Raw genomic sequence first — 72,089 nt, 5'->3', positions numbered from 1 at the left:
AGTCCAATATATTAAATATTCTTAAGTACGTTAAAATATATGTTAAATCCAATATCTGTATACATATTTATACACTCATCTTGCTGTACAAGAAAATAGGAACAAGAAGGAAAAAAAAATCTGAGAAAGAAAATAAAATGCAAGCACACAATAACAGAAAGCACATAAATGAATGTTCCCTATTTGCCTCTTAAAGTGTTAGGATTATTACTAGGTAAGATGATGATAGGCTGAGGCTGATCTTGCACAGGGACCAGGGGATTATAGGAAGAGTTAGTACCAAGTGAGCTGCTCCCAATCAATGAGTAGACTTGAGTAGATAAGACATCCAATGTAGAGACAGTTTTGGCCTGAGCTGGGGCCGGCTGCTTGTTCTTCTTGGAGGAGAGGGAACTTGACTGTTGCTGCCTGACAACATGATCTACTCCAACATTGAGTGGCTGAGCTGTGCCAGAGTCTCGTGGTTCATCAGCAGAGAGGGATGCTGCATAAGGCTACTGTACTGGCTGCCATGTGAGTGCCCATTCCTCCAGTCCCCCAGCTGCTGGCCACACCCCATGGCCTCTGGAATGATCACAGTAGGCTGAACAGAACTGTGTAGAGCGACCCTAGGTAACTGCTGCCAAGTTGGAGATAAGAGGATCTTCTGGGTTCCTCCAGGCCAGGCTTGCAGTACAGAGGCAGTGTTTTCAACCAGCTCTGGCTGGCTTGCTACACAACTCAGAGTAAAAGGCACAGCATACTGTGAAATATATCTGACAAAAGAATTATCTTGATAGGATAAAAAATAGGGGTTCAAGCCCCCTCATTTCTAGGATAATAGGAATTGAACCTGTATTAAAAAATCAAAACTCTTTGTGCTCCCATTACACCATATCCTAGTAAGGTAAGCTAAATAAGCTATCCGGTCCATTCCCCCAAAATTGTGGTTCACACCCTTCCCATACTGATGTCCCCTATGGAGTCATCATTTTATCACTGAGCATTCTCATCAGCACATGCCTTACCTTATTCAGCAGCCACTGATTCAAATTCACAATTTGAATAGGTTTAGAAATTAATACACCAGCAATCATTGCCATAATAACCTTTCCAAACACCCATGTACTACTGAAGCTGGTGGTTGCTTGAGGATGGAGAGCTGCTGCCATTAGTTGTGGACAGCTTCCCTGGGTGAGGACTCCTGACTGGATCTCTCATGGCTGAGCAGCAGGTGCCTGGGGTACCATTGGCACAGCATTCTCCATCCTCCCAGGGAATCCAGAATGCTGGGCAGATGCCTGGAGTCCAGTTTGAAAAGCAGGTGGACACACAACGAAAGTCTGCAGGAATGGATCAGTCTGAGTGCAAATGGCAGTATTTCCAGGCTGCAAAGAGACACTCTGCTGGGCAACTCCTGCAATAGGTGCTGCCTATGATGGATACAGAGCAGGCTGGTAATTCAGCAGGGTGACATCCAAATCAGCCAGAGAGACTGTAGCTGCTACTGCAGTAGAATTGGATGTTAAAACACTGGCGAGACTGTGCCCGGGATTGAGCTGGTTGCTGAAGGTCATGGTTAGATTTGTGCTTGTGTTGGGGGCAAAATGGGTGGTCAAAGGGTTCTTGATCTGTTTCACTGGATCATCCATGTGCCCTGTCCTTCGGCAGATCTCCATATTCTGAAAGCATGACAAAACATGATTGCTGGGTGGGAAATCCAAAAGATGAGTCATTGTCACAAATGGGTGGTTGAGGGTTTTCCATGGAGTAGCTCTCTTATCTGCATCAATTGTCAGCATCTTCTTCAACAAATCAATGAACTCTCTTCCATCTGCTTTTTCTGCCCACATATCCGTTCCCTCTAAGTCTGTAGACATATTCACCTGGGCCATGTCATCTAAACAGTTGAATATGTACTTGTGGGTGTCTCTTGATTTGATTCCTGTTTCCCATTCATGCTCCTCTGGTGTCTTTAGTCTCCACAGTGGGTAACCCAAACGAGGATCTCTGTTGAAAAACATGCTTGTTTTTGTTCCTGCACTCAGAAGGTATTCTGATGGTAGGCCTTGTGTTTGTGAAATGTAACAAATCTACTCATATTCTGAAGCCCCGGCATAGAGAGGCCAGCCCAGAAACAACTCCGCTATCACACAGCCCAAGGACCACATATCAATAGCCTCCCAAAACGGCAGTCCAAGAATGATTTCAGGAGCCCTGTACCAGGGTGTCTGTATGTAGGAGGAGCACACAGCTTTGGATACATGCCTGGCAGAGCCAAAGTCAATGACCTTGAGGCGGTATGGCTGCTGCACAGGATCCACCAGCATGATGTTTTCTGGCTTTAGGTCGGTGTGGATCAGGCCAAGGTTCTTGAGCTTCCTCAGAGCTGTGGCCACCTGGTGAAGGATGGGCCGGATGTACTTGAGCTGCAGTGGACGAAACTTGTTCTGCTTTAGGAAATCATGCAGGTTCTGTTCCAACATCTCAAACACCAGGCAGGTGTGATTCTGGTGCTGGAAGCACTCATAAAAACGGACAACATTGGATTTGTCAGCATCGTCCCTGTTTAGGAGGGAAAGGATGTTCACCTCAATGTGGCCCTGTCTGGCATAGACAGGATGGTTTTTCAAGATCTTAATGGAGACAATTTCCTTGGTACTCTGCTTCCAGCACTTGGCCACCTGCCCAAATGTCCCCCGGCCCAAGAACTCTAGGACTTGGTAACTGTTTGTCATGGAGTAAAGGATTTCATGCTTGACCAGCTGGTAATGCCCTTCTCTGCTGGAACTGCTGGTCGTGGTGGTCACGGTGGTGGTTGTGGCAGCAGGATCCACCAGATTCCTGTTCTGCAGCATGAGAGGGGGATGTTCTTCTGTGATTTGCATGTTACCATTGCTGTCCACCTCCTCACTTTTTCTCTTCAATCTACATTTTTGATAAGGCTCCAGCAGAGAAACATTGCCTCTGTGAGTGAGGGTCCGGCTGCTCTGGAAGCACCCCCAGTGTCACCTGGTGAGAGGAGTTAACTTGCCCCTTTGTGGCTGAGATGTTCTTGCTGTAGGTAGAATACTTTTTGTTGCTGCTCTGTCCTGAAACATCCCAGCCAGAAGGATCTATTTTCCGTTCCTTTGCACTGCAGAAGGCACTTGATGAGACTGACGGGTTGGAGAAAACCTGCCGCTGTGAGGGCATGCCCCACCAGTGAATTATGTTCAGCATCTTTTTCATGTTCCCATACCTTCTGTCCATTTTAACTGGGAAAATTTTGGAAGTTTCTAGCAGACACTTGTACTGGTGCTCTCTCTCTCTCTCTGTCTCTTCTGTCTCTTCTCTCTCTCTTCTCTCTTTCTGTTATTTTAGCCAGTCTTCTAGGTATCATATGATATCTGAAATCTTTTTCCATTTTTATTTCTCTAATCAAAAATGATTTAGAGAAAATTTTCATCTATTCTGATGTTCTATTTTCTCCAAATTGCAATGATATCCTAGGAACAGACCTCTTGTGGACCTTCTACAGCCAGCCTTAGTTTTAGTTTCAGATCAATAATCCCAAAACACAGCCAGAATTTCAAGTCCAGATCTTCTATTTGACCCAATGCAGACTGACTTTCCCATTCAATGTTGGCTCCTTAGATCCTCCCAGAGAATCCAGGAGCTTGTGACAACTCCTTACAGAACCAATGAGCAAACTATTGTAAAGGTGTGGATTCTTTTAAAAGGGTGAACTCTGAATTCACAGAATTAGAGAATTGTTAAGTACCACACAACCAAGTTAGCAACTAGTAATACTCCTAATAAGAGTTGTGGAAACACTGGTACTTTGTAATCTAAAGAATTATAGAAGTATGATCTAACACTAATTTAAATGTTTTCATATGTACTTCATTATATTTTCTGTTTTATAAATCATTATTCTTCTTTTCCATTCTGGAGCTTTTAATTCTTTGTATTTTTTAGACAGATATATATATATATATGTTTGTTTGTTTTTTTTACCCAAACTCTATCCACAGTGGTTTTATGCTCTTTATGCCCTTCCCTCAGGAATCATAGTGGAATACAGAAGTGAAGACTGAAGGAAATAGAGTCCTGATAGCCAGCATTGCAGCCTGAAAAGAAACATGTGTTCTCGAGGTAAAGCTCTTGACAAGTCTGAGGGTCTATTGGCTAGGTCAAGACAGACCCTAAGGGATTAGCTCCCCTAAATTTGTTTTTGGTGTGGACTGCTGTTGACCCCAAAGATAAAGGACTTTTCCTGAGGAGGCTCTCGGGTGTCTATGGAGGCATGAAGGTAACAAAAAACCTCAACCTAGGCATGAGGGTGACATAGGGCCTCCACCAACACCTGGACCATGTCCAGGGTGGTATAGAAGCAGTCCAACAGTTTGCATCAGGACATTAACTAGGGAATGCAACACTGGGATGAACTTCCCAGATATAAAAGGAAAGAAAACGGGAAGGATGTGTTTCCCAGGACTATTTGGGTTTATCAGACTTAAATCTGTATGTAAAAGAAGAAAATAGAGATTGTGTTAGTCTCTGTGTGTATGTCTGCTTTGCACTGCTTATGTATTGTGTTAAAAGTTAGCAGGCTCATAAGATATAAGAATTCGGACTCTGTGTTACAGGCTTAAAAAAATATCAGACTGAATTGTGGGAATTGGAAATAGTAATTCTTTCAGAGTAACTCAGAATGTCTTGGTAATTTGGGAACTAGTTTTAGGCTTCTCGAGATAAGAAAATCTTTTTTTTTTTTCTTTTTCTCTCTCTCTCCCTCTGGAAGCAGCTTTGCAGGAAGGGGGAAAGAAGGGGAAAAATGAAAACATAGATTGAAAGTTTGGAAAGTTTTGAGAAAATAAAAGAACAGTGGCTATCACTCCTATAAACAAGTTACTGTTAACCAAGCTCAGCTAGAGGAAAAAAAATGTTTAAGATGATGCAAAAATTGGTGCTTAAGTCTTTCCTGGCTTACTAAGGAAAAGAAGTTTGAATGGAATATCTATGTAGATTTTAGGAAATTTCACAAACTAAAGTACTGTTTGATTTTAAAATAACTTTAAATTACTATGTGTGTTAAGATTGACACAAGAAATTGTAGATATTTGAAGGGAGGAATAAAAATAGAGTAATAGAGATAAATAGCTGAACAGGGGGGCTCTCTGACCTGTTGGACCTGTAGGAAACCTTGGCATGTTTCTAAAAATTGTGCCAGGAGAAGAAAGAAAAAATCATTATTAGCAAGTTTGCTTTTGTGGAATTAGAAAACAGAAAGTTGAAGAAGGCTAAACTGAGTAATAGTTTGTCTGCAACATTTGATTAAGAGTTTTGGAAAGTTATATTTTAAAGGGGTAGTATAATTTAGAAATTGGGGGAAATAATTTTACTGTTGCTTTGTACATGTTAGATTTATTAAGAAGATAAAAATCTTAAAAATTGTTTGAATATTGTAGCCTTTACAACTGAAGAGAAAAACTTTTCTTTTTTTTTTTTTTTAACTATTTGTTTTGACTACAAATTTAAATAAATGTTATTAAAGAAAATGGCAGTAGCCTACCTTAGGGGAGGGGGGTTATGTTTGTATCGCCCTACTTAAATGATATGTTGCTTTCTAGAAGTATTCGGTAATTTGCAAAGTATATTATGAGTTTTATGAAATTTGGTTCAAAAATAAATTGCAAATATTAAAATTTAAAGTTTTTTTTTAAAGGTGATTTAAAGACAAGGGAAAAGAGAGATTGATTTACAAAAGCAATTAATAGTTTAAATGCAGCATCTAGTAAGAAGGCTTACAGAGAGATAGGACAGGAAAATGAAGGTGATTTAAGAAGATTGTAGGAGCAGATGATTTCAAGAAGAAATCAGTGGGAAAGTGAAAGAACTGATTGAAATGGTAATCACAGAGAGAAGGCTGTGAGATGTGATGTGTTTTTGCAGAGGAAGAGCAGCAAGCAGCAGTGGAAAGCTGCAGTTGCTTTTAAGTGAATAAAACAAACTGTGATTTAAAGGGACAGGCTGCCCTTAAAAGATGTTAACTGAATATTTATTTCTTTAGATAAATAATGGTTAAGAATATTAAAGGATATGATCAAAAATGTGATATATAATTTGAAAGGGTTATTTCAAAAAAGTTTAATTGATATTTTCAAGAAATTTTCAGATTCTTTTATGTGAAAATAGGAAGTTTTAATTAACTATATTCATGCCAATTATCTGAAAGGGCCTCCAAGAATAATAGTTTTTGCCTTTGTCCTTTTGAAAATGTTTTTGTTGTGAACAGTATGTAGTTTGGGATTTTTCTGTGTAATGGGTATTTTAAAAGCAAAATGATTGGTATAATATTCAACTTATTCAAGATTCAGCATCTACTTAAGTCTGTTGAGAATTTTGTGAATTTCTGGGGATAAGTTTATTATTGTTACTGATAAAAGGTTATGGTAAATAGCTGTTTGAGATTTATCTGAAACTTTGGAGATAAAATTCTTTGGGCTTGTAATTAATACTATTTGGGAGTTTTAAAGCTCCACTCTCTGATGTGGTAAAGGTTGAGTTTTAACTGCTTTTGTTATGTTATAGTTATGTCCCTGCATTGTTTTCTTCCTGTGACTGATTTCTATGATCAGAACAATAGTTAATAAGAACTAGTAATGCAATTCAATTATGTCATACCTTGTTATTTCCAATCTGGAGATATGTAATCATTATATTCTAAATACTTAGGCAAATAAGTATATAGCCTGGACATCTGTCTGTTACTGGATATTTGTGTTTTGTTTTTAAAAGGTTTCTAAATGATAAGAGGATATTAACAAGGGTCTGTGAAATCTAACTGCTGTTTTATTTATTGGGAATATAGCTGACAGCCGTTTGCCTGCCTTGTGAAGCCCACTCGGCTCCTGGCTCTTCACATTTGGCAGCAGTCTGGTAAATCAAGTCTTTCTGTCTCAGACTGTTCTAACGTTGTTAGATTTGGTTTTTTGTTGTTCAAGATTTTGGTCAAATTACAGATTTTTGAACTTCTTCTGAGACATGGACCTGCCCATGTGAAGCTTAGATTGACACCACACCCACACCCCAGCATGGTTTGAGTGTCCTTGCCCATTTCTCAGCCTGAAGTAGCTAAGATTGGGACAATCACCCATGTTCCTAATGTAATTTGGACTGATTTGAGGGAAGTGGGAAAGTGTTTCATGAATTATTATTAAAATTACAACTGTATTACTATGTATTTAAGATTTGGGATGGGAAATTGTTAAAATTGGTAACTGTTGCTGTTAAGGAAGTTATATTATGTTTATAATATCTATGTTCACTTGAGAATATGTAATTGTTTGAGGGATTTTTTATTTTTTATTTTAGGAAACTCCTCCTGTACAAGTCTGTTATGTATAGGAACTTTAATTCACTTTTGGGATTTATGTGTGGTATGTTTATTTGACTATTTTACTTTGTTTTTGGATGATTCCTTTCCATGAGGAAAATAAAAGGATGAGAAAAGATAGGGAACTAGGGAAACTGGTGGATTTTTCTGAAAATACCTAAAAGAGTGGGAACCCTTAATTTTCTGTTCACTTTGCCTTAGGTACTTCTGCCTCACTCCCTATTTCACCAGTTCAGATTCAATTGGAAGTCCTTAAGCAGTCCTTTTTGTTTTTACTATGTTTTAGCTTTGAAAGCCCTTATTCTGTGGAACTGCACTGGCAGACTCAACACCTGTCTTGGGACTGGCAGTCTCCAGCCCTGTCACCTCAGTTGCTTAATTGGTATCTCAGCATTTTCAATAACATTGCAGTTTTGAGATCAACCCTTTAAAGTTTGAGGTTTGCCTACCTTGGTCTAACTGTGCATGGTCTGATAGCTCTGCTCAGAAATCTGTATTCTACTGGCAGCCCTGTCTGTCCCTTTGGGAGGAGACAGGTGGAGTTACTTCAAGCTTTACCCTTCTCCCCTGGACTGGGGTACTCCTCTGAATGGGCAATATGAGTGCTTTGAGCCCTGCTACTTCCTATATAAGCAAAAGCTGATTTACGTGCACGAATAACTGAAGACCATCTAACACAGTGAATGCTCCATCTCAAACTGGATTCTCTGGCTGAGATGACGGCTTTTGTACTGCTGATAACTCTGAGGTTTTCAGGGAGAGACTTGCCCTTGCCATAAGTTCTTGCATTTTTTAGTTTTATTTTTAATTTATTTGCTTCCCATTGGGTTGGCTAAAATTATGGTGCTGAGAGACCACACAGGTATCTAAGGGAGGTAATTCAATAATTCAAATCTTCAGAAGGAGAGTGTGTAATATTGTGCCTCAGTTTCCCTAGATTGTCATCTTTGTTCATTTATCTTTGTACTTTTTTGTCTGCCAAATGCCAATCTTTTCTGTGATAACTGTTTCTAAGCTAGTTGTTGGCAGCAATTTTTATGGTATGAACTTATTGCAATCAGTGGTTTTATGATATTGCCAATATGTCTACCCTGTAAAATTACATCAGTAACCAGAATACTTCTAGGGTCCCTATCAAAATATTGCATATAGAGCATGCTATTAAAATGATGATCCTTCAGAGAAAAGGCTGGAATACATTAGAGAAGGATAATCTTGATGGTGAACTTGATAAGCAGTGTATAGATATGTTAATTGATTTTGAGCAGTGTGTAAGTTCTTCATAGAAATATGGTAAAAATCATTTGCATATTACAAGGGGGGAGTTGTGGGGAATAGAGCAAGAAAAGGTAAATAACTTACGAGAATATGTGAATTCTTTTTTTTGTATTTTATTATCATTATTTCTGTGTTTCCACTATAACCTGTATAATATGTGCAGGCCCATATTTACTTGAGCCTTGGCCAGCTATAGCCATATTTACTTAAACTGAGCTGATGACATTTATAGATATTTAGTCTATTAGCTAGACCACTATCTGCCTGATCAAGGCCAAAGGCCTGATTTTCTGTTTCCTAGAAATGAGGAGATTTTGTGAAACAGAAACCTTCCATTCCAATCGCTCCAATTAGCTGCCTTTCCCTCCCCTTCTCAATGCTCTCTTACTTGTGATGTAATTTCTTGTATAAAATCTATGTATCTTTACTACTTCTTTAGCCCTCCTACTGAGAGCTTTCTCTTTCTTATCTCTTGATGGGACAGCTCATCTTCCAAGTGTTTTCAATAAACAACTTTTCTGTCTTCTACTGAGTGATCTCTGAGTTTTCTTTGAGTATGGGTCTTTTACATACCTCACAGCAAGCAATCTAATATATGTTAAAGGTGTGTAAATCTTCTATACATATTTCCACAATTAGGTCAGGATCACTTTTAAACACAATAGGACTAAGGAACTTGGTATGCAGCCAAGAATAACTTACCCAGCAAAAATGAGCATCGTTTTCCAGGGAAGAAGATGGACATTTAGTGAAATAAATGAATTCCATCTGTTCTTGATGAAAAAATCATACCTACATAAAATGTTTGATCTTCAAATACAGAACTCAAGAGATTTCTAAAAAGGTAAAAAGAAATCTTGGGAACTATACTTCTGCCATAAAAAATATGTAAAGAACATATGTATAATTTGTCCTAGAAACTAAAGGTGGAAAGTAAATTGTATCATAAAAAAGTGTAAAGAGGTGGTACTACACCTCATGAAGAGGGAAAGGTAACCTATTATATCTGAGAGAAAAAAAGGAGGGAGCTGAACATAGTGTGTGTCAATAGACATATTTGATTTATGGTGAAACTGCTTTCACTTCATTGAAAAGTGAGAGGGAAGGAGGAAGCTAAGGGGAAGGGAATACAGAAATTGTGAGGAAAAGGGGTAAAATAAGGGGAGGAACTTTAAGGTGGGGGAGGGATATTAAAATGGGAGGGCTGCATGACACAAGTGGGGCCCATAAGTTTAATACTGGGAATGGGGTTCAGGGGGGAAGAGGGGAAAATGCATAATCTGGGGATAATATGATGGTAGGAAACACAGAATCAGTAATTTTAACTGTAAATGTGAATTGGATGAACTTCCCATTAAGCAGAGTCAGATAGCAGACTGGATCAAAAGTCAGAACCCTACAATATGTTGCTTACAGGGAAAACATTTAAAGCAGGGAGATACTTACAGAGTAAAGCTAAAAGTCTGGAGCAGAATCTATTATGCTTCAAGTGAAGTCAAAAAAGCAGGGCCTTATCTCAGATCAATCAAAAGCAAAAATTGATCTAATCAAAAGAAATAAGGAAGGAAACTATATCTTACTAAAGGGTAGCATAGAAAATGAAGCCACATCAATACTAAACATATATGCACCAAGTGGTATAGCATCTAAATTCCTAAAGGAGAAGTTAAGGGAGTTGCAAGAATGCTACTACTGGGCTTATATCCCAAAGAAATACTAAAGAGGGAAAGAGACCTCTATGTGCCAAAATGTTTGTGGCAGCTCTTTTCATAGTGGCTAGAAACTGGAAAATGAGTGGATGTCCATCAATTGGAGAATGGTTGCAAATTATGGTATATGAAGGTTATGGAATATTATTGTTCTGTTAGAAATGACCAGCATGATGAATACAGGGAGGTTTGGAGAGGCTTACATGAACTGATGCTGAGTGAAATGAGCAGAAACAGAAGATCACTATCCATTCAACAACAATACTGTATGAAGAGATATTCTGGTGGAAGTGGATATCTTGAACATAAAGAAGATGCAACTCATTTCAAGTTGATCAATGATGGACAGAAACAACTACACCCAGAGAAGGAACACTGGCAATTGAATGTAAACTGTTAGCACTACAGTCTTTCTACCCAGGTTACTTATACCTTCAGAATCCAATTTTTAACATGCAACAAGAAAATTGGATTTACACATATATATTTTATCTAGGTTATATTGTAATACATGTAAAATGTATGGGATTGCCTGTTATCTAGGGGAAGGAGGGGAAAATTTGGAAAAATGAATACAAGGTATAATGTTATAAAAAAATTCCTCATGCATATGTACTATGAAAAAAATATATAATGATAAAGTTAATTAAAAAAAAAGAGAGTTGCAAGAATAAATAGACAACAAAACTATAATAGTGGGAGATCTCAAACTTGCACTCTCAGAATTAGATAAATCAAACAACAAAACAAATAAGAAAGAAATTAAAGAGGTAAATAGATCAATAGAAAAATTAGGTATGATAGATCTTAGGAGAAAAGTGAATGGTAATAGAAAGGAATATACTTTCCTCTCAGCAGTTCACGGAAACTATACAAAAATAGACCATATATCTCAAATTTAAATGCAGGAAAGCAGAAATAGTAAATGCTATCTTCTGAGATCACAATGCAATAAAAACTACATTCAACAAGAATTTACGGATAAATAGACCGGAAAGTAATTGTAAACTAATCTCATCTTAAAGAATGATTGGGTGAAACAGCAAATTATAGAACCAATTAATAATTTCATCCAAGATAATGACAATGATGAGACATCATACCAAAATCTGTGGGATACAGCTAAAGCAGGAATAAGGGGAAATTTTATATCTTTAGAGGCTTACTTAAATAAAATAGAGAAAGAGAAGATCAATGAATTGGTCTTGCACCTTAAAAAGGTAGAAAAAGACCAAATTAAAGCCCCCAAGCAAATACTAAACTTGAAATTCTAAAATTAAAAGGAGAAATCAATAATATTGAAAGTTTTAAAAAAACTATTGAATTAATAAATAAAACTAAGAGTTAGTTTTATGAAAAAAAACTATAAAATAGATCAGAAAAAGGAAAGAGGAAAATCAAATTGTTAGTCTAAAAAGTGAAAAGGGGGGTCTTTCCACCAATGAAGAGGAAATTAGAGAAATAATGAGTTACTTCGCCCAACTTTATGCTAATAAATTTGATAACTTAAATGAAATGAATGACTACCTCCAAAAATATAGGCTTCCAAGAGTAACAGAGGAGGAAGTAAATTGCTTAAATAGTCCCATTTCAGAAAAAGAAATAGAACAAGCTATTAATCAACTCTCTTACAAAACCAAATGGATTTACATGTGAATTCTACCAAACATTTAAAGAGCAATTACCCCAATGTTATATAAACTATTTGAAAAAATAGGGAATGAAGGAGTCCTACCAAACTCCTTTTATGACAAAGACATGATACTGATACCTAAACCAGGTAGGTTGAAAACTGAGGATGAAAAATATAGACCCATTTCCTTAATGAATATTGAGGCTAAAATCTTAAATAAGATGTTAGCAAAAAGACTACAGAAAATCATGCCCAGGATATTACACCATGATCAAGTACGATTTATACCAGGAATGCAAGGCTGCTATAATATTAGTAAAACTATTAGTATAATTGACCATATTAATAATCAAATTCACAATAACCATATGATCATCTCAATAGATGCAGAAAAAGCATTTGATAAAATCCAACATGCATTCCTACTAAAAACACTTGAGAGTATAAGAATGAATGGATTATTCCTTAAATAATCAGCAGCATATATTTAAAATTATCAGTAAGCATCATATGTAATGGCGATATACTGGAACCTTTCCCAGTAAGATCAGGAGTTAAAAACAAGGTTGCCCACTATCACCATCACTATTCAATATTGTATTAGAAATGCTAGTCTCAGCAATAAGAGTCGAGAAAGAGATTCAAGGAATTAGGGTAGCTAATGAGGAAATGAAACTATCACTCTTTGCAGATGATATGATGGTATACTTCAAGGACCCCAGTTATTCTAATAAAAAGTTATTAGAAATAATTCACAACTTTAGCAAAGTTGCTGGATACAAAATAAATCCAGATAAATCCTCAGCATTTTTATACATCACCAACAAAATCCAACAGCTGGACATACCAAGAGAAATGCCATTCAAAACAACTGTCAAGTGTATTAAATATTTGGGAATCCATCTACCAAAGAAAAGTCAGGAATTATATGAGCAAAATTACAAAACAATGGCCACAAAAATAAAGTAAGATATAAATAAATGGAAAGACATTAAGTGCTCTTGGATGGGCTGAGCAAATATAAGCTGACAATACTCCCTAAACTAATTTATTTATTTAGTGCTATACCAATCAGACTCCCAAGAAGCTATTTTAATGACCTAGAAAAAATAACAACAAAATTCATATGGAAGAACAAAAGGTCGAGAATTTCAAGGAAATTAATGAAAAAAAAAAATCAAATGAAGGTGGCCTAGCTGTACCTGATCTAAAACTATATTATAAAGAAGCAGTCACCAAAACCATTTGGTATTGCCTAAGAAACAGACTAGCAGATCAGTGGAATAGGTTACGTTCACAGGACAAAATAGCAATCTATTGTTTGACAAACCAAAAGATCCCAACTTTTGGGATAAGAATTCATTATTTGGCAAAAACTGTTGGGAAAAGTGGAAATTAGTATGGCAGAAATTAGATATGGACCCACACTTAACACCATATACCAAGATAAGATCACAATGGGTCCATGATTTAGACATAAAGAACGAGATCATAAATAAATTAGAGGAACATAGGATAGTTTACCTCTCAGACTTTTGGAGGAGGAAGGAATTTGTGACCAAAGGAGAATTAGAGATCATTACTGATTACTAAATAGAAAATTTTGATTACATCAAATTAAAAAGCTTTTGTACAAACAAAACTAATGCAAACAAGATTAAAAGGGAAGTAACAAATTGGGAAAATACATTTTTTTTTTCCTGAGACCAAGGTTAAGTGACTTGCCCAGGGTCACACAGCTAAGAAGTGTTAAGTGTCTGAGACCAGATTTGAACTCGGTTCCTCCTGAATTCAAGGCTGGTGCTTTATCCACTGCTCCACATAGCTGCCCCATTGGGAAAATATTTTTAGAGTGAAAGGTTCTGATCAAGGCCTCATTTCCAAAATGTACAGAGAACTGACTCTAATTTATAGGAAATCAAACCATTCTCCAATTAGTAAATGGTCAAAGTATATGAACAGGCAATTTTCAGATGATGAAATTGAAAGAATTTCCACACATTTGAAAGAGTGTTCCAAATCACTATTGATCAGAGAAATCCAAATTAAAACAACTCTGAGATACCACTACACATCTGTCAGATTGGTGAAGATGACAGGAAAAAATAATGATGAATGTTAGAAAGGCTGTGGAAAAACTGGGACACTGATACATTTTTGGTACAGTTGTGAAAGAATCTAACCATTCTGGAGAGCAATTTGGAACTATGCCCAAAGAGTTATCAAACTGTGAATACCTTTTGATCTGCATTCTAATGATCTGCTCAGATTTCCCCAACTCCCCTACCCCAGCATAAACAGTTCCTTATGTAAAGCCCATTGAATTCTATTCAAATTCTAATCCTGGCTGAAACAAGGGTTCCTGCCTGCCTACCTAATGCCAGCCGTGGCCCTGGCATCTCTCTACCTTTAACCTTACTACAAAACCCCAAAATAAAACTCTTTTATCAATCTAGGTTTTCTGGTCTGTAAATTCCTTTACAGAGTACTCTTGAGCTGCTACTAGACCTCATTTACATCTGTATCTTTGTGCCTAACCCAAAGGGGTTGCAGAGGTTGACTCCCAGTACCCCAAACCTGCCACTAAAATTCAATTAACCCAAATTTCATTTAGGCAACCCTTACCTAATTCTCATCATGTGGTTCAGGAACCCTGAAAATTGGAACTCCAAAAACTGGAAACCTGAAAATTAGACATAATTTGGCTATCAAATGGAAAGTTAACCTTTTCAGGGCTCTCAGAACCAATATGGGTTCTCAGCTGTTTCCACAGTATCCTTCTGGGAATAATATCTGTGTTCCTCCTTTCTTCTCAACCTATCTCTAAAACATAAGAGAAATAAGAAAGAGAATGCTCAAAGTAGGAAGGCTAAAGAAGTAGTAAAGATACAAGAAATTACATAACAAGTAAAATAGCATTGAGAAGGGGAGGGGAAGGCAGCTAATTGTTTGTTACTATTTGGAGAAACTGGAATGGAAGGTTTCTGTTTCCCCAAAATCTCCTCATTTCTATGAAACAGAAAATCAGGCCTTCAGGCTTAATCAAGCAGATAGTGGTCCAGCTAATAGACTAAATATCGGTATATGTCAAATACTGATAAATGTCATCATCTCAGGTTAAGTAAATATGGCTACAGATGGCCAAGGCTGAAGTAAATATGGGCCTGCTCATAGTATACAGGTCATAGGGAAAACACAGAAATAATGAAAATAAAATACAGACAAAGAATTCACATATTCTTGTAAGTTCTTCACCTTATCTCTCTCTATTCCCGATGGGAGGAAGTTTCTCTTCTTCACCCCTCCCCCCCACATGGCCATTCTGAGGATCCCACCCCTCTTTGGGGGTTCTAGGCCACCAGTCTCTTTAATCTGTTTTGGGGGAGAAACATGTGTTTGAGCCCCTTTCCCACTCCACTGTAGTGTTCAGGCTGTAGCCATGAGGAGAAAGGTCACTGGATTGGGGTGAGTTCTACTCGGCTGCTGCTCCCTGAACAAAGGTAGGAGCTACCTGCCCATAATTTCCATGGTGAGCCCTCATCATCCGGGAAGCACTGGGTAAGATAACATCTCTTTCTTCCCCCATTCTCTCTCTTCTCTCAAACCTCTCCCATGTGGCTTGGTAACCTGCCCTTTAAATGCTCCCATCCTGTTGCCTTTTTGGGTTACTGTATAGTGGAGAAATTGGGGATTCAAAACGCTTAAAATGGCACTTGGCCTGCAAGATAGAGACGGGGGACATGCCCCTCCCAGATCTTTTACCTGGCTCTTAAAGGAGCCGAGAGTTTCAGGTCTCTCAGAGAGCAAGCTCATCTACCGAATTTAAACTGCTCACTTTTTTCCTTAGCTTCAGGGCACTTAACATGCTCCTGGACAGATAAAACCTAGATATCTGCTCTGCCTCTCTCTGTCTCACTTTCCTACCTAACCTTACATGTAAGCCTTTTTCTCCTAGCACACTCTCCTATTTTTCTGGATTGTCATTCTATAACCCCTGCCAACAATTAAAGATTTCTTTCCTAGAATTTGACCCTGGCCAGGTAGCAGCTTCAAGAAAGACCTTTGGAATGATGGCTAGGTAATAATAATCCGAATCAAGGCAAATTAAATTCATTGTTAAGAGAGTGAAGATAGTTTCTTTTGTCTTTTTCTCCTTTTTCGTTCCCTGACTGCAGGTGGGAAATGAGCTAAAGGGAGAGACAGAAACTATTGGGAAGCTCCTTAACTATTTTCAATTTGGCTCCTCTCTAGACTGTTTCTCTCTTCTGTTGTGCCACAGTTCTCTTTTACTGCCTCACTTTCCCTAAACTGATCTCTATCTTCCCTCAGCTTCTCTGGGATTTCAGTCCAAGGAGCCTCTATTGAATATGAATAGATTCTCCTTTAAGCTGTCTCTTAATGCAGAGCCAAACACTGGAGTTGAGAAAAATAGCTTAATCTCAACACATGAACTCCGGGTAGAATTCCAATCTCTCTCTCTCTACTCACCCAACCCCAAACTTTCTTTTCAGGAGTCACATATCTCCAATTAGGGTCTGACTTTTCAAAATAATCCACCACCCCCACATTCAACCCACTAACGGTTGGTTGAGGCAGAATTTTTTGTCTTTCACCTGACCACTGCTATCTGCTAAGCACCTAGTTATCCTGGGGTGAAGCTTAGCTGCCTCTCCTTCCCCCTTGCCTCTTGGAAAATGGAGTGGGGAGGAGAAGGGGCCACATGGAATTCCTCTACACCCACATTCCACAGAGGCTTTGTAAAAGATGCCAAGATAGACCCGCGTTTAAGTTAATTGACCTATTTTTAAGACTTGTTAAAACTGGGATTTTTTCAAACTTTAACTATTGCTGTATGAGAGAAATTTTAACGATTGCTGAATGGAGGAAACTTTAACTATTGCTGTATGTTTAAGCGATTTTAGGAAATTTACTAGTCTGTTATGTATGATCTGATAATTTGTGTAAAAAAGGAAGAGAAAGGAAACTGATTAAAGTTGGTAAGGAAATTGGGAAAAACTGATGTATTTTTCTTAGACATCTCGGCCCTACTTCCTATATCATTAAATTCAGACTGAATTGGAAATTATTTTACTCTTTGATTAAAATTTAGTGTACTATCATTTGCTTGCTTATGTTTTAACTTTGAAATCACTTATTCAATCTTTGGGATTATTCTTTAGAAACAACCAGAAATCAGATACCTGTCCAAGGACTGGCAGTCTCTCTGATCTGTTTCTCCCCTCCTGCTACACCAGTTCCTTAATTACTATTTCAACATTTTGATATCAGGATTCTACTAGATTGGGGTTGCCTGTCTTGGTCTAACTGCATAATTTGCTCAGAAATATGTGTCCTACTAGCAGCTCCTGTTCCAGAGAGAAGGGGACAGGTGGAGCTATTCCAGGCCCCAGTTTTTCCCTCTTTTGGAGCCTCTGACAGACATGGGATGTCCCTCTTAGAGCAGCAGGAAGGCCTTGAGCACTGCTACTCAACAGAGGATGACTTTAAAGCACAAATGACCACAGACCTCTAGACTGTCCATCGCTGGTTGAGATGCCCCCCAACTGCAGAGTATTCGAACAGGGAGACTTTTGTGTCCTTCTAAATGAGGAATGCTGTTTGATGCTAATAATTCTGGAGTTATCAAGGAGAAACTGGTCCTTGCCATAAATCCTTGTATTTTTATACCTTTAATCAGGTTTATTTATCATTGTCCTAAAACAGTGTCCCTTATTGTTCTGACTCAGAGCCGCCTCACTTTCCCTGCTTCCCAGTTCTGCCCAACCTCCCTGGCCTCCTTATCAGAAGACCAGATAAGTGTAAAAGAACTTGGGTTTAGAATATCAGAATGCCTCTTCCATCCTAAGCTACCAGGAGGTCTTATCAAGATACCATCTTCCCCTGATTATCTCTCCCTGGAGACTCAATCCAGTCCTCCATACTTCTGCCTGTATTTATTTCAGTCTTTCTAATTGACTGTTCATGAGGTAACATGAACCCCCACCCTTTCTACCATTGAAATGAGATAGGCAGCTTCCCAGGACTTGGCTGACTTGTGTAGAGCTCAAAACACTCAGCTGGGTATTGATATTGAGACGTCAATTGTAAATCTTTCTGCGAATTGACAAAAAATTAAAGTTTTTGTCCTCTCTCTCTCTCTCTCTCTCTCTCTCTCTCTCTCTCTCTCTCTCTCGGGAACGCCAAGGAGAATGAAAAGCTATAGAATTGGGGTGCTTGGGGATGATTCCCCTACCTCTACACTGTCTCTTAATGTAGAGACACACTTGGATTGAAAAATGCCTGGACCTCACATCCTGAACACAGATTAGATTAGCTGAAAGGGATTCCATTTCTCTCCACCCACCATGAAAGGAGCTTCCTTAGCATTTTAACATTTCTGCCCTCAGACAAAAAGAGGATATCAAGACACACCTAGCAGCCTAGTCTCTTTCAAAGCTGAAAAACCCCAGCCTAATGAACCTGGGACCCACCCACTCCTTTAGCCCTTGAAACAGATGTTAGTTGTTTTTTGTTTTTTGTTTTTTTTTTCTTTAACTCTAACCTCAGACTAGCTCTTTTCTTCTCAGGGCAACTTCTGCCTCCTGAAAGAAACACTCAGAGCAGATGTGCTCTTTTAAATACAAATCTCTCCCAGACTCCTGTAGGAAAGACCACGACAGGGAACACCTCAGGAGCTGGTAAGCTGGGTGTACAGCCCTGACACTATGTATCCCCTCTGCCTGATTCCACCCCTCCCCCCCATAAGTCTGGAGAAACTAGAAGGGAAGACTCAGGATCTTTGCTTACATTTCTAAGAAGATTGAGAAACCAAACCCTTATTTTAAATAAAAGCAGCCACAGTTAAAAGATTTCCAAGACCTTACAGTGCATTCTTATGTTGAATAGATATTAAAGCCTTTTGCCTCTTCTGACTTAGCTTTCCTGGAAATTGAGAGTGAAAAGAACTAAACTCCAGGCTAGTTCACACCTTTTGCTATAGAGTAATAATCTTTTCTCTCATCATTTTCTCCTACTTCTCTTTGATAGTTAGATGGGTGATCAGCCTTTTACAAGCAGCCTGCAGAGGGGATCTGTTACATTTCGCCATTCCTGAATGTTGCCATCAACAGCCTGGATGAGACCTCACTTTTGATCTGTTCCCCAGATCTCTTTTCTCTAGGCTCCAAACTTTGGTTTCTCAGCTGCCCTTCAGCCTGGAGAACATTGCCTGGGCAACTGACAGGGGACGACTTACCGGGATACTCCCCAGACGCCTTCCTGCCATCCCTCACACCTCACTCCTCACCTCCTGGCTGAAACCTTAAATGTCTATGACCCTTGTCAGCTCCAAGCAGTTAAGAGGAAATCATCGCCCATTTTCCCACATACATCAGGAGGACATTGTTTGAGGGGGAAAAAGAAAAAGGGACACCGATACTCTGAAGATTCTTGGAGAAAATCTTCAACCTTGCCTCAAATGAGGGACACTGCCCCAAATCTTTTTTTTAAATGAATTTAATTTTTAACTGTTTGAAGGGGAAAAATCATGTGGGTTAAGATTCCTTTCTAATTCCCAGCGACCATGAATGCAAGTGGGAGATATCCAGCTTTCCCAGCCCCCACTGGATCTGAGCTAACTTGGGCTGTCCCAGCACCCACTCTAATGATCTGCTCAGGTTTCCCAACCCCCACCCCAAAACAAACAGTTCCTTATCTAAAAACCCATTCAATTCTATTCAAATTCTAACCTTGGCCAAAACCAGCCAGGTGCCAATCTGGGACTCCACCCATGGGCCCTTTTTCAAAATTACCAAAATCCCCCATTATAAAAAGAGGGAAACTGGAGCCCATTCTTTGCAGGAGCCCCAAATATAGCATACTCTGGCTATGTCAAGAATTCGTGTCTGCCCGATGCCAACCCTTGCCTTGGTGTCTTTCTACCTATAACCTTACTTGCAAACCCCTAAATAAACATCTTTTATTAATCTAGGTTTTCGGGTCTTTAAATTACTTTCCAGAGGACTCTTACACTGCTACTAGACATCATTTAACTCTGTAACCTTGCACTGAATCCAAAGGGGTTGCAGGAGGGCTCTATTTGAATCCCTGTATCCTGAAGCTGCCAGTAGACTTCAATTAACGCTAATTTCATCTAGGAACCCCTTATCTAACTCTCATCAGTTTGACCATGAGATTCTGCTCTCTCTCCAGCAATCTGAATAGGGAATAAATTTCCATGCAAACAACTCTAGATAATTTTCTCCTTCACCAATTGGGATCTAAAATAGAGAATAAAGGAGAAAAGCCACAATCCCAAAATCAAAATTGGTTATAAATATAATAGTAAAATAGTTTCTTTCAATAGAAAGGAAATAAAGGGCCAAAATATTAAGGATTTTAAAGCGAAAACAAAATTATATGTTTGGTCCTGAAGGTAATAAGGACTCATAACAATTGAGTGAATAGGATAATGACATGGTCATTCTTGTGTTTCAGAAAGATCACTTTGATAGCTGAGTGGGAGATGCACTGGTATGAGGAGAAACTTGAAACAAGTTCAACTAGAGGCTATTGTAATAGTCTAACCATAGAGTTGATGAGTGCCTTGCATCAGGGTGGTAGCAGTCTTGAAGGATAGAAGAGGATTTACGTGGAAATGTTGCCAATATAAAAATTGATAGGATCTTAGGAATAGATTGGATATGGATAGGGAGAAAGTTAAAGAGTGAAGAGTTGAAGCTACCACTGGGGAAGCATGATTGAATTGTATTACTCTTAGTAGTAATAGTGAAATTAGAATCAGACAAAGTTTGGGGAGAAAAAAATAGAATAATAGCTAGAATGAACCTTAAAGATCATTTAGTCCAGGAGTTCTTAACCTGGTGTCCATAAATATGCTTTTAAAAGACAATTTGATAATTACATTTCAATATACTTGATCACCTTTGTAACCCTATTTATTTTATTTTATGCATTTGAAAACATGACTCATACACCCGGTTTATAGACTTCACCAGATTTTCACAGAAGTTTATGATAGAACCACAAGGCCTAACTGAACTAAAGAGAACAACAAATGAAAGTTTTAAGACATTTTAAAGTCAAGAGACCCAACTTTGTGCCATGACTAAATAGAAAAGGTTCAATCCCTAGCTAGTTAATGAATCAGAAAAAAGAATACCAACTGTGATTCCTGAGAGAAGGACATAAAGAGCTAGATAAAACCATTATGGATAGAGTTTGGGTAAAAAAAAAAAAAAAAAAGTATCTGTCTAAAAAAAACCCAAGAATTAAAAGCTCCAGGATGAAAACGAAAACTAAAGATTTTTAAAACAGAAAATATAATGAAGCACATATGAAAATATTTAAAGTAGTATTAAATCATACTTCTATAACTCTTTAGATTACAAAGTACCTGTGTTTCCACAACTCTATTGTTAGGATTATTACTAGGTGCTAAGTCGGTTGTCTGGTACTTAACAATTCTCTAGCTCTGTGAATTCATAGTTCTCCCTTTTAAAGGAATTCATACCTTTAAAGAAGGTCACACCTTTACAGTAGTTTGCTCATTGGTTCTGTAAGGAGTTGTCACAAGCTCCTGGATTCTCTGGGAAGATATAAGGAGCCAACATTGAATGGGAAAGTCAGTCTGCATTGCGCCAAGGAGAAGATTTGGACTTGAATTCCTAGCTATGTTTTGGGATTATTGATCTGAAACTAAAACTAAGACTGGCTTTAGAAGGTCCCCAAGAGGTCTGCTCCCAGGGAACCATTGCAATTTGGAGAAAATAGAACATCAGAATAGATGAAAATTTTCTCTAAATCATTTTTGATTAGAGAAATATAAATCAAAAGAGATTTCATATGTCATATGACACCAAGAAGACTGGCTAAAATGACAGAAAGAGAGAAGAGAGAGAGAGAAGAGACAGAAGAGACAGAGAGAGAGAGAGAGCACAGTACAAGTGTGTGCTAGAAACTTCCGAAATTTTCCCAGTTAAAATGGACAAAAGGTATGGGAACATAAAAAAGATGCTGGACATAATTCACTGGTGGGGCATGCCCTCACAGTGGCAGGTTTTCTCCCCCCTGTCAGTCTCATTGAGTGCCTTCTGCAGTGCAAAGGAATGGAAAATAGACCCTTCTGGCTGGGATGTTTCAGGACAGAACAGCAACAAAAAGTATTCTACCTACAGCAAGAACCTCTCAGCCACACAGGGGCAAGCCAACTCCTCTCACCCGGTGACAAGTTTCACGGGTGGTGCTGCCACCTCATTCTTCCAGAGCAGTCAGACCCTCACTCACAGAGGCAATGTTTCTTGGCTGGAGCCTTATCAAAAATGTGGATTGAAGAGAAAAAGTGAGGAGGTGGACAACAATGCTAACATGCAAATCACAGAAGAACATCCCCCTCTCATGCTGCAGAACAGGACTGTGTTGGGTGCCGCTGCCACGACCACCACCATGACCACCAAGACCAGCAGTTCCAGCAGAGAAGGGGATTACCAGCTGGTCCAGCATAAAATCCTTTATTCCATGACCAACAGTTACCAAGTCCTAGAATTCTTGGGCCAAGGGACATTTGGGCAGGTGGCCAAGTGCTGGAAGCAGAGTACCAAGGAAATTGTTGCCATTAAGATCTTGAAAAACCATCCTTCCCATGCCCAACAGGGCCAGTTTCAAATGAACATCCTTTCCCACCTAAACAAGGAGAATATTGATGAATCCAATTTTATCCGTTTTTATGAGTGCTTCCAGCACCAGAATCACACCTGCTTGGTGTTTGAGATGCTGGAACAGAACCTGTATGATTTCCTAAAGCAGAACAAGTTTCGTCCACTGCAGCTCAAGTACATCTGGCCCATCCTACAGCAGGTGGCTACAGCTCTCAGGAAGCTCAAGAACCTTTGCCTGATTCATATGGACCTAAAGCCAGAAAACATCATGCTGGTGGATCCTGTGCAGCAACCATACCGCCTCAAGGTCATTGACTTTGGCTCTGCCAGGCATGTATCCAAAGCTGTGTGCTCCTCCTACATACAGACACACTACTACAGGGCTCCTGAAATCATTCTTGGACTGCCCTTTGGGGAGGCTATTGATATGTGGTCCTTGATAGCGGAGTTGTTTCTGGGCTGACCTCTCTCAACAAAGAGAAGATCTAACTCAGATCCAAATGATCAATGATGGACAGAATCAGCTACACCCAGAGAAGAAACACTGGGAAATGAGTGTAAACTATTTGCATTTTTTGTTTTTTCTTACCAGGATATTTTTACCCTCTGAATTCAATTCTTCCTGTGCAACAACAAAAGAACAACAAAAATTCAGTTCTTCACACATATTGTAGCTAGGATATACTATAATACATTTAACATGTATGGGAATGCCTGCCATCTAAAGGAGGAGATGGAGGGAAGCAGGGGAAAATTTGGAACAGAAGGGAGTACAAGGGATACTGTTGTAAAAAAATTACCCATGCATATACTGTCAAAAAAATTTATAATTATAAAATTAATTTTAAAAAGAAAAAAAAAACTGAAATTACAGAGCTTGAGACTGCCAGTCCTAAGACAGGTGTCTCTATCTTGGAGATTTCCTAAAAACAAAATAGTCCCAAAAGTTGAGTCTGCCAGGGCAATGCCACAGAATTAGGAGTTTCAAAGATAAAACATAGTAAAAACAAAAAAAAGATTGCTTCAGGACTTCCAGTTCAGGCTGAACTGGTGATATAGGGGCAGCAGTACCTAAGGCAAAGTGAACAGAAAACTAAGGGTTTCCACTCTTTTAGATATTTTTTTCCCTAGTTCCTTATCTCCTTTTTTTCCTCATGGAATGGAATCATCCAAAAACAAAGTAAAATAGTCAAATAACCATACTAATTTCCAGTTTTCCCAACAGCTTTTGCCAAATAATGAATTCTTATGCCAAAAGTTGTATCTTTGAGTTTGTCAAACCCTAGATTGCTATTTTTATTTACTATCTTGTTTCTTGGGAGTCTGATTGGTATAGCACTAAATAAATAGATTAGTTTAGGGAGTATTGTCATCTTGATTATATTCGCTAGGCCTATCCAAGAGCACTTAATGTCTTTCCAATTATTTAAATCTGGCTGTATTTTTGTGGTCAGTGTTTTGTAGTTTTGCTCATGTAATTCCTTACTCTCCTTTGGTAGATATAGTCCCAAATATTTTATACTATCAATTGTTATTTTGAATGGAATTTCTCTTTGTATCTCTTGCTGTTGGATTGTGTTGGTAATGTATAAAAATGCTGAGGATTTATGTGGTTTTATTTTGTATCCTGTAACTTTGCTAACATTCTGAATTATTTCTACTAGCTTTTTAAGCAGAGTTTTTGGGGTTCTCTAAGTGTACCATTATATCATCTGCAAAGAGTAGGCATTCTTTTTTTAGTGTACTGAAAATGAGATGTGTATAAATCACTTTAGAAACTTTAAGGCCTATGTAAATGTCAGTAATAATGATAATAATAATAATTTCCCACTGAGGCTAGAGCATCCCTGAATATAGAATAGGCATTACTTAAATTCTTCATTAGAATCTTTAAATTTAATGGGAATCTTTCTTTTTTTTTTTTTTTTTCTTTTTCTTTATAAAGCCCTGAAAGTCTGGTCCAGGTAATTTAAAAACATAGAAATTGAAAACCTAGTCCACCTTAATCTGACTTTTCTTTCATTAATTCCCTTGAACTTCTCAACCTTTTATTCTTCCCTATGAATTTTGTTGCTATTTTTTCTATGTCATTAAAATAGTTTCTTTGGAGTCTGATTGGTATAGCACCAAGTAAATAGATTAGTTTGTGGAGTATTATATTTGCTCAGCCTATCTACGAGCACTTAATGTCTTTCCATTTATTTAAATCTGACTTTATTTTTTTGGCAAGCATTTTGTAATTTTGCTCATGTAATAGCTGACTGTTCTTTGGCAGATGGATTCCCAAATATTTTATACTCTCCACAGTTGTTTTGAATGGAATTTCTCTTTGTATCTCTTGCTGTTGGATTTTGTTGGAGATGTATAACAATGCTGAGGATTTATGTGGATTTGTTTTGTATCCTGCAACTTTGCTAAAGATCTGAATTATTTCTAATAGCTTTTTATTCAGAACTCTGGAGTTCTCTAAGTGTACCATTATATCATCTGCAAAGACTGATAGTTTGATTTCCTCATTACCTACTCTAATTCCTTGAATCTCTTTCTCGACTCTTATTGCCGAAGCTAGCATCTCTAGTACAATATTAAATAGTGATGGTGACAGTGGGCAACCTTGTTTCACTCCTGATCTTCCTGGGAAAGGTTATAGTTTATCCCCATTACATATGATGTTTACTGATGTTTTTAAATATATGCTCCTGACTATTTTAAGGAATAATCCATTTATTCCTACACTCTCAAGTGTTTTTAGTAGGAATGCATGTTGGATTTTATCAAATGCTTTTTCTGCATCTAATGAGATGATCATATGGTTATTGTTACTTTAATTTTTAATATGGTCAATTATACTTATGATTTTCCTAATATTAAACCAGCCCTGCATTCCTGGTATAAATCCTACTTGTTCATGGTGTGTCATCCTGGGGATGATTTTCTGTAGTCTTTTTGTTAATATCTTATTTAAGATTTTAGCATCAATATTCGTTAAGGAAATTGGTCTATAGTTTTCTTTCTCAATTTTCACTGAGAAAGAATCTTAACCTGAGTAGGTTAAGATTCTGTTTAATGGGCAAGTTATATTTAGTTTTCAGGGTTCCACTTTTTGGGGTTCTAAATGAAATTAGGGTTAATTGAGGTCTAGTGCCAGGTTTGGGGTATAGGGAGTCAAATATAGCTGTCCTGCAACATCTTTGAATTGGGCACAAAGATACAGAATTAAATGAGAATTAAATGAATTAAATGGAGTTCAGTTTTAAAAGCAGGTGGACACATGACAAAAGTCTGCCAGAACAGAACAGTCGGAGTGCAAATTTGAGTAGGTCCAGGCTGCAAGGAGACACTCAGCTGGGCAACTCCTGCCACAGGTGCAGCAGTTCTATGTAAAGGAAATTACATACCCCATAACATAGATCGATAAAAGAGGTTTATTTTGGGGGTTGGAAGTAAGGGTAAAGGTAGAAAGATGCTAGGGCCAGGGCTGGCTCCGGGAAGATAGGAACACTTGGCATTGCCGGAGTATGCTATGTTTGGGGCTCCTGCAAAGAGTGGGCTCCAGTTTCCCTCTTTTTATAATGAGGGGCTTTTGGTAATCATGAAAGGGGCCTGAGGGTAGAGTCCCAGGTTGGCTCCTGGCTGGTTTCAGCCAGGATTAAAATTTGAATAGAATTCAATGGGTTTTTATATAAGAAAGTATTTGTGTTAGGGGTGAGGTGTTAGGGAAACCAGAGCAGAATGGGAGCTGGGACAACCTAAGTTAGCACAGATCCGGTGGGGCTGGAAGAGTCCAGATAAATCCCATTGGGATTCATAGGGGCTAGGAATTACAAAGGAATCTTCATCCTCTTCAGCATCCTCTATAAAATAAGGGGGATTACATCCTGCTACCTCTTTTTTTAGTGGTAGGTAACTTCTTTATTTTTTTTTTTAATTAAAGCTTTTTATTTACAAAAAACATATTCATCAGAAATTTTTCAACATTGAGCCTTGAAAGACCTTTAGCTCCACATTTTCCCTTCCTTTTCTTCAAACCCTCCCCTAGAAGACAGGTAGTCCAATACATTAAATATTGTTAAATACGTTAAAATATGTAAAATTATATATATGCACATATATATATATATATATATATATATATATATATATATATATATATATATATATATATATTTGTTTGTTTATTTATTTATTTATACAGTTATCTGGCTGTACAAGAAAATAGGATCAAGAAGGAAAAAACAAAAAACTCCTGAGAAAGAAAATAAAATGCAAGCAAACATTAAAAGAAAGCACATGAATGAATGTTCTAGCTTTGCCTCATAGAGTGTTAGGATTGTTACTAGGTGGGATGAGGACAGGCTGATCATGCACAGAGACCTGGGGATTATAGGAAGAGCTGGTACGGAGTGAGCTGCTCCCAATCAGTGAGGAGACTTGAGTAGGTAAGACATCCAATGTAGAGACAGTCTGGGCCTGAGCTGGGGCCGGCTGCTTGTACTTCTTGGAGGAAAAGGCACTTGACTGCTGCTGCCTGACAACATGAGGTGCTCCAACGTTGAGGGGCTGAGCCGTGGCCACAATCACATGGTTTGTCAGCAGAGAGGACTGCTGCATAAAGCTTCTGTACTGGCTGCAATGTGAGTGCCCATTCCTCCACTCTCCCAGCTGCTGGCCAATCCCAGTGGATTGTCAACTCTTTTACAGGTGTCAACTCCTTGACAGGTGTCAACTCTTTACAGGTGTGAACTTTGAGTTCAATGAGGTAGAGAATTGTTAAGTACCAGACAACCAACTTAGCAACTCAGAATAATCCTAACCATGGAGCTGTGGAGACACAGGTATTTTGTAATCTCAAGAGTTATAGAAGTATGCTCTAACACTCATTTAAAGATTTTTATATGTACCTCATTATATTTTCTGTTTTACAAACCTTTATTATTCTTTTCCATCCTGGAGCTTTTGCTTCTTGGTCTTCTTTAGACAGATCCTTTTTGTTCCCTAAACTCTATCCCCAGTGGTTTTATCTAGCCCTTTCTACCCTTCCCTCAGGAATCACAGTTGGTATTCTTTTTTTTCTGATTCATTAACTAGCTAGGGAACCCACCTTTGCCATTTAGTCATGGCACAAAGTCAGGTCTCATGACTTTAAAATGTTTTAAACCTTTCATTTTTGGTTCTCTTTAGTTCATCTAGGTCTTGTGGTTCTGTGCTCCTATCCCATTTGCAAATGCCACCTCAGTTTATATTCAATTCAATTTGGCTTTTACTGAATACCTACAAAGTATAAGGTAATCTGCTTATTCCCCTTAATGGACCCAAGTCCTTTCTCTGACACTTATTAAGGGTATGACCTTATCCGAGGGACTTTTCTTTTTCCTCTCCTATGAAACAAAACTAGATTCTCACAAGGATTCTCACCCTTTTGATGGCATACACTTCTGTGAAAAATCTGGGGAAGTCTATGAACCCGGTCTTTCAGTCATGTTTTCAAATGCATAAAAGCAAAGAAATAGGCTTACAAAGGAGATCAACTGTCTTGAATTATAATAATCAAAATGTCTTTTAAAAACAACTTTAGGCACCCCACGTTAAGAACTCCTGGACTCTGAGGTTCATTCTAGCTCTCAAATATTGGAATTTTGTAAGGGTATGTCCAGCTAAGACTATTTCCAAGTAAAGACACTCTTTGACTCAGTTATATTTCCCACAGGGCTTTGAGACCAGTAGCTTCTACCATTCTAAATGTAAGCTCCTTAAGGACAGGAACAGAACAGGAATTATGCCCTCAAGGAACTTATTGCCTAATAAAGGTGATACCACCAGATGGAAACTAACATGGAAAATATTATGGAATATAGAATAAATGCATAAAATGGACTTAGAGACAGAAGTCAAGTCACTATCTTGCTACCTCATTTTACACATAAGGAAACTAAGGCACAGAGAGGCTAAATCACAGAGTCACACAGAATCTCAGGGTAAGGGGCAGAGAAGGGAACAAATATTTGGTGAGCATCTACTTTTGGGCAGACACAGTGCTAAGTACTTCACAACTATTTTCTCATTTGATTTCAGGCAAAATTTGAATTCAGACCCTTTGGATATAGTTAGTATCTAGGGTTAAGGCAGGGAACAATATTGGTTAAGCACCTACTATGTGCCAGGCCCTGTATGAAGTGTTTTACAATGTTGTCTCATGTGATCTGAGGAAAATTTGAATCCAGAATCCCTGTCTCCAGTACAGTGATCTGCTATACCATATACTCAGTCCTCTTTGGTAGATGTAGTTTCTTAGCTCAATACTCTCATTACTTAAGGACAAATTTCTTTATTAAAGGCTGAGCTCAAGGATTTATCCTTCATCCCCAATTTTCCTTCTATCCTTAATATGCTTTCTGAATTTTTGATTCTACCAACCCTCTCCAGCTACATTGACATTACAATGGCCACCTAACATGTTTTTCTACCACTGCCCACTTTCTCGAATTTATCCTTCATATCATGTTAGTAGACTGATATTTATGTCAGTCTTCGGCTCAAAAAATCTTCCACCACGTGGCATTTCATCCCAAGTAAAATTTCACTTCTAGACACATTCTTAACTTTTCTCCTTCCTTGCCATTGCCCCAGCTACAAGACTGTAAACTTCATGAAGACCAAATCATTTTTTACAAAGTGTTATCTAAAATGTCTATATCTCTCGATATCAAGCATAGTGCTCTACATACATTAGATGCTTAATGTGTGCTTGCTGGGTAAAATGAATAAACAAATTAACATTTCCAGATCTAGTATTTGCTCACATGAACATTGCTTCCACAGAACTACAACAGCCTACCAGGCCCTGGGCCACTTGTTCAGGCTAGTAGAGCTAAGCAAGACATGGGCCTGGAAAAGTGATTAGTGCTCAAGGATGATCCAAATCTGGCAATTAAGAAAAGACTCCTGATTGGAAGCACATCCATCTGAGCAGGCAAGGAAGAGCTCAAGTACTTAGTATTCGGTTTTTTCTTTGCCTCTGTCAGCCAGCAGTCCTGTTTTTAGGAGTCTTGCTGGGGTCCACACCTTTTCAAAAAAAAATAACAAATGCCAAGTGTAACATTGTAAGGAAAGTGACCCCCAAGTGTGGTTTTACATGACATCATAATTTTTACATAGCCATTGTATTCTCTCTCATATTGCTGTCCATCCCCAAAAGCTTCTCAGCTGATGGAAGAGTGAGTTATAATCCTTTAGAGAGTCAGATGCTTGAGACTTATCATAATTCAAACCCAAACACAATTTTTGAACTTCTTTCTAGCCTAGACCCAAGTAACATCCTCCAGTGTTAATAAATAATGTTTTCTTTTGAGGGGGGTGGTCTCTTACAATGTGATTCACTTTGGGGGTAACCTCTTTCTAAGCTCCTCATGCTTTCTTTCTTAAACTTTCCAATGTTTCCTTGGGAATCTTCAAAGTATCTTCTCAAGCAATACAATTCAGAAAATCGCTTCGGGTTCATTCCTAGTAGTCTCATGATTTAACAAGTAAGTGATCCAACTGCCTATTGTGATAAAAGTGATCCTGACCTAATATGGAAATAGGTATAGAACAATTACACATGTTTAGTATGTATATATATTAGATTGCTTGCTGTCTAAAAGGTTGAGGGAAGGGAAGGGAAAAAAACTTGGAATACAAAGTTTTGCAAGGGAGAATGTTGAAAACTATGCATATATTTAAAATAAAAGCTAAAAGAAGATTATGACCAAAACTAAACTTAATATTTTTTGTTCCCAAACTTTGTCTGATTCAAATTTCCCTATTACTAAGAAGAGTAATACTATTCCATCAGTGGTAGCTTCAACTAAATTTGTCCCTATCCATATCCAATCTATTCTCTGCTGGAACTGCTGGTCTTTGTGGTCACGGTGGTGGTTGTGGCAGCAGGATCCACCAGATTCCTGGTCTCCAGCATGAGAGGGGGATGTTCTTCTGTGATTTTCATGTTACCATTGTTGTCCACCTCCTCACTTTTTCTCTTCAATCCACATTTTTGATAAGGCTCCAGCCAAGAAACATTGCCTCTGTGAGTGAGGGTCTGACTGCTCTGGAAGGATGAGGTGGAAGCAACACCCGTGAAACTTGTCACCTGGTGAGAGGAGCTGGCTTGCCCCTGTGTTGCTGAGAGGTTCTTGCTGTAGGTAGAAAACTTTTTGTTTCTGCTCTGTCCTGGAACATCCCAGCCAGAAGGGTCTATTTTCCGTTCCTTTGCACTCCAGAAGGCACTCGATAAGACTGACAGGGGGGAGAAAACCTGCCACTGTGAGGGCATGCCCCACCAATGAATTATGTCCAGCATCTTTTTCATGTTCCCATACCTTTTGTCCATTTTAACTGGGAAAATTTTGGAGGTTTCTAGCACACACTTGTACTTGTGCTCTCTCTCTATCTCTGTCTCTTCTGTCTCTTCTTTCTCTCTCTTCTCTCTCTCTGTCATTTTAGCCAGTCTTCTTGGTGTCATATGACATCTGAAATCTCTTTTGGTTTATATTTCTCCAATCAAAAATGATTTAGAGAAAATCTTCATCTATTCTCGTGTTCTATTTTCTCCAAATTGCAATGGTTCCTGGGGAGCAGACCTCTTGTGGACCTTCTACAGACAGCCTTAGTTTTAGTTTCAGGTCAATAATCCCAAAACAGCCAGGAATTCAAGTCCAGATCTTCTCCTTGACCCAATGCAGACTGACTTTCCCATTCAATGTAGGCTCCTTATATCTTCCCAGAGAATCCAGGAGATTGTGACAACTCCTTACAGAACCAATGAGCAAACTACTGTAAAGGTGTGAATTCCTTCACAGGTGTGAACTCCTTTAAAAGGGTGAACGCTGAATTCACAGAACTAGAGAATTGTTAAGTACCAGACAACCGAGTTAGCACCTAGTAATACTCCTAACAACAGAGTTGTGGAAACACAGGTACTTTGTAATCTAAAGAGTTATAGAAGTATGATTTAATACTACTTTATATGTTTTCATATGTACTTAATTATATTTTCTGTTTTAAAAATCTTTATTTTTCTTTTCCATACTGGAGCTGTTAATTCTTGGGGTTTTTTTAGACAGATACTTTTTTTTTTTTACTCAAACTCTATCCACAGTGGTTTTATCTAGCTCTTTATGTCCTCCCCTCAGGAATCACAGTTGGTATTCTTTTATCTGATTCATTAACTAGCGAAGGATTGAACCTTTTCCATTTAGTCATGGCACAAAGTTGGGTCTCTTAACTTTAAAATGTCTTAAAACTTTCATTTGTTGTTCTCTTTAGTTCAGCTAGGCCTTGTAGTTCTCTGCTCCTATCCCATTTGCAAATGACTCAGGCACGAGGGAAAAATGCATAATCTGGGGATAATATGATGGCAGGAAACACAGAATCAGTAATTTTAACTGTAAATGTGAATTGGATGAACTTCCCATTAAGCAGAGTCAGATAGCAGACTGTATCAAAAATCAGAACCCTACAATATGTTGCTTACAAGAAAAACATTTAAAGCAGGGAGATACTTACAGAGTAAAGCTAAAAGTCTGGAACAGAATCTATTATGCTTCAAGTGAAGTCAAAAAAGCAGGGCCTTATCTCAGATCAATCAAAAGCAAAAATTGATCTAATCAAAAGAGATAAGGAAGGAAACTATATCTTACTAAAGGGTAGCATAGAAAATGAAGCCATATCAATACTAAACATATATGTACCAAGTGGTATAGCATCTAAATTCCTAAAGGAGAAGTTAAGGGAGTTGCAAGAATGCTACTACTGGGCTTATATCCCAAAGAAATACTAAAGAGGGAAAGGGACCTCTATGTGCCAAGATGTTTGTGGCAGCTCTTTTCTTAGTGGCTAGAAACTGGAAAATGAGTGGATGTCCATCAATTGGAGAATGGTTGGGAAATTATGGTATATGAAGGTTATGGAATATTATTGCTCTGTAAGAAATGACCAGCAGGAGGAATGCATCAAGTTTTGGAGAGACTTACATGAACTGATGCTGAGTGAAATGAGCAGAATCAGATCACTATCCACTTCAACAACAATACTGTATGAAGAGATATTCTGGTGGAAGTGGATATCTTGAACATAAAGAAGATGCAACTCACTTCAAGTTGATCAATGATGGACAGAAACAACTACACCCAGAGAAGGAACACTGGGAATTGAATGTAAACTGTTAGCACTACAGTCTTTCTACCCAGGTTACTTATACCGTCAGAATCCAATTCTTAACATGCAACAAGAAAATTGGATATACATATATATATTGTATCTAGGTTATACTGTAACACATGTAAAATGTATGAAATTGCCTGTTATCTAGGGGAGGGAGGGGGAAATTTGGAAAAATGAATACAAGGGATAATGTTATAATAAAATTACTCATGCATATGTACTATGAAAAATATATATAATTATAAAATTAATTAAAAAAAGAGAGTTGCAAGAATAAATAGACAACAAAACTATAATAGTGGGAGATCTCACACTTGCACTCTCAGAATTAGATAAATCAAACAACAAAACAAATAAGAAAGAAATTAAAGAGGTATATATAACAATAGAAAAATTAGGTATGATAGATCTTTGGAGAAAACTAAATGGTAATAGAAAAGAAAATACTTTCCACTCAGCAGTTCATGGAAACTATACAAAAATAGACCATATATCTCAAATTTAAATGCAGGAAAGCAGAAATAGTACATGCTTTCTTCTGAGATCACAATGCAATAAAAACTACATTCAATAAGAATTTAGGGATAAATAGACCAGAAAGTAATTGGAAACTAATCTCATCTTAAAGAATGATTGGGTGAAACAGCAAATTATAGAAACAATAAATAATTTCACCCAACATAATGACAATGATGAGACATCATAGCAAAATTTGTGGGATACAGCTAAAACAGGAATAAGGGAAAATTTTATATCTTTAGAGGCTTACTTAAATAAAATAGAGAAAGAGAAGATCAATGATTGGGCTTGCAACTTAAAAAGCTAGAAAAAGACCAAATTAAAACCCCCAAGAAAATACTAAACTTGAAATTCTAAAATTAAAAGGAGAAATTAATAATATTGAAAGTTAAAAAAAAACTATTGAATTAATAAATAAAACTAAGAGTTGGTTTTATGAAAAAAAACTATAAAATAGATAAACCTTTGCTAAATCTGATCAGAAAAAGGAAAGAGGAAAATCAAATTGTTAGCCTAAAAATGAAAAGGGGGAACTTTCCACCAATGGAGAGGAAATTAGAGAAATAATGAGTTACTTTGCCCAACTTTATGCCAATAAATTTGATAACTTAAGTGAAATGGATGACTACCTCCAAAAATGTAGGCTTCCAAGAGTAACAGAGGATGGAAGTAAATTGCTTAAAGAGTCCCATTTCAGAAAAAGAAATAGAACAAGCTATTAATCAACTCTCTTACAAAACCAGATGGATTTACATGTGAATTCTACCAAACATTTAAAGAGCAATTACCCCAATGTTATATAAACAATTTGAAAAATTTGGGAATGAAGGAATCCTACCAAACTCCTTTTATGACACAGACATGATACTGCTACCCAAATCAGGTAGGTTGAAAACTTAGGATGAAAAATATAGACCCATTTCATTAATGAATATTGAGGCTAAAATCTTAAATAAGATGTTAGCAAAAAGACTACAGAAAATCATGCCCAGGATAATACACCATGATCAAGTACCATTTATACCAGGAATGCAAGGCTGCTATAATATTAGGAAAACTATTAGTATAATTGACCATATTAATAATCAAATTAACAATAACCATATGATCATCTCAATAAGTGCAGAAAAAGCATTTGATAAAATCCAACATGCATTCCTACTAAAAACACTTGAGAGTATAAGAATGAATGGATTATTCCTTAAAATAATCAGCAGCATATATTTAAAACTATCAGTAAGCATCATATGTAATGACGATATACTGGAACCTTTCCCAGTAAGATCAGGAGTGAAACAAGATTGCCCACTATCACCACCACTATTCAATATTGTATTAGAAATGCTAGTCTCAGCAATAAGAGTCGAGAAAGAGATTAAAGGAATTAGAGTAGGTAATGAGGAAATCAAACTATCACTCTTTGCAGATGATATGATGCTATACTTCGAGGATCCCAGAGATTCTAATAAAAAGTTATTAGAAATAATTCACAAGTTGAGCAAAGTTGCTGGATACAAAATAAATCCAGATAAATCCTCAGCATTTTTATACATCACCAACAAAATCCAACAGCTAGAGATACCAAGAGAAATGTCATTCAAAACAACTGTCGAGTGTATTAAATATTTGGGAATCCCCCCAACCAAAAATTAAACTTGAAATACAAAAATTAAAAGGAGAAATCAATAAAATTGAAAGTAAAAAAACTATTGAATTAATAAATAAAACCAAGAGTTGGTTTTATGAAAAAGCCAATAAAATAGATAAACCTTTGGTAAATTTGATCAAAAAAAAAGAAAGAAGAAAATCAAATTGATAGTCTTACAAATGAAAAGGGGGATCTTTCCACCAATGAAGAGGAAATTAGAGAACTAATAAGGAGTTACTTTGCCCAACTTTATGCCAATAAATTTGATAACTTAAGTGAAATGGATGACTTCCTCCAAAAATATAGGCTCCCTAGATTAACAGAGGAGGAGATAAATTGCTTAAATAGTCCCATTTCAGAAAAAGAAATAGAACAAGCTATTAATCAACTCCCCAGGAAAAAATCCCCAGGGCCAGATGGATTCACATGTGAATTCTACCAAACATTTAAAGAACAATTAGCACCAATGTTATATAAATTATTTGAAAAAATAGGGGATGAAGGAGTCCTACCAAACTCCTTTTATGACACAGACATGGTACTGATACCTAAACCAGGTAGATCGAAAACTGAGAAAGAAAATTATAGACCAATCTCCTTAATGAATATTGATGCTAAAATCTTAAATAAGATATTAGCAAAAAGACTTCAGAAAATCATCTCCAAGATAATACACTATGATCAAGTAGGATTTATTCCAGGAATGCAGGGCTGGTTTAATATATTTGGGAATCCATCTACCAAAGAAAAGTCAGGAATTATATGAGCAAAATTACAAAACAATGGCCACAAAAATAAAGTAAGATATAAATAAATGGAAAGACATTAAGTGCTCTTGGATGGGCTGAGCAAATATAAGATGACAATACTCCCTAAACTAATCTATTTATTTAGTGCTATACCAATCAGACTCCCAAGAAGCTATTTTAATAACCTAGAAAAAATAACAACAAAATTCATATGGAAGAACAAAAGATCGAGAATTTCAAGGGAATTAAAGAAAAAAAAATCAAATGAATGTACCTGATCTAAAACAGTATTATAAAGCAGCAGTCATCAAAAACATTTGGCATTGTCTAAGAAACAGACTAGCAGATCAGTGGAATAAGTTAGGTTCACAGGACAAAATAGTGTACAACTATAGCAATCTATTGTTTGACAAACCAAAAGATCCCAACTTTTGGGATAAGAATTCATTATTTGGCAAAAACTGTAGGGAAAACTGGAAATTAATATGGCAAAAATTAGATATGGACCCACACTAAACACCATATACCAAGATAAGATCACAATGGGTCCATGATTTAAGCATAAAGAATGAGATCATAAATAAATTAGAGGAACATAGGATAATTTACCTCTCAGACATTTGGAGGAGGAAGGAATTTGTGACCAGAGGAGAACTACAGATCATTACTGATTACTAAATAGAAAATTTTGATTACATCAAATTAAAAAGCTTTTGTACAAACAAAACTAATGCAAACAAGATTAAAAGGGAAGTAACAAATTGGGAAAATACATTTTTTTTTTCCTGAGACTAGGGTTAAGTGACTTGCCCAGGGTCACACAGCTAGGAAGTGTTAAATGTCTGAGACCAGATTTGAACTCGGTTCCTCCTGAATTCAAGGCTGGTGCTTTATCCACTGCTCCATATAGCTGGCCCATTGGGAAAATATTTTTACAGTGAAAGGTTCTGATCAAGGCCTCATTTCCAAAATGTACAGAGAACTGACTCTAATTTATAGGAAATCAAACCATTCTCCAATTAGTAAATGGTCAAAGTATATGAACAGGCAATTTTCAGATGATGAAATTGAAAAAATTTCCACACATTTTAAAGAGTGTTCCAAATCACTATTGATCAGAGAATTCCAAATTAAAACAACTCTGAGATACCCCTACATATCTGTCAGATTGGTGAAGATGACAGGAAAAAATAATGATGAATGTTAGAGAGGCTGTGGGAAAACTGGGACACTGATACATTTTTGGTACAGTTGTGAAAGAATCTAACCATTCTGGAGAGCAATTTGGAACTATGCCCAAAAAGTTATCAAACTGTGCATACCTTTTGATCTGCATTCTAATGATCTGCTCAGGTTTTCCCATCTCCCTTACCCCAGCATAAGCAAGCCCATTGAATTCTATTCAAATTCTAATCCTGGCTGAAACAAGGGTTCCTGCCTGCCTGCCTAATGCCAGCCCTGGCCCTGGCATCTCTCTACCTTTAACCTTACTACCAAACCCCAAAATAAAACTCTTTTATCAATCTAGGTTTTCTGGTCTGTAAATTCCTTTACAGAGAACCCTTGAGCTGCTACTAGACCTCATTTAAATCTGTATCTTTGTGCCTAACCCAAAGGGGTTGCAGAGGTTGACTCCCAGTACCCCAAACCTGCCACTAAAATTCAATTAACCCAAATTTCATTTAAGCAACCCTTACCTAATTCTCATCATGTGGTTCAGGAACCCTGAAAATTGGAACTCCAAAAACTAAAATCCTGAAAATTAGACATAATTTGGCTATCAAATGGAAAGTTAACCTTTTCAGGGCTCTCAGAACCAATATGGGTTCTCAGCTGTTCCCACAGTATTCTTCTGGGAATAATATCTGTGTCCCTCCTTTCTTCTCAACCTATCTCTAAAACATAAGAGAAATAAGAAAGAGAATACTCAAAGTAGGAGGGCTAAAGAAGTAGTAAAGATACAAGAAATTACATGACAAGTAAAAGAGCATTGAGAAGGGGAGGGGAAAGCAGCTAATTGGTTCTTACTATTTGGAGAGACTGGAATGGAAAGTTTCTGTTTCCCCAAAATCTCCTCACTTCTAGGAAACAGAAAATCAGGCCTTCAGGCTTAATCAAGCAGATAGTGGTCCAGCTAATAGACTAAATATCGATATATGTCAAATACTGATAAATGTAATCAGCTCAGGTTAAATAAATATGGCTACAGCTGGGCAAGGCTCAAGGAAATAAGGGCCTGCTCATAATATACAGTTCATAGGTGAAACATAGAAATAATGAAAATAAAATACAGACAAAAATTCACATATTCTTGTAAGTTCTTCACCTTATCTCCCTCTATTCCCCACAGGAGAAAGTTTCTCTTCTTCACCCCTCCCCCCCACCACATGGCCATTCTGAGGACCTCACCATTCTCGGAGGTCCCAAGCCACCAGGATCTCTGTTCTATTCTGGGGGAGAAATCTTTGTTTGAGTCCCTTTCCCACTCCACTGTAGTGTTCAGGCTGTAGCCATGAGGAGAAAGGTCACTGGATTGGGGTGAGTTCTACCCGGCTGCTGCTCCCTGAAAAAAGGTAGGAGCTACCTGCCCTTAATTTCCATGGTGAACCCTTGTCATCCGGGAAGCACTGGGTAAGATAACATCTCTTTCTTCCCCCATTCTCTCTCTTCTCTCAAACCTCTCCCATGTGGCTTGGCAACCTGCCCTTTAAATGCTCCCATCCTGTTGCCTTTTTGGGGTACTGTACAGTGGGGAAATTGGGGATTCAAAACTCTTAAAATGGTACTTTGCCTGCAAGCTAGAGAAGGGGGACATGCCCCTCCCAGATCTTTTACCTGGCTCTTAAAGGAGCCGAGAGTTTCAGGTCTCTCAGAGAGCAAGCTCATCTACCAAATTTAAACTGCTCACTTTTTTCCTTAGCTTCAGGGCACTTAACATGCTCCTGGACAGATAAAACCTAGATATCTGCTCTGCCTCTCTCTGTCTCACTTTCCTACCTAACCTTACATGTAAGCCTTTTTCTCTTAGAACACTCTCCTATTTTTCTGGATTGTCATTCTATAACCCCTGCCAACAATTAAAGATTTCTTTCCTAGAATTTGACCCTAGCCAGGTAGCAGCTTCAAGAAAGACCTTTGGAATGATGGCTAGGTAATAATAATCCGAATCAAGGCAAATTAAATTCATTGTTAAGAGAGTGAAGATAGTTTCTTTTGTCTTTTTCTCCTTCTTTGTTCCCTGACTGCAGGTGGGAAATGAGCTAAAGGGAGAGAGAAAATATTGGGAAGCTCCTTTACTATTTTCAATTTGGCTCCTCTCTAGACTGTTTCTCTCTTCTGTTGTGCCACAGTTCTCTTTTACTTCTTCACTTTCCCTAAACTGATCTCTATCTTGCCTCAGCTTCTCTGGCATTTCAGTCCAAGGAGCCCATATTGAATATGAATAGATTCTCCTTTAAGCTGTCTCTTAATGCAGACCCAAACACTGGAGTTGAGAAAAATAGCTTAATCTCAACACATGAACTCCGGGTAGAATTCCAATCTCTCTCTCTCTACTCACCCAACCCCAAACTTTCTTTTCAGGAGTCACATATCTCCAATTAGAGTCTGACTTTTCCAAATGCTCCACCACCCCCACATTCAACCCACTAAAGGTTGGTTGAGGCAGAATTTTTTGTCTTTCAACTGACCACTGCTATCTGCTAAGCACCTAGTTAGCCTGGGGTGAAGCCTAGCTGCCTCTCCTATCCCCTTGCCTCTTGGAAAATGGAGTGGGGAGGAGAAGGGGCCACATGGAATTCCTCTACACCCACATTCCACAGAGGCTTTGTAAAAGATGCCAAGATAGACCCGCCTTTAAGTTAATTGACCTATTTTTAAGACTTGTTAAAACTGGATTTTTTCAAACTTTATTGCTGTATGAGAGAAATTTTAACGATTGCTGAATGGAGGAAACTTTAACTATTGCTGTATGTTTAAGCAATTTTAGGAAATTTACTAGTCTGTTATGTATGATCTGATAATTTGTGTAAAAAAGGAAGAGGAAAGAAACTGATTAAAGCTGGTAAGGAAATTGGGAAAAACTGATGTATTTTTCTTAGGCATTTCGGCCCTACTTCCTATATCATTAAATTCAGACTGAATTGGAAATTATTTTACTCTTTGATTAAAATTTAGTGAACTATGATTTGCTGGCTTATGTTTTAACTTTGAAATCCCTTATTCAGTCTTTGGGATTATTCTTTAGAAACAACTAGAAATCAGATACCTGTCCAAGGACTGGGAGTCTCTCTGATCTGTTTCTCCCCTCCTGCTACACCAGTTCCTTAATTACTATTTCAACATTTTGATATCAGGATTCTAATAGATTGGAGTTGCCTGCCTTGGTGTAAGTTTATAATTTCCTCAGAAATATGTGTCCTACTAGCAGCTCCTGTTCCAGAGAGAAGGGGACAGGTGAAGCTATTCCAGGCCCCAGTTTTTCCCTATTTTAGAGCCTCTGACAGACATGTGATGTCCCTCTTAGGGCAGCAGGATGGCCTTGAACACTGCTACTCAACAGAGGCTGACTTTAAAGCACAAATGACCACAGACCTCTAAACTGTCCATCTCTAGTTGAGATGCCCCCCTACTGCAGAGTATTCGAACAGGGAGACTTTTGTGTCCCTCTAAATGAGGAATGCTGTTTGATGCTAATAATTCTGGAGTTATCAAGGAGAAACTGGTCCTTGCCATAAATCCTTGTATTTTTATGCCTTTAGTCAGGTTTATTTATTATTGTCCTAACACAGTGTCCCTAATTGTTCTGACTCAGAGCCGCCTCACTTTCCCTGCTTCCCAGTTCTGCCAAAACTCCCTGGCCTCCTTATCAGACCAGATAAGTGTAAAAGAACTTAGGTTTAGAATATCAGAATGCCTCTTCCATCCTAAGCTATCAGGATGTCTTATCAAGACACCATCTTCCCCTGATTATGTCATCTCTCCCTGGAGACTCAATCCAGTCCTCCATACTACAGCCTGTGTTTATTTCAGTCTTTCTGATTGACTGTTCATGAGGTAACATGAACCCCCACCCTTTCTACCATTGAAATGAGATAGGCAGCTTCCCAGGACTTGGCTGACCTGTGTAGAGCTCAAAACACTCAGCTGGGTATTTATATTGAGATGTCAATTGTAAATCCTTCTGTGAATTGACAAAAAATTAAAGTTTTTTCATCTCTCTCTCTCTCTCTCTCTTGGGGACGTTAAGGAGAATGAAAAGCTATAGAATTGGGGTGCTTGGGGATGATTCCCCTACCTCTACACTGTCAAGAGACACACTTGGATTGAAAAATACCTGTACCTCACATCCTGAACACAAATTAGATTAGCTGAAAGGGATTCCATTTCTATCCACCCACCATGAAAGGAGCTTCCTTAGCATTTTAACACTTCTGCCCTCAGACAGAAAGAGGCTATCAAGACACACCTAGCAGCCTAGTCTCTTTCAAAGCTGAAAAACCCCAGCCTAATGGACCGGGGACCCACTCACCCTTTTAGCCCTTGAAACAGATGTTAGGTTTTTTTTTTTCCTTAACTCTAACCTCAGACTAGCTCTTTTCTTCTCAGGGCAACTTCTGCCTCCTGAAAGAAACACTCAGAGCAGATGTGCTCTTTTAAATACAAATCTCTCTCAGACTCCTGTAAGAAAGACCACCACAGGGAACACCTCATGAGCTGGTAAGCTGGGTATACAGCACTGACACTGTGTACCCCCTCTGCCTGATTCCCCCCCTCCCCCCCATAAGTCTGGGGAAACTAGAAGGGAAGACTCAGGATCTTTGCTTACATTTCTAAGAAGATTGAGAAACCAAACCCTTATTTTAAATAAAAGCAGCCACAGTTAAAAGATTTCCAAGACCTTACAGTGCATTCTTATGTTGAATAGATATTAAAGCCTTTTGCCTCTTCTGACTTAGCTTTCCTGGAAATTGAGAGTGAAAAGAACTAAACTCCAGGCTAGTTCACACCTTTTGCTATAGAGTAATAATCTTTTCTCTCATCATTTTCTCCTACTTCTCTTTGATAGTTAGATGGGTAATCAGCATTTTACAAGCAGCCTGCAGAGGGGACCTGTTACATTTCACCATTCCTGAATGTCACCATCAACAGCCTGGATGAGACCTCACTTTTGATCTGTTCCCCAGATCTCTTTTCTCTAGGCTCCAAACTTTGGTTTCTCAGCTGCCCTTCAGCCTGGAGAACATTGCCTGGGCAACTGACTGGGGACGACTTACCGGGATGCTCCCCAGATGCCTTCCTGCCATCCCCCACACCTCATGCCTCACCTCCTGGCTGAAAACCCAAATCTCTATGACCCGTGTCAGCTTCAAGAAGTTAAGAGGAAATCATGGCCCCTTTTCCACATGCATCAGGAGGAGATTGTTTGAGGGGGGAAAAGAAAAAGGGACACTGCTACTCTGAAGATCCTTAGAGAAAATCTTCAACCCCGCCTCAAATGAGGGACACTGCCCCAAATCTTTTTTAAAATGAATTTAATTTTTAACTGTTTGAGGGGGAAAAATGATGTGGGTTAAGATTCCTTTCTAATTCCCAGCAACCATGAATGCCAATGGGAGATATCCAGGCTTTCCCAGCCCCCACTGGATCTGAGCTAACTTGGGCTGTCCCAGCACCCACTCTAATGATCTGCTCAGGTTTCCCAACCCCCACCCCCAACACAAAAAGTTTCTTATCTAAAAGCCCATTCAATTCTATTCAAATTCTAACCTTGACCAAAACCAGCCAGGTGACAATTTGGGACTTCACCCATGGGCCCTTTTTCAAAATTACCAAAATCCCCCATTATAAAAAGAGGGAAACTGGAGCCCATTCTTTGCAGGAGCCCCAAACATAGCATACTCCGGCTATGCCAAGAATTCGTGTCTTCCCGATGCCAACCATTGCCTTGGTGTCTTTCTACCTATAACCTTACTTGCAAACTGCCAAATAAACTTCTTTTATTAATCTAGGTTTTCGGGTCTTTAAATTTCTTTCCAGAGGACTCTTACACTGCTACTAGACATCATTTAACTCTGTATCCTTGCACCGAATCCAAAGGGGTTGCAGGAGGGCTCGATTTGACACCCTGTATCCCGAAGCTGCCAGTAGACTTCAATTAACCCTAATTTTATCTAGGTGCCCCTTATCTAACTTTCATCAGTTTGACCATGATATTCTGCTCTCTCCAGCAATCTGAATAGGGAATAATTTTCCATGCAAACAACTCTAGATGATTTTCTCCTTCACCAATTGGGATCTAAAATAGAGAATAAAGGAGAAAAGCCACAATCCCAAAATCAAAATTGGTTATAAATATAATAGTAAAATAGTTTCTTTCAATAGGAAGGAAATAAAGGGCCAAAATATTAAGGATTTTAAAGTGAAAACAAAATTATATGTTTGGTCCTGAAGGTAATAAGGACTCATGACAATTGAATGAATAGGATAATGACCTGGTCATTCTTGTGTTTTAGAAAGATCACTTTGATAGCTGAGTGGGAGATGCACTGGTAGGAGGAGAAACTTGAAACAAGTTCAACCGAGGCTATTGTAAAGTCTAACCATAGAGTTGATGAGTGCCTTGCATCAGGGGGGTAGCAGTCTTGAAGGATGGAAGAGGATTTACTTGGAAATGTTGCCAATGTGGAAATTGATAGGATCTTAGGAATAGATTGGATATGGATAGGGAGAAAGTTAAAGAGTGAAGAGTTGAAGCTACCACTGGGGAAGCATGATAGAATTGTATTACTCTTATTAGTTAATAGTGAAATTAGAATCAGACAAAGTTTGGGGAGAAAAAATAGAATAATAGCTAGAAGGAACCTTAAAGATCATTTAGTCCAGGAGTTCTTAACCTGGTGTCCATAATTATGCTTTTAAAAGACAATTTGATTTCAATACACTTGATCACCTTTGTAACCCTATTTATTTTATTTTATGCATTTGAAAACATGACTCATACACCGGGTTTATAGACTTCATCAGATTTTCACAGAAGTTTATGACATAGAAAGGGTGAGAATCCTCTCTCTATCTAGTCCAACTCTTTTTTTTTCATAGATGAGGAAAGAGAAAAGTCACTTGGATAAGGTCATACCATTAATAAGTGTCAGAGGAATGACTTGGATCCATTAAGGGGACTAAGCAGAGTACCTTACACTTTGTGGGTATTCAGTAAAAACTAAATAGAATTGAATATAAACCGAAGAGTCACTTGCAAATGGGATAGGAGCAGAGAACTACAAGGCCTAGCTGAACTAAAGAGAACAACAAATGAAAGTTTTAAGACATTTTAAAGTCAAGAGACCCAACTTTGTGCCATGACTAAATGGAAAAGGTTCAATCCTTAGCTAGTTAATGAATCAGAAAAAAGAATACCAACTGTAATTCCTGAGGGAAGCACATAAAGAGCTAGATAAAACCACTGTGGATAGAGTTTGGGTAAAAAAAAAAAAAAAAGTATCTGTCTAAAAAAACCCCAAGAATTAAAAGCTCCAGTATGGAAAAGAAAAATAAAGATTTTTAAAAGAGAAAATATAATGAAGTACATATGAAAACATATAAAGTAGTATTAAATCATACTTCTATAACTCTTTAGATTACAAAGTACCTGTGTTTCCACAACTCTGTTGTTAGGAGTATTACTAGGTGCTAACTCGGTTGTGTGGTACTTAACAATTCTCTAGTTCTGTGAATTCAGCGTTCACCCTTTTAAAGGAGTTCACACCTGTGAAGGAATTCACACCTTTACAGTAGTTTGCTCATTGGTTCTGTAAGGAGTTGTCACAATCTCCCGGATTCTCTGGGAAGATATAAGGAGCCAACATTGAATGGGTAAGTCAGTCTGCATTGGGTCAAGGAGAAGATCTGGACTTGAATTCCTGGCTGTGTTTTGGGATTATTGATCTGAAACTAAAATTAAGGCTGGCTGTAGAAGGTCCACAAGAGATCTGCTCCCCAGGAACCATTAAAATTTGGAGAAAATAGAACACCAGAATAGATGAAGATTTTCTCTAAATCATTTTTGATTGGAGAAATATAAAACAAAAGAGATTTCAGATGTCATATGACACCAAGAAGACTGGCTAAAATGACAGAGAGAGAGAAGAGAGAGAGAGAAGAGACAGAAGAGACAGAGAGAGAGAGAGAGCACAAGTACGAGTGTGTGCTAGAAACCTCCAAAATTTTCCCAGTTAAAATGGACAAAAGGTATGGGAACATGAAAAAGATGCTGGACATAATTCACTGGTGGGGCATGCCCTCACAGTGGCAGGTTTTCTCCCCCGTGTCAGTCTCATCGAGTGCCTTCTGCAGTGCAAAGGAACGGAAAATAGACCCTTCTGGCTGGGATGTTCCAGGACAGAGCAGAAACAAAAAGTATTCTACCTACAGCAAGAACCTCTCAGCCACACAAGGGCAAGCCAACTCCTCTCACCAGGTGACAAGTTTCACGGGTGGTGCTGCCACCTCATTCTTTCAGAGCAGTCAGACCCTCACTCACAGAGGCAATATTTCTTGGCTGGAGCCTTATCAAAAATGTGGATTGAAGAGAAAAAGTGAGGAGGTGGACAACAATGGTAACATGCAAATCACAGAAGAACATCCTCCTCTCATGCAGCAGAACGGGACTGTGGTGGGTGCCGCTGCCACGACCACCACCATGACCACCAAGACCAGCAGTTCCAGCAGAGAAGGGGATTACCAGCTGGTCCAGCATGAAATCCTTTACTCCATGACCAACAGTTACCAAGTCCTAGAGTTCATGGGCCAGGGGACATTTGGGCAGGTGGCCAAGTGCTGGAAGCAGAGTACCAAGGAAATAGTTGCCATTAAGATCTTGAAAAACCATCCTGCCTATGCCCGACAGGGCCAGATTGAAGTGAACATCCTTTCCTGCCTAAACAGGGAGAATGCTGATGAATGCAATTTTGTCCGTTTTTATGAGTGCTTCCAGCACCAGAATCACACCTGCCTGGTGTTTGAGATGCTGGAACAGAACCTGTATGATTTCCTACAGCAGAACAAGTTTCGTCCACTGCAGCTCATGTACATCCGGCCCATCCTACAGCAGGTAGCCACAGCTCTGAGGAAGCTCAAGAACCTTGGCCTGATCCACACCGACCTAAAGCCAGAAAACATCATGCTGGTGGATCCTGTGCAGCAGCCATACCGCGTCAAGGTCATTGACTTTGGCTCTGCCAGGCATGTATCCAAAGCTGTGTGCTCCTCCTACATACAGACACGCTACTACAGGTCTCCTGAAATCATTCTTGGACTGCCCTTTGGGGAGGCTATTGATATGTGGTCCTTGGGCTGTGTGATAGCGGAGTTGTTTCTGGGCTGGCCTCTCTATCCCGGGGCTTCAGAATATGAGCAGATTTGTTACATTTCACAAACACAAGGCCTCCCAGCAGAATACCTTCTGAGTGCAGGAACAAAAACAAGCATGTTTTTCAACAGAGATCCTCGTTTTGGTTACCCACTGTGGAGACTAAAGACGCCAGAGGAACATGAATGGGAAACAGGAATCAAATCAAGCGAAACCCGCAAGTACATATTCAGCTGTTTAGATGACATGGCCCAGGTGAATAGGTCCACAGACTTAGAGGGAACAGATATATTGGCAGAAAAAGCAGATAGAAGAGAGTTCATTGATTTGTTGAAGAAGATGCTGACAATTGATGAAGATAAGAGAGCTACTCCATGGAAAACCCTCAACCACCCATTTGTGACAATGACTCATCTTTTGGATTTCCCACACAGCAATCATGTTTTGTCATGCTTTCAGAATATGGAGATCTGCCAAAGGACAGGGCACATGGATGATCCAGTGGAACAGATCAAGAGCCCGTTTGCTACTCATGTTGCCCCCACCAAAAGCACAAATCTAACCATGACCTTCAGCAACCAGCTCAATCCCGGGCACAGTCTCGCCAGTGTTTTAGCATCCAGTTCTACTGCAGCAGCAGCTACACACTCTCTGCCTGATTCAGATGTCCCCCTGCTGAATTACCCGTCTGCCCTGTATCCATCATGGGCAGCACCTGTGGCAGGAGTTACCCAGCAGAGTGTCTCCTTGCAGCCTGGAACTACTGCCATTTGCACTCAGACTGATCCATTCCGGCAGACTTTCCTCGTGCGTTCCCCTGCTTTTCAAACTGGACTCCAGGCATCTGCTCAGCATTCTGGATTCCCTGGGAGGATGGAGAATGCCGTGCCAATGGTACCCCAGGCGCCTGCTGCTCAGCCATTACAGATCCAATCAGGAGTCCTCACCCAGGGAAGCTGTACATCACTAATGGCAGCAACTCTCCATCCTCAAGCAGCCACCAGCTTCAGTAGTACATGGATGTTTGGAAAGGTTATTATGGTGATGATTGCTAGTATACTAATTTCTAAGCCAATTCAAATTGTAAACCAGTGGCTGCTGAATAAGGTAAGGCATGTGCTGATGAGGATGCTTAGTGATAAAATGATGAGTCCATAGGAGACATCAGTATGGGAAGAGTGTGACCCAACATTTTTGGGGTATGGACCGGATAGCTTATTTAGCTTACCTTACTATGATATGGTGTAATGGGAGCACAAATGGTAATTTTTTAATACAGGTTCAATTCCTATTATTCTAGAAATGAGGGGCCTTGAACCCCTATTTTTTATTCTGTCAAGATAATGCCTTTGTCAGATATATTTCATAGCATGCTGTGCCTTTTACTCTGAGCTTTGCAGCTGGCCGGCCAGAGCTGGTTGAACACACTGCTGCTGTACTGCAGGCCTGACCTGGAGGAACCCAGAAGATCCTCTTATCTCCAACTTGGCAGCAGTTATCTAGGGTTGCTCTACACAGTTCTGTTCAGCCTACTGTGGTCATGCCCGAGGCCATGGGGTGTGGCCAGCAGCTGGGGGACTGGAGGAATGGACACTCACATGGCAGCCAGTACAGTAGCCTTATGCAGTATCCCTCTCTGCTGAAGAACCACGTGGATCTGGCACAGCTCATCCACTCAATGTTGGAGTAGATCATGTTGCCAGGCAGCAACAGTCAAGTGCCCTCTCCTCCAAGAAGAACAAGCAGCCGGCCCCAGCTCAGGCCAAAACTGTCTCTACATTGGATGTCTTACCTACTCAAGTCTACTCATTGATTGGGAGCAGCCCACTCTGTACCAATTCTTCCTATCATCCCCTGGTTCCTGTGCAATCTCAGCCTCAGCCTATCATCATCCCACCTAGTAATAATCCTAACACTTTAAGAGGCAAATAGGGAACATTCATTTATGTGCTTTCTGTTATTGTGTGCTTGCATTTTATTTTCTTTCTCAGATTTTTTTTTCCTTCTTGTTCCTATTTTCTTGTACAGCAAGATGAGTGTATAAATATGTATACAGATATTGGATTTAACATATATTTTAACGTACTTAAGAATATTTAATGTATTGGACTACCTGTCATTTAGGAAAGGGGTTGAGGGGAAGGAAGGGAAAATTTGCAGCAAAAGGTTTTGTAAGGGTCAATGTTGAAAAATTATGGATGCAATTTTTTTTTTTTTTAATAAAAAGCTTTAATTAAAAAGAAATAAAGAAGTTACCTACACTACAAAAAGAGCTAGCACAATTTAATCCCCCTTATTTTATACAGGAAGCTGAAGAGGATGAAGGTGATGTGGGTTAAGATTCCTTTCTAATTCCTAGCCCCCATTAATCCCAATGGGAGATATCCGGGCTCTCCCAGAACCCATGGTATCTGAGCTAACTTGGACTGTCTAAGACCTCATTCTCCTCAGGTTTCCCCAACCCCCTAACCCCAGCACACACACTTCCTTATCTAAAAACCCATTGAATTCTGTTCAAATTCTAATCCTGGCTGAAACCAGCCAGGAGCCCACCTTAAGACTCCACCCATAGGCCCCTTTCAAGATTACCAAAAGCCCTCCTCCCAATTATAAAAAAGGACAAAACTGGAGACCACTCTTTTCAGGAGCCCCAAACATAGCATACTCAGACTATGTCAAGGGTTCATGCCCGGCCATGGCCAGCCCTGGCCCTGGAGTCTTTCTACCTTTAACCTTACTTGCAAACCCCTAAATAAACCTCTTTTATCAACCTATGTTTTTGGGTATGTAAATTCTTTTACAGAGAATTTCGCACAATATACTTCCGGTGATAATATCTGTGTTCCTCCTTTCCTCTCCCTCTATCTCTAAAACATAGTGTGCACCCAGACCAAGTCTGGGCTGCAAGCAAAATACTCCCGTGGATATTACTTGCATTTCAAGCAAAAAGTCCTCTTTTTGTCACATCTATTTTTAGGGACAGCAGGACCAAGGAATGCAGAACTCTGGACAAGAAAAATGCTTCCAGAGACAAAAGATGGAAGGTTTCTGTTTCTCCAAAATCTCCTGATTTGTAGGAAACAGAAAATCAGGCCTTCAGACTTAATCAAGCAGATAGTGGTTCAGCTAATAGAGTAAATATCTAAATATGTCAAATACTGATAAATGTCATCAGCTCAGGTTAAGTAAATATGGCTACAGCTGGCCAAGGCTCAAGTAAATATGGGCATGCTCATTTTATACAGGTCATAGGGGAACCATAGAAATAATGAAAAAGAAATACAGAAAAAGAATTCACATCCCCTTGTAAGTTCTTTATCTCGCTCTATTCCCCACAACTCCCCTCTTGTAATATAAATATCTAAATCATTTTATCATATTTCTATGAAGAACTTACACACTGCTCCAAATCAGTTAACATATCTATACATAGCTTATCAAGTTCACCAACAAGATCATCCCTCTGAAATGTATTCCAGCCTTTTCTCTGAAGGATCATCATTTTAAAAGCATCTTCTGTATGCAATATTTTGATAGGGACCATTGAACTATTCTGGTTACTAATGTAATTATACAAGATAGATATAGTGACAGTAAGATAAAACCACTGATTGCAATAGGTTCATACCATAAAAATTGCTTCCACCAACTGTCTTGGAACCAGGTATCACAGAACCGATTGGCATTTGGCAGACATAAAAATGCAAAGATAAATTAACAAAGATGACAATCTAGGGAAACTGAGGCACAATATTACACACTCTCCTTCTGAAGATTTGAGTTATTGAATTACCTCCCCTAGATACATGGGAGGACTCTCAGCACCATAATTTTAGGCAACCCAATGTGAAGCAAATAAATCAAAAATAAAACTAGAAAATGCAAGAACTTATGATGAGGGCAAATGTCTTCCTGACACCCCCAGAGTTATCAGCAGTACAAAGGCCCTCATCTCAGAGAGAGAATCCAGTTTGAGATGGACAGTACACTGTGTTAGGTGTCTACAGTCATTTGTGCCCTTAACTCAGCTTCTGCTTATATAGGGGATCGAAACAGTCATGCTGCCAATTCGGGGGGCACCACGATCCAGGGGAGAAGGGTGAGGCTTGGAGTGACTACAACCAGTTCCCACCCAGAGTGACAGACATGGCTGCCAGTAGAATCCAGATTTCTGACCAGAGCTATCAGAGCATGCACAGTTAGACTGTGAAGGCAGGCAAAGCCTGAATTTTAGAGGCTTGATCTCAAAACTGCAAAGTTATTGACAATGCTGATGATACCAATTAAGAAACTTGGGTTAATGAGGTCATTATACACTTCAACAACAATACTCTATGAGGATGTATTCTGTTGGAGGTGGATATCTTCAACAAAGAGAAGATCTAACTCAGATCCAAATGATCAATGATGGACAGAATCAGCTACACTCAGAGAAGAAACACTGGGAAATGAGTGTAAACTGTTTGCATTTGTTGTTTTTTCTTCCCAGGTTATTTTTACCCCCTGAATTCAATTCTTCCTGTGCAACAACAACAAGAACAACAAAAATTCAGTTCTTCACACATATTGTAGCTAGGATATACTATAACACATTTAACATGTATGGGAATGCCTGCCATCTAAAGGAGGGGGTGGAGGGAAGCAGGGGAAAATTCGGAACAGAAGGGAGTACAAGGGATAATGTTGTAAAAAAATTACCCATACATGTATACTGTCAAAAAATTTTTATAATTATAAAACTAATTTAAAAAAAAACTGAACTTACAGAGCTTGAGACTGCCAGTCCCAAGACAGGTGTCTCTATCTTGGAGATTTCCTAAAAACAAAATAGTCCCAAAAGTTGAGTCTGCCAGGGCAATGCCACAGAATTAGGGGTTGCAAAGATAAAACAGTAAAAACAAAAAAAGATTGCTTAAGGACTTCCAGTTTAGGGTGAACTGGTGATATAGTGGGTGGAGCAGCAGTATCAAAGGCAAAGTGAACAGAAAACTAAGGATTCCCACTCTTTTAGATATTTTGAGAAAAATCCACCAGTTTCCCTAGTTCCCTATCTCCTTTTTTTCCCCTCATGGAATGCAATCATCCAAAAACAAAGTAAAATAGTCAAATAACCATCCCACATATAAATCCCAAGAGTGAATTAAAGTTCCTATACATAACAGACTTGTACAGGAGGAGTTTCCTAAAATTAAAAAAAAAAAATCCCTCAAACAATTACATGTTCTGAAGTGAACATAGATATTATAAACACAATATAACTTCCTTAACAGCAACAGTTACCAATTTTAACAATTTCCCATCCCAAATCTTAAAAACACAGTAATACAGTTGTAATTTTAAACAATAATTCATCAACCACTTTCCCACTTCCCCCATATCAATCCAAATTACAGAAGGAGCATGGGCAATGGTCTCAATCTTAGCAACCTCAGGCTGAGAAAATGTCAAAGACCCTTAAACCATGCTGGGGTGTGGGTCTGGTGTCAATCTAAATTTCAGATGGGCTAATCCTTATCTCAGAAGAGGTTCAATAATCTGTAATTTGACCAAAATCTAGAACAACAAAAAACCAAATCTAACAACGTTAGAACAGTCTGAGATAGAAAGACTTGATTTACCAGACTGCTGCCAAATGTGAAGAGCCAGGAGGCGAGTTGGCTTCACAAGGCAGGCAAACGGCTGTCAGCTATATTCCCAATAAATAAAACAGCAATTAGGTTTCACAGACTACTGTTAATTGTCCTCTTATCATTTATTAACTATTCTTCTAAACATAGAAATCAGTCACAGGAAAAAAAATAAATGCGATAACAAAATTATACCATCACATAAGCAGTTAAAACTCAAACTTCAGCACATGGGAGAGTGGAGCTTTAAAACTCCCAAATAATATTAATTACAAGCCCAAAGAATTTTATGTCCAAACTTTCAGATAAATCCCAAATACTTATTTACCATGACCTTATATCAGTAATAGTAGGAAACTTATCCCAGAACATTCACACAATTCTCAACAGACCTAACTGGATGTTGAATCTTGAATAAGTTGAATATTATACCAATTATTATGTTTTTGAAATACCCAATACACAGAAAAATCCCAAACTACATATTCTTCACATCAAAAACATTTTCAAAAGGACAAAGGCAAAACTATTATTATTGGAGTCCTGTTTTAGATAATTGGCATCAATACAGTTAATTAAAACTTCTTATTTTCAGATAAAAGAATCTGAAAAGTTCTTGAAAACATCAATTAAACTTTTTGAAATAACCCTTTCAAACCATAAGTCACATTTCTGATCATATTCTTTAATATTCATAACCATTATGAATTTAAAGAAACAAATATTCAATCAATTAAAATCTTGTAAGATCAGCCTGCCCCTTTAAATCACAGATTGTTTTCTTCAGCCAAATAAGGCTGCAGCTTTCCAGTGCTGCTCTCCCCCTACAAAAACACACCCCTTCTCACAGCCTTCTCTCTGTGACTACCCTTATCCAAACACTTCCTTCTTTTCCCCCCTGATTTCTTCTTGAAATCATTTGCATCTACTAATCAATCCTTCTTAAGTCACCTTCATTCTCCTGTCCCATTTTTCTGTAACCCTTCTGACTAGATGTTCCATTTCAACCAATGAATATCTTTTGTAAATCAATTTCTCTTGTCTCTTGACTTTAAATCACCTTGTTTTAAACTTAAAAGCGTACTTTAAATTTCAAGATTCACAATTAATTTTGAGCTCAATTTCATAAAACTTATAATATAGTTTACAAATTACCCAATAATTCTGGAAAGCAACATACCATTTAAGTAGGGGTATACAAACACGACCTCACCCCCACCCCCAAGGTAAGCTACTGGTATTTTGTTTAAAATAAACTATATTTCACTTTGAAGTCCAACCAAATAATAAAAAAAGTTTTTCTCTTCAGTTTTATAGGCCACAATATTCAAACAATTTTATCTTCTTTATAAATCTAACATTTGCAAGGCAACAGCAAACTTATTTCTCCCAATTTCAAAATTATGGTACCTCTTTAAAATATAAGTTCCCAAAACTCTTAATCAAATGTTGCAGACAAACAATTACCCAGTTTAGCCTTGTTAAACTTTCTGTTCTCTAATTCCATGAAAGCAAACTTTCTTTTTTTTTTTTTTAATTTTTATTTTATTTTATAATTATAACATTTTTTGACAGTACATATGCATGGGTAATTTTTTACAACATTATCCCTTGCACTTACTTCTATTCAGATTTTTTCCCTTCCTCCCCCAACCCCCTCCCCCAGATGGCAAGCAGTCTTATATAGGTTAAATATATTACAGTATATTCTAGATACAATATATGTGTGTAGAACCGAATTTTTTGTTGCACAGGAAGAATTGGATTCAGAAGGTAAAAATAACAGTTTACATTCATTTCCCAGTGTTCCTTTTCTGGATGTAGCTGGTTCTGTCCATCATTAATCAATTGGAATTGGATTAGCTCTTCTCTATGTTGAAGAAATCCACTTCCATCAGCATACATCCTCGTACAGTATCATTGTTGAAGTGTATAATGATCTTCTGGTTCTGCTCGTTTCACTCAGCATCAGTTGATGTAAGTCTCTCCAAGCCTCTCTGTATTTCTCCTGTTGGTCATTTCTTATAGAACAATAATATTCCATAACATTCATATACCATAGTTTACCCAAAAAGCAAACTTTCTAATAATGATTTTTTATTTTTTCTCCTGGCACAAGTTTTAGAAACATGCCTAGTTTTTCCACAGGTCCAACAGGTCAGAGATACCCCATGTTCAGCTATTTACCCCTCTTACTCTATTTTTATTCTCCCTTCAAATATCTACAATTTCTTATTTCCAATCTTAAGTTTCCAATCTTAACACACACACCAATTTAAAATTATTTTAAAATCCACCAGTACTTTAGTTTGTAAAATTTCCTAAAATCTACCTAGATATTCCATTCAAACTTCTATTCTTTAGTAAGCCAGGAAAGAGTTAAGCATCAATTTTTGCATTACCTTGAACATTTTTTTCCCTCTGCTGAACTCTGATAATAACTCCTTGTTTACAGGAGTGATAACCACTGCCTTTCTATTTTCTAAAAACTTTCCAAACTTTCAATTTATGTTTTCATTTTTCCCCATCTTTCCCCCTCCCTGCAAAGTTGCTTCCAGAGGCAGAGGGAGTGAAAAAGAAAAAAAAAAAAAGATTTTCTTTTCTTGAGAAGCCCAAAACTAGTTCCCAAATTACCGATATATTCTGAGTTACTCTGAAAGAATTACTATTTCCAGTTCCCACAATTCAGTCTGATAGTTTGCTAAGCCTGTAACACAGAGGCCGAATTCTTATCTCTTATGAGCTTGCTAACTTTTAACACAGAACAAAAGCAATGCAAAGCAGACATAGATACACAGACAAAGGCAAACTCTATTTTCACCTTTTACATACAGATTTAAGTATGATAAACCCAAATAGTCCTGGGATATACATCCTCTCAATTTTTTCCCTCTTATATCTGGGAAGTTCGTTCCAGTCTGGAATTTCCTAGCTAATGTCCTTATACAAATTGTTGGACTGCTTCTATACCACCTGGACCTGGTCCAGGTATTAGCTGAGGCACTATGTTATCCTCCACCTAGGTAAAGGTCCTTTTTTACCCTCATTCTCAAGCACCCACCCGAGAGCCTCCTCAGGAAAAGTCCTTTATTGTTGGGGTCAACAGCAGTCCACATCAAAAACAAATTTAGGAGAGCTAATCCCTCAGGGTCTCCCTTGACCCAGCCAATAGACCTCCAGACTTCCCAAAAGCTTTACCTTGAGAACACGTGTTTCTTTTCAGGCTGCAATGCTGGCCATCAGGACTCTACTTGTTTCAGTCTTCAATTCTGCATTCCACTGAGTATCCTGGCCCCTGGTCGTTTGTCTAAGGGCGGTGGGAGGCTGCTCACCCAGAACCAGGGACCATGGAGAAAACTACTCTGTGGGCACCTGTCCCTGTTCAGGGTGTACATAGCCATCTCCCCCAAAGACCCCATCCTGGACAAGCTCCCATCTGTGAGGGATGTAGAAGACCCTTACCCAACATGACTACTCAGAGATCACTCAGTAGAAGGGAGAAAAGTTGTTCATTGAAAACCTACTGGGGATGAGCTGTCCCATTGAGAGATGAGAAATAGAAAGCTCGAAATAGGAGGGCTAAAGAAGTAGTAAAGATACATAGCTTTTATACAAGAAATTACATCACAAGTAAAAGAGCATTGAGAAGGGGAGGGGAAGGCAGCTAATTGGTTGTTACTGTTTGGAGAGATTGGAATGGAAAGTTTCTGTTTCCCCAAAATCTCCTCATTTCTAGGAAACAGAAAATCAGGCCTTCAGGCTTAATCAAGCAGATAGTGGTCCAGCTAATAGACTAAATATCAATATATGTTAAATACTGATAAATGTCATCAGCTCAGGTTAAATAAATATGGCTACAGCTGGGCAAGGCTCAAGTAAATATGGGCCTGCTCATAGTATACAGCTCATAAGTGAAACATAGAAATAATGAAAATAAAATACAGACAAAAATTCACATATTCTTTTAAGTTCTTCACCTTTTCTCCCTCTATTCCCCACAGGTGGAAGTTTCTCTTCTTCACCCCTCCCCCCACCACATGGCCATTCTGAGGACCCCACCATTCTCGGAGTTCCAAGGCCACCAGGCTCTCTGTTCTGTTCTGGGGGAGAAATCTGTGTTGAGTCCCTCTCCCACTCCACTGTTGTGTTCAGGCTGTATTTAGCTGGAGAAAGGTCACTGGATTGGAGTCAGTTGCAGATATATCTCCACCATGCTGCTGCTCCCTAAACAAAGGTAGGAGTTACCCGCCGTCAAGTTCCAGGGTGAGCCCTTCTCATCCGGGAAGCATTGGGTAAGTTAACTGCTCTTTCCCTCTAGAGTGATAGCCACTGTCCTTCTATTTTCTCAAAACTTTCCAAACTTTCAATCTATGTTTTCATTTTCTCCCCATCTTTCCTCTTTCCTGCAAAGCTGTTTCCAAAGGCAGAGGGAAACAAAAAGAAAAAAAGATTTTGTTTTCTTGAGAAGCCCAAAACTAGTTCCCAAATTACCGATATATTCTGAGTTACTCTGAAAGAATTACTATTTCCAATTTCCACAATTCAGCCTGATATTTTGCTAAGCCTGTAACACAGAGGCCGAATTCTTATCACTTATGAGCTTGCTAACTTTTAACACAGAACAAAAGCAATGCAAAGCAGAAATAGATACACAGAGAAGGCAAACTTTTTCTTTTTATTAATTTTATAAATATAAATTTTTTAAATTTTATTTATTTATAATCTTTTTGACAGTATATATGCATAAGTAATTTTTTTTTTATAACATTATCCCTTGTATTCATTTTTTCAAATTATCCCCTCCCTCCCTCTATTCCCTCCCCTTGATGACAGGCAATCCCATACATTTTACATGTGTTGCAATATAATCTAGATACAATATATGTGTGTAAATATCATTTTCTTGTTTCACATTAAGTATTAGATTCCAAAGGTAACCTGAGTAGATAGACAGTAGTGCTAACAATTTACATTCACTTCCCAGTGTTCCTTCTCTGTGTGTAGTAATTTCTGTCCATCATTGATCAACTGGAAGTGAGTTGGATCTTCTTTATGTTCAAGATATCCACTTCCATCAGAATACATCTTCATACAACATTGAAGTGTACAGCGATCTTCTGGTTCTGCTCATTTCACTCAGCATCAGTTGATGTAAGTCTCTCCAAACCTCTCTGTATTCATGCTGTTGGTCATTTCTTACAGAGCAATAATATTCCATAACCTTCATATACCATAATTTACCCAACCATTCTCCAATTGATGGACATCCATTCATCTTCCAGTTTCTAGCCACTATGAAAAGAGCTGCCACAAACATTTTGGCACATACGGGTACCTTTCCCCTCTTTAGTATTTCTTTGGGATATAAGCCCAATAGCAGCAATGCTGGATCAAAGGGTATGCACAGTTTGATAACTTTTTGGGCATAGTTCCAAATTGCTCTCCAGAATTTCTGGATTCTTTCACAACTCCACCAACAATGTATTAGTGTCCCAGTTTTCCCACATCCCTTCCAACATTCATCATTATGTGTTCCTGTCATCTTAGCCATTTTGACAGGTGTGTAGTGGTACCTAAGAGTTGTCTTAATTTGCATTTCTCTGATCAGTAGTGATTTGGAACACTCTTTCATATGAGTGGATATAATTTCAATTGCATCATCTGAGAATTGTCTGTTCATATCCTTTGACCATTTCTCAATTGGAGAATGGTTTGATTTCTTATAAATTAGGGTCAGTTCTCTATATATTTTGGAAATGAGACCTTTATCAGAACCTTTAACTTTAAAAATATCTTCCCAATTTGTTACTTTCCTTCTAATCTTGTTTGCATTAGTATTGTTTGTACAGAAACTTTTTAATTTGATGTAATCACAATCTTCTATTTTGTGATCAATAATGATCTCTAGTTCTCCTCTGGTCATAAATTCCTTCCTCCTCCACAGGTCTGAGAGGTAGAATATACTCTGTTCCTCTAATCTATTTTTGATCTCATTCTTTATGCCTAAATTATGGACTTATTTTGATCTTATCTTGGTGTTAAGTGTGGATCCATATCAAAAATCTACCATACTAATTTCCAGTTTGACCAACAGTTTTTTCTAAATAATGAATTTTTATACCTAATGTTGGTATCTTTGGGTTTGTCAAAGACTAGGTTGCTATAGATGTACCCTTTTTTGTCCTTTGTATCTAATCTGTTCCATTGATCGACCAGCCTATTTCTTAGCCAATACCAAATGGTTTTGGTGACTGCTGCTATACAATATAGCTTTAGATCAGGTACACCTAGACCACCTTCATCTGACTTTTTTCCCATTAGTTCCCTTGCAGTTCTCGACCTTTTATTCTTCCCATATGAATTTTGTTATTTTTTCTAGGTCATTAAAATAGTTTCTTGGGAGTCTGATTGGTATAGCACTAAATAAATAGATTAGTTTGGGAAGTATTGTCATCTTTATTATATTCACTCGGCCTATCCAAGAGCACTGAATGTCTTTCCAATTATTTAAATCTGACTTTATTTTTGTGGCAAGTATTTTGTAATTTTTCTCATATAATTCCTGACTATTCTTTGGTAGATGGATTCACAAATACTTTATACTCTCAACATTTGTTTGGAATGGAATTTCTCTTTGTATCTCTTGCTGATGCATTTTGTTGGTGTTATATAAAAATGCTGAGGATTTATGTGGATTTATTTTGTATCCTGCAACTTTGCTAAAATTCTGAATTATTTTTAATAGCTTTTTTAGCAGAGTCTTTGGGGTTCTCTAAGTATATCATCATGTCATCTTCAAAGAGTGATAGTTTGATTTCCTCATTTCCTACTCTAATTCCTTAAATCTCTTTCTCGACTCTTATTGCCAAAGCTAGCATTTCTAGTACTATATTGAATAGTAATGGTGATAGTGGGCAAACTTGTTTCACTCCTGATCTTACTGGGAAAGGTTCCAGTTTATTTCTATTGCATATTATCCTTACTAACTTTCTCTAGGAAAAGTTAAGAGAATTGCAAGAAGAAATAGACAGTAAAACTATAATAGTGGGAGATCTCAGCCTCGCACTCTCAGATTTAGACAAATCAAACCACAAAACAAATAAGAAAGAAATTAAAAAAGTAAATAGAACATTAGAACAACTAGGTATGATAGACCTTTGGAGAAAACTGAATGGCAATAGAAAGGAATATACTTTCTTCTCAGTAGTTCATGGATCCTATACAAAAATTGACCATATATTAGGACATAAAGGTCTCAAGATTAAATGTAGGAAGGCAGAAATAATAAATGCCTTCTTCTCATATCACAATGCAATAAAAGCTACATTACAAAAGTAAGAAGTTAGGGGTAAATAGACCAAAAAGTAATCGGAAACTGAATAATCTCATCTTAAAGAATAACTGGGTGAAACAGCAAATTGTAGAAACAATTAAAAATTTCATCCAAGATAATGACAATGATGAGACATCATACCAAAATCTGTGGGATGCAGCTAAAGTGGTAATAAGGGGAAGTTTTTAGAGGCCTATTTGAACAAAATAGAGAAAGAGAAGATTAACAAATTGTGCCTGCAACTTAAAAAGCTAGAAAAAGACCAAATTAAAAACCCCCAACCAAAAATCAAACTTGAAATACAAAAATTAAAAGGAGAAATCAATAATATTGAAAGTAAAAAAAAACTATTGAATTAATAAATAAAACCAAGAGTTGGTTTTATGAAAAAGCCAATAAAATAGATAAGCCTTTGGTAAATCTGATCAGAAAAAGGAAAGAGGAAAATCAAATTGTTAGTGTTACAAATGAAAAGGGGGATCTTTCCACCAATGAAGAGCAAATTAGAGAAATAATAAGGAGTTACTTTGCCCAACTTTATGCCAATAAATTTGATAACTTAAGTGAAATGGATGACTTTCTCCAAAAATACAGGCTTCCTAGATTAACAGAGGAGGAGATAAATTGCTTACATAGTCCCATTTCAGAAAAAGAAATAGAACAAGCTATTAATCAACTCCCCAGGAAAAAATCCCCAGGCCCAGATGGATTTACATGTGAATTCTACGAACTATTTAAAGAACAATTAGCCCCAGTGTTATATAAACTATTTGAAAAAATAGGGGATGAAGGAGTCCTACCAAACTCCTTTTATGACATAGACATGGAACTGATACCTAAACCAGGTAGATTGAAAACTGAGAAAGAAAATTATAGAACAATTTCCTTAATGAATATTGATGCTAAAATCTTAAATAAGATATTAGCAAAAAGACTTCAGAAAATCATCCCCAGGATAATACACTATGATCAAGTAGGATTCATACCAGGAATGCAGGGCTGGTTTAATATTAGGAAAACTATTAGTATAATTGACCATATTAATAATCAAATTAGTAAAAACCATATGATCATCTCAATAGATGCAGAAAAAGCATTTGATATAATCCAACATCCATTCCTACTAAAAACGCTTGAGAGCATAGGAATAAATGGACTATTCCTTAAAATAATCAGCAGTATATATTTACTACTGTCAGTAAGCTTAATATGCAATAGAAATTTTTTTGACAGTACATATCAATGAGTAATTTTTTTTATAACATTATATACCTTGTATTCATTTTTCCAAATTTTCCCCTCCCTTCCTCTACTCTCTCCCCTTGATGACAGGCAATTTAATATATATTACATATGTTACAATATAACCTAGATACAATATATGTGTGTAAATCCAATTTTCTTGTTGCACGTTAAGAATTGGATTCCGAAGGTATAAGTAACCTGGCTAAAAAGACAGTAGTGCTAACAGTTTACATTCATTTCCCAGTGTTCTCTTGCTGGGTATAGTTGTTTCTGTCCATCATTGATCAACTGGAAGTGAGTTGGATCTTCTTTATGTTCAAGATATCCACTTCCATCAGAATATCTCTTCATACAGTATTGTTGTTGAAGTGTATAGTGATCTTCTGGTTCTGCTCATTTCACTCAGCATCAGTTCATGTAAGTCTGTCCAAACCTCTCTGTATTCATCATGCTGGTCATTTATTACAGAGCAATAATTTTCCATAACCTTCATATACCATAATTTACCCAATCATTCTCCAATTGATGGACATCCATACAGTTCCAGTTTCTAGCGAGTATGAAAGGAGCTCTCACAAACATCTTGGCACATACAGGTCCCTTTCCCCTCTTTGGTATTTCTTTGGGATATAAGCCCAGTAGTAGCACTGCTGGATCAAAGGGTATGCACAGTTTAATAATTATTTGGACATAGTTCCAAACTGCTCTCCAGAATGGCTGGATTCTTTCACAACTCCACAAACAATGCATTACTGTCCCAGTTGTCCCACAGACCCTCCAACATTCATCATTATTTGTCCCTGTCATCTTAGACATTCTGACAGGTGTGTAGTGCTATCTCAGAGTTGTCTTAATTTGCATTTCTCTCATCAGAAGTGATTTGCAACACTCTTTTATATGAGTGGATATAGTTTCAATTTCATCATCTGAGAATTGTCTGTTCATATCTTTTCACCATTTAACAATTGGAGAATGGTTTGATTTCTTATAAATTAGGGTCAGTTCTCTATACATTTTGGAAATGAGGCCTTGTTCAGAACCTTTAACCGTAAAAATATTTTCCCAATTTGTTACTTCCCTTCTAATCTTGTTTGCATTAATCTTGTTTGTACAGAAACTTTTTAGTTTGATGCAATCAAAATCTTCTATTTTGTGATCAATAATGATCTCTAGTTCTCCTCCAGTCATAAATTCCTTCCTCCTCCACAGGTCTGAGAGGTAGACTATTCTTTGTTCCTCTAATCTATTTTTGATCCCATTTTTTATGCCTCTTTAGTATTTCTTTGGGATATAAGCCCAATAGCAGCAATGCTGGATCAAAGGGTATGTACTGTTTGATAACTTTCTGGGCATAGTTCCAAAGTGCTCTCCAGAATGGATGGATTCTTTCACAACTCCACCAACAATATATTAGTGTCCCAGTTTTCCCACATCCCCTCCAATATTCATCATTATTTGTTCCTGTCATCTTAGTCAATCTGACAGGTGTGTAGTGGTATCTCAGAGTTGTCTTAATTTGCATTTCTCTGATCAGTAGTGATTTGGAACACTCTTTCATATGAGTGGATATAATTTCATTTTCATCATCTGAGAATTGTCTGTTCATATCCTTTGACCATTTATCAATTGGAGAATGGTTTGATTTCTTATAAATTAGGATCAGTTATCTATACATTTTGGAAATGAGGCCTTGATCAGAACCACTTGTGTCATGCAGCCCTCCTTTTTTAGTTTCCCTCCCCCCTCCTTTTAAATCCTTTCCCCTTTCTTGTATCCTTCCCTTATTACTCTATTCCTTTTCCCTTTTCCTCTATCCCTTTTTAATGAGGTGAGAGAGAATTCTCTGAAAAACAAATATGTCAATTATTTTCTCTTTGAGCCAACTCTGATGACAGAAAGATTCACACAATGTTCCTCCACTTCTCTAAATTCCCTCAGATATGATCAGTTTTCTTTGTCTCTTCCTGGAATGTAGTTTCCCTTTTTATCTCCCCTTCCCATTTTCTGACACTATGCCCTTTCCATTTCTACTTCCCTTTTTTTATGTTATATCAGTAAAATCAAATTATCCGTGTGGACTTTCTGTATATCCAAAAGAGAAACGCAGTGCTCAAGAGTTCCTTTTACCTTTTTCTGCTTCTCTTGAGTCCTGTGGTTGCAGATCAAATTTTTTGTTTAGATCTGTTGTTGTTTTTTTTTTTTTCTTAGAAACAAATGGAATTCCTCTGTTTCATTAAATGTCCATCTTCTTCCATGGAAGAAAATTCTAACCTTAGCTGCGTAGTTTATTCTTGGCTGCATTCCAAGTTCCTTTGTCTTTAAGAATGTCAGATTCTAGGCCCTTCGATCCTTTAATATGGAGGCAGCCAGATCTTGAGTGACTATTATTGTGCACCTTGATATTTCTTTTTCTTTTTTTGCTGGCTGCTTGCAATATTTTTTCCTTAGTCTGACAAATCTGCGATTTGGCCAAAATATTCTTTGGAGCTTTTTTTAAGGTCTTTTTCAGAAGGTGTGCGATGAATTCTTTCAATGCCTATTTTACCTTTTAGTTCAATTACATCTGGGCAGTTCTCTTTGATGATTTCCTGTAAAATAGAATCTAGGTTTTTCGTTTCATTATAATTTTCAGGAATTCCAATAATCCTCAGATTGTCTCTCCTAGATCTATTTTGCAGGTCTGTCATTTTGACATGTACATAATTGACATTTTTCCCCAGATTTTCATGTTTTTTGGTTTTACTGACTCATTCTTGGTGTCTCAATGAATCATTCATTTCCATTTGTTCAGTCACGATTTTTAATGAGTTATTTTCTTCATTCTCTTTTTAAAATTCTTTTTGTATATATCCAATTGAGTTTTTAAATGAGTTATTTTGCTCTATGGAATTTTGTTCCATTTCACTATTTTTTTTTTAAGTGAGTTATATTCTTTTTCCAATTCACAGATCCTACTTTCTTGGGAATTCTTTATCTTTTCCAATTCACAGATCCTACTTTCTTGTGATTTTTTTAACCTCTTTGAATTCACAAATTCTGTTTCACTGCACTTCCTGTGAATTCTTTAACTTTTCCAATTCAAATTTCAGCACGTTTTTACTCTCTAGCATATCTTCTCTTTCCTTTGCTCATTTTTCTTCTGTCTTTTGAGTTCTTTAATAGTCTCTTCTAGGAGAGAACTATGTGATGGTGTTCCACATAACATTCCCCTTCAGGGTATTATATGGACACTGTCTGCTGTTAGTCTCCTGGGGTTGGAAACTTGCTCTTCTTCTGTAAAGAAGCTGTCAATCATTCTCTTCATTTTTTTTTTTTTTTTACTCAATTTTAAAAACTTATGGGGTCTGCCTTCAGGGTCAGTATGTTACCAGCTTCCTCTGCAGAACAGAGATAATATGGACGGCAGCTAATTTTTTGAATAGGCTGCAAAGGTAAGAGAGTGTTTTGGGAGAGAGTTCTTCTCTCCACCAGGAGTGATTCAGAGCTGGTTAGCATGACTGAGCTGCAGGAGTGCACAGTGGAGAACCTCACATCATCCTCAGGAGGTTTTCAGTAAACAACTTTTCCTCCTTCAACTGAGTGATCTCTAAGTAGTCATTTTGGCTAAGGGTCATCTATATTCCTCACACTCCTGTGTGTCTCAAAAGTTAAGAGCCAGATTTCGTTCAAGAGAAAAGGGATTAGAAATGCTTTGGAAAAGACTTTTTTGTCTCTGGAAGCATTTTTCTGGTCCAGAGTTCCGGGTTCCTTGGTCCTGCCTTTCCTAAAAATAGATGTGACAAAAAAGTGGACTTTTTACCAGAAATGCAAGTAATCTCCATGAAAGAATTTTACTCACAGTCCAGACTAAGTCTGGGTGTCCACTATGTTTTAGAGATAGGGTGAGATGAAAGGAGGAACACAGATATTCTTCTCAGAAGAATACTGCGGGGCAACAGAGAACACAGATTGGTTCCCAGAACCTTGAGAAGATTAAGATTCTGTTTAATACCCAAGTTATATTTAGTTTTCAGGGTTTCACTTTTTGGGTTTCTAGTTTTCAGTGTTCATGGTCAGGGAAACAGAATGAGAATTAGGTAAGGGGGATCTAAATGAAATTAGGGTTACTTGAGGTCTAGTGCCAGGTTTGGGGTATAGGGAGTCAAATAGAGCTGTCCTGCAATCTTTGTATTGGGCACAAAGATACAGAATTAAATGAGGATTAAATAAATGAAATGGAGTTCAGTTTTAAAAGCAGGTGGACACATGACGAAAGTCTGCCGGAATAGAACAGTCTGAGTGCAAAATTGAGTAGTTCCAGGCTGCAAGGAGACACTCAGCTGGGCAACTCCTGCCACAGGTGCAGGAGTTCTATGTAAAGGAAATTACTAACCTCACAACATAGATCGATAAAAGAGGTTTATTTGGGGGGTTGGAAGTAAGGATAAAGGTAGAAAGACGCTAGGGCCAGGGCTGGCTCCGGGCAGACAGGAACCCTTGGCCTTGCTGGAGTATGCTATGTTTGGGGCTCCTGCAAAGAGTGGGCTCCAGTTTCCCTCTTTTTAAAATGAGTTGCTTTTGGTAATCTTGAAAGGGGCCCGTGGGTAGAGTCCCAAATTGGCTCCTGGATGGTTTCAGCCAGGATTAAAATTTGAATAGAATTCAATGGGTTTTTATATAAGGAAGTGTTTGTGCTAGGGGTGTGGGTTAGGGAAACCAGAGCAGAATGGGAGCTGGGACAACCCAAGTTAGCTCAGATCCAATGGGGCTGGGAGAGCCCAGAAATCTCCCATTGGAATTCATGGGGGCTAGGAATTACAAAGGAATCTTCACCCACATCATCTTCATCCTCTTCAGCATCCTCTACAAAATAAAAGGGATTACATTGTGCTACCTCCTTTTTTAGTGGTAGGTAACTTCTTTATTTTTTTTAATTAAAACTTTTTATTTACAAAAACATATTCATCGGAAATTTTTCAACAATGACCCTTGCAAGACCTTTAGCTCCACATTTTCCCTTCCTTTTCTTCAAACCCTCCCCTAGAAGACAGGTAGTGCAATACATTAAATATTGTTAAATACGTTAAAATATATATACATATTTATACAGTTATCTGGCTGTACAAGAAAATAGGATCAAGAAGGAAAAAAACTGCTGAGAAAGAAAATAAAATGCAAGCAAACATTAAAAGAAAGCACATAAATGAATATTCTAGCTTTGCCTCATAGAGTGTTAGGATTGTTACTAGGTGGGATGATGACAGGCTGATCTTGCACAGGGACCAGGGGATTATAGGAAGAGTTGGTACAGAGTGAGCTGCTCCCCATCAGTGAAGAGACTTGAGTAGGTAAGACATCCAATGTAGAGACAGTCTGGGCCTGAGCTGGGGCCGGCTGCTTGTACTTCTTGGAGGAAAAGGCACTTGACTGCTGCTGCCTGACAACATGAGCTGCTCCAACGTTGAGGGGCTGAGCCGTGGCCAGAGTCACGTGGTTTGTCAGCAGAGAGGGCTGCTGCATAAGGCTACTGTACTGGCTGCCACCTGAGTGCCCATTCCTCCAGTCTCCCAGCTGCTGGCCAATCCCCATGGCCTGGGGAATGATCGCAGTAGGCTGAACGGAATTGTGTAGAGCCACCCCAGGGAACTGCTGCCCTGTTGAAGGTAAGAGGATCTGCCGGGTTCGTCCAGGCCAGGCCTGCAGGACAGTGGCAGTGTGTCCAACCAGCGCCGGCCGGCTAGGTGCACAGCTCAGAGTAAAGGGCACCACATGCTGTGGTGTGATGATGGCTGCTTGAGGATGGAGAGTTGCTGCTATAAGTGGTGGACAGCTTCCCTGGCTGAGGACTCCTGACTGGATCTGTAATGGCTGAGCAGCAGGTGCCTGGGGAACCATTGGCACAGCATTCTCCATCCTCCCAGGGAATCCAGAAAGCTGAGCAGATGCCTGGAGTCCAGTTTGAAAAGCAGGGGGACGCACGACGAAAGTCTGCAGGAATGGATCAGTCTGAGTGCAAATGGCAGTTGTTCCAGGCTGCAAGGAGACACTCTGCTGGGCAACTCCTGCCACAGGTGCTGCCCATGATGGATACAGGGCAGACGGGTAATTCAGCAGGGGGACATCCGAATCAGCCAGAGAGTGTGTAGCTGCTGCTGCAGTAGAACTGGACGCTAAAACACTGGCGACACTGTGCCCGGGATTGAGCTGGTTGCTGAACTTCATCGTTAGATTTGTGCTTGTGTTGAGGGCAAAATGGGTGGTCAAAGGGTTCTTGATCTGTTTCACTGGATCATCCATGTGCCCTGTCCTTCGGCAGATCTCCATATTCTGAAAGCATGACAAAACATGATTGCTGGGTGGGAAATCCAAAAGATGAGTCATTGTCACAAATGGGTGGTTGAGGGTTTTCAGTGGAGTAGCTCTCTTATCTGCATCAATTGTCAGCATCTTCTTCAACAAATCAATGAACTCTCTTCTATCTGCTTTTTCTGCCCACATATCCATTCCCTCTAAGTCTGTAGACATATTCACCTGGGCCATGTCATCTAAACAGTTGAATATGTACTTGCGGGTTTCTCTTGATTTGATTCCTGTTTCCCATTCATGTTCCTCTGGCGTCTTTAGTCTCCACAGTGGGTAACCCAAATGAGGATCTCTGTTGAAAAACATGCTTGTTTTAGTTCCTTTACTCAGAAGGTATTCTGCTGGGAGGCCTTGTGTTTGTGAAATGTAACAAATCTGATCATATTCTGAAGCACTGGGATAGAGAGGCCAGCCCAGAAACAACTCTGCTATCACACAGCCCAAGGACCACATATCAATAGCCTCCCAAAACGGCAGTCCAAGAATGATTTCAGGAGCCCTGTACCAGGGTGTCTGTATGTAGGAGGAGCACGCAGCTTTGGATACATGCCTGGCAGAGCCAAAGTCAATGACCTTGACGCGGTATGGCTGCTGCACAGGATCCACCAGCATGATGTTTTCTGGCTTTAGGTCGGTGTGGATCAGGCCAAGGTTCTTGAGCTTCCTCAGAGCTGTGGCCACCTGCTGTAGGATGGGCCGGATGTACTTGAGCTGCAGTGGACGAAACTTGTTTTGCTTTAGGAAATCATGCAGGTTCTGTTCCAGCATCTCAAACACCAGGCAGGTGTGATTCTGGTGCTGGAAGCACTCATAAAAACGGACAACATTAGATTTGTCAGCATCGTCCCTGTTTAGGAGGGAAAGGATGTTCACCTCAATCTGGCGTTGTCGGGCATGAGAAGGATGGTTTTTCAAGATCTTAATGGCGACAATTTCCTTGGTACTCCGCTTCCAGCACTTGGCCACCTGCCCAAATGTCCGCCGGCCCAAGAACTCTAGGACTTGGTAACTGTTGGTCATGGAGTATAGGATTTCATGCTGCTCCAGCTGGTAATCCCCTTCTCTGCTGGAACTGCTGGTCTTGGTGGTCATGGTGGTGGTCGTGGCAGCGGCACCCACCACAGTCCTGTTCTGCTGCCTGAGAGGGGGATGTTCTTCTATGATCTGCCCTTTACCATTGCTGTCCACTTCCTCATTTTTTCTCTTCAATCCACATTTGTGATAGGGCTCCAGCAAAGAAACGTTGCTTCTGTGAGTGAGGGTCTGACTGCTCTGGAAGGATGAGGTGGCAGCACCACCCCTGCTGTCAGCAGCTGTGACCATGATATTCTCCACTGTGGGAGCTGGCAAAAGGAGGCTCTGGTCATAAGAGGGGAGGTTGAAACTTGTCACCTGGTGAGAGGAGTTTTCTTGTCCTTGTGTGGCTGAGAGGTTCTTGGTGGGGGTAGGATACTTTTTGTTGCTGCTCCGTCCTGAAATGTCCCAGCCAGAAGGCTCTATTTTCCGTTTCTTTGCACTGCAGAAGGCACTTGAGACTGTCGGTGGGGAGAACACCTGCAGGTGTGAGGCCCTACCCCACGAGTGACTTTTGTGCAGCATCTTTTTCATGTTCCCAAATCTTCTGTCCATTTTTACTGGGGAAATTTTGGAAGCTTCTAGCACATGCTCGCACTGGTGCTCTTTCTCTATCTCTGTCTCTTCTCTCTTTCTCTTCTCTCTTTCTGTCATTTTAGCCAGTCTGCTAGGTGTGAAATGATATCTGAAATCTGTTTCGATTTATATTTCTCTAATCAAAAATGATTTAGAGAAAATCATCTATTGTGATGTTCTGTTTTCTGAAAATTGCAATGGTTCCCTGGGAGCAGACTTCTTGAGGAGCTTCTGGAGCCAGCCTTAGTTTTAGTTTCAATTCAATAATCTGAAAATGCAGACAGGAATTCAAGTCGAGATCTTCTCCTTGACCCAATCCAGGCTTACTTCCCCATTCAATATTGGCTCCTTATATCCTCCCAGAGAATCCATGAGTTTGTGAGAACTCCTTACAGAACCAATGAGCAAACTCCTTTACAGGTGTGAACTCTTTACAGGTGTCAACTCTGAGTTCAATGAGCCAGACAATTGTTAAGTACCAGACAACCCACTTAGTACTTAGTAAAACTCCTAACAATAGAGTTGTGGAAACAAAATCTGAAGAGTTATAAAAATATGATCTAACAATAATTTAAATGTTTTCATAGGCACTTCATTATATTTCCTATTTTAAAAATCTTTATTTTTCTCTTGTATCCTGGAGCTTTTATTACTTGTTTTTCTTTAGAAAAATATTTTTTATTGCCCAAACTCTATGCCCAGTGGTTTTATCTAGCCCTTTCTACCCTTCCCTCAGGAATCACTGTTGGTATTCTTTATTCTGATTCATTAACTAGCAAGGGAATCAAATTTTTCCAGTTAGTCTAGCACAAAGTTGGGTCTCTTGACTTTAAAATATTTTAAAACTTTTCAATTAGGCCTTGTGGTTCTCTGCTCCTATCCCATTTGCAAATGCCACCTTGGTTTATATTCAATTCAATTTAGCTTTTACTGAATACCTACAAAGTATAAGTAAGGTACTATAGTTATTCCCATAATGGAGTCAAGTCATTTCTCTGACAGTTATTATTTGTACGACCTTATCGGAGTGACTTTTCTTTTTCCTCATCTATGAAACAAAAGACTTGAACTAGATAGAGCAGGGATTCAAACCCTTTTTATGTCATTAACTTGTTTGAAAATCTGGTGAAGTCTATAAACGCAGTCTTTGAATCATGTTTTCAAATTCATACAATAAAATAAATAGGGTTACTTATAAAGGAGATCAAGTTTATTGAAATATAATTATCAAAATGTCTTTTTAAACAAATTTTTAAAACCCCAGGTTAAGAACTCCTGGGCTAAATGATCTCTGAGGTTCATTCTAGCTTCAAAATATTGGAATTTTGTAAGGGTATGTCCAGCTAAGCCTATGTCCAAGTAAAGACACTGTTTTTCTGAACTATATTTCCCACAAGGCTTTGAGATAAGCAGCTTCTAGGATTCCAAATGTAAGCTTTTTAAGGATAGGAACAGGACAGGAATTGTGCCCTCAAGGAACTTACTGCCTAATAAAGGTAATAACACCAGCTGGAAACTAACATGGAAAATATTATAGAATATATAATAAATGCATAAAATGGACTTGGAGATAGAAGTCATTATCTTACTACATCATTTTACAGAGAAGGAAACTAAGGCACAGAGAGGCTAAATCACAGAGACACACAGTAGCTCAGGGTAAGGGGTAGAGAAGGGAACAAATATTTTGTAAGCATCTACTATGTGGCAGGCACTGTTCTAAGTGCTTCACACATATTGTCTTATTAGATTTGAGGCAAAATTTAAATTCAGACCTGGATATAGTAAGTAGGGTTAAGGAAGGGAACAATATTGGTTAAGCACCTACTATGTGCCAGGCACTGTATGAAGTGTTTTACAATGTTGTCTCATGTGATCTGAGGCAAATCTGAATCCAGACTCCCTGGCTCCAGTACAGTGATCTGCTATACCATATACTCAGTCCTCTCTGGTAGATGTAGTTTCTTAGCTCAATATTCTCATTACTTAAGGATAAATTTCTTTAGTAAAGGCTGAGCTCAAGGATTTATCCTTCACCCCCAATTTTTCTTCTATCCTTAATATGTCAGGACAGCTAGGTGGCACACTGGATAGAGCACCAGCCGTGAATTCAAATCTGGTCTCAGACACTTAACACTTTCTAGCTGGGTGACCCTGGGCAAGTCATTTAATCCCAGCCTCAGGAAAAATAAAATAAAATAAAATGTATATATCTCTCAATATCCAGCATAGAGCACTACATACAGTAGGTGCTTAATGTGTGCTTGCTGGGTAAAATGAATAAACAAATTAACATTTCCAGATCTAGTATTGGCTGACATGAACATTGCTACCACAGAACTACAGCAGCCCACCAGGCCCTGGGCCTGTTGTTCCAGCTAGTATAACTAAGGCAAGACTGGGGATTCAGATGTCCCTGGAAAGGTGATTAGAGCTCAAGGATGATCCAAATCTGGGAATTAAGAAAAGACTGGAAAAGCACATCCATCTGAGCAGGCAACTAAGAGCTCAAGTACTTAGGATTGTTGGGGATCCCAGGCTTATGGTGTTTGAGGCAAGGCTCAAGTCTAGTGAAATAATTCACTCTTACTTCTGAGGCAAAGAAATAGGAGAGTTTGTTTCATAAAAATCACAAAGAAAGTGAGTCTCTTAGCAGACAAAAGCTCCCAAGAAGGGATTAGGAGTTTTTCAAGGTGGTTCAACCAGAGTACTTAGTTTTATGATTAGAATTCAGGTCTTGGGGGCTATGGAAACAATAGGCAAGTTTGGGTTTGAATAGGCTTCAATTCAACTCTATACAAAGTTTGATGAGTGGTACTTAACATGTATAGAAAGTTTAATTAGTGGTAGTTAACATTACTTCAGCTCTAGAGAAAGTTTGATTAGTGTCAGCTGAACTCTATAGAAAGTTTAATTAGTGGTAGTTAACATTACTTCAGCTCTAGAGAAAGTTTGATTAGTGTCAGCTGAACTCCATACAAAGTTTGATGAGTGGTACTTAACATGTATAGAAAGTTTAATTAGTGGTAGTTCAACTCTATAGAATGTTTAATCAGTGGTAGTTAATATTAGTTCAGCTTTATAGCAAGTTTGATTAGTGGGAGTTGTTTTCTGGAGTGAGAGGATTAAGGAATCTGGGTGGAGTAGGAAGACAAAGTTCGACATATTTGGGCCTTGGAGTTTGAAATGTTCCACTAGAGTTCTGAGTTGATTTGTTACACATAATATCCTGTGCTATATAATAATCTAATAACCTTCATGTGTGTGAGTTTATTTGTATTAACTAGATTACAAGCTCCTTAGGATCAGGAATTGTCATATACTGAACGTTAAAGAGTCTTTTCTCTGTTCAGTGTGCATTCATTAAAGTTGTATTGATATCTTGTGCTTCCCCCACCAAAGGAATTATGAATTTATAAGAAAGAATGAAAATGCAAGAATAAATAGAAGTTAAATAAAACAGATTTTAAAAAAGAAATTAAGGCTTAAAAAAGATGCCATTTTATGTCCAGAATTTCCCTCCTGTACAAAGGAAGGAAAGGGATGCATTTTCTTAGGCCTTCTTGGGTTCCAATTTGGTTATTATAATTAGCTATCAGTTACATGGCCTTGAACTAGTTATTGTTTATTTTCATTGTTTGGGTCATTCTTCTCTTCACTTAGCTTTCAATTTATTTTTTTTATCTTTTGATATTCATCATTTTTGATCATGAAGTATGACAGTTATAAAATTCTTTCTTTCTTTCTTTTT

The 72,089-nt window shown here is 38.4% G+C and overlaps 1 protein-coding gene and 3 pseudogenes across 1 annotated transcript; 2 read left to right on the top strand and 2 right to left on the bottom strand.

Annotated features, from left to right (window-relative positions):
* Positions 1-234: 234 nt before the first annotated feature.
* Positions 235-2,003, bottom strand: LOC141562157 (homeodomain-interacting protein kinase 1 pseudogene; annotated as a pseudogene).
* A 19,979-nt stretch (positions 2,004-21,982) lies between these two features.
* On the top strand, positions 21,983-23,119 carry LOC141562156 (homeodomain-interacting protein kinase 1 pseudogene; annotated as a pseudogene).
* A 21,912-nt stretch (positions 23,120-45,031) lies between these two features.
* Positions 45,032-48,312, top strand: LOC141562155 (homeodomain-interacting protein kinase 1-like). Its single transcript, XM_074302173.1, is given in 4 exon segments — positions 45,032-46,739; positions 46,806-47,091; positions 47,582-47,799; positions 47,802-48,312. Coding segments are annotated over 4 exon segments (2,484 nt in total). The 3' UTR covers positions 48,074-48,312.
* A 17,236-nt stretch (positions 48,313-65,548) lies between these two features.
* On the bottom strand, positions 65,549-68,542 carry LOC141562154 (homeodomain-interacting protein kinase 1 pseudogene; annotated as a pseudogene).
* Positions 68,543-72,089: the final 3,547 nt, after the last annotated feature.

The sequence above is a fragment of the Sminthopsis crassicaudata genome, chromosome 3 (genome assembly GCF_048593235.1).
Source record: "Sminthopsis crassicaudata isolate SCR6 chromosome 3, ASM4859323v1, whole genome shotgun sequence".
Classification (NCBI taxonomy): domain Eukaryota; kingdom Metazoa; phylum Chordata; class Mammalia; order Dasyuromorphia; family Dasyuridae; genus Sminthopsis; species Sminthopsis crassicaudata.
Note: the sequence above shows the minus strand (reverse complement) of the source record. Positions and strands in the feature narration are given on the sequence as shown.